The 72,089-nt window shown below is 34.0% G+C and overlaps 1 protein-coding gene across 1 annotated transcript; it reads left to right on the top strand.

The window, feature by feature from the left end:
* Positions 1-32,158: 32,158 nt before the first annotated feature.
* On the top strand, positions 32,159-45,857 carry LOC127716229 (uncharacterized). The gene is made up of 2 exons (XM_052222338.1): positions 32,159-32,194; positions 43,913-45,857. The coding sequence occupies exons 1-2, from the start codon at positions 32,170-32,172 to the stop codon at positions 45,049-45,051; spliced, it is 1,164 nt and encodes a 387-aa protein (XP_052078298.1). The 5' UTR covers positions 32,159-32,169; the 3' UTR covers positions 45,052-45,857.
* Positions 45,858-72,089: the final 26,232 nt, after the last annotated feature.

Raw genomic sequence — 72,089 nt, 5'->3', positions numbered from 1 at the left:
TTTTATATAGATTAGACCGTTGGTTTTCAAGTTTGAATGGTTTTACACTAGTAATTTTTGGGGCTCTTTATAGCTTACTGTTCAGTGTGAGCCAAGGCTCTGTGTTGAAGACCGTACTTTGACCTATAATGGTTTACTTTTATATAAATTTTGACTTGGATGGAGAGTTGTCTCATTGGCACACATACCACATCTTCTTATATCTATAGACTGAAATGCTGCAGTATAGAAATATTACCACCTTTAAATCTACTTTTCAGTCATAAAATACATGTTGAAGAGGTGCTCCAAATCTTTTGAAATGCATTAAATTTGAAGCTGGAAGGTATGAAAGAAAATGTATGTGGGCACAGAAACAATGGCAGAAATGCTAAGATAAGAAGTAGTGTTTTTTTATGTTTCTTAAAGAGACAACATTATAATAGAACAAAAAGCCAGTAAATTAATGGTGTAAAGATATGCTCAGCATGCAGATATGAAGAAAACTGTTAATAAATTGTGTTTCCTCTATGGCTAAAATGAAAATACTTTTAATAAGAGTTTCTCTAAGAATGCTTATTTAAATGGCTACTCTGGTTTTTATATTTACTGGTATACTTTTGGTAGTGAAATTTTAAAGCAAATTTCTTATGAATTTTAAAGTGAAAAAAAAAAATTACTAAAAAAAATTAATACCCTATTTGTTCAAAGGCTAAAAACCATAAAGACGTTACACTTTTTATACGCCCGTTTCCGGGACGTTTTATGGTACACTGTTGTCCTTCCGTCCGTCTGTCTGTCATTCCATCTGTTTGTCTGTCCATCGTCAACTTGTCAGACAATAACTCAAAAATGCTTTAACCAATTTGCATGAAACTTTGGTGAATTGTTTATATCTATTGATGTAAGTTCCCTTTCGATTTTTATAAATTTTCGATTATACGTTTCCAAGTTATCATGGTTAAGGGGTTTTATTCATTAAAAAAGGTGGATTTTACAGTTTCAGGACAATAACTTAAAAATGCTTTGAGCAGTTTTCATGAAACTTTGGTGAATTGTTTATATCTATTGACTTAAGCTCCCTTAAGATTTTTATAAATTTTAGATTTTACGTTTCCATGTTATGGGATTTTATTCATAAAAAGGGGGCATTTCCAGTTTTTGGACAATAATTAACATTCTTTGAGCAGTTTTCATGAAACTTTGGTGACTGGTTTATATCTATTAAAATAACCTCATTTTAGTTTTTGTCTTTTTTTTTACTTAACATTTTTTTTTTGAAAGCATAACATAAAGTTTCACTAAGTATAAAGTTAATATGACTTTTGCAAATAATGGTAGAAACACCTTAAAGGGATGTAATCTTAGGGTAGAAACAAAATATGACTTTCGTACAAAAGATGGAGGAACTTAAAAGTTCAAAAATCACAGACAACGATTTTATCAACGATAATGTTTTTGAGGAAAAGGCAAAGGACCAGAGCCTGGAAACCCTAAAATGGAAGGAACTCCCAACCGGTGTGATTTATAAAATCCTGGAAGTGGTAGAAGTAGATGGGAAGTTTGGGAGGAGTAAGATCCTCACCTTGAAAAACAGAGAAGGAGAAACGACAAGGGTGTGGGCTTGCAGTATACTGAACAGAGAGATGGAACCCTTGGAAGGAGCCTTTCTTAAATATTTTAAAAATTAATTAAATTAAAAAACTTTAAAAAAAGTTATATACATGTTAATATTATTGAACCACAACTAAATATATATTTTAAATGTTTTGGTTTAAATATAAGTGGTAAATTCTTTTGTACAAAAAAAAAAAAATAATGGGCCGGATGGGGTACAAAAAATTTTTCCGATCCGACATTTCTGCCGTTTTTTACGGCGCATGCGCATTTGATACGCACAAGATTTTAGTAATGCCCTTATTGTATAGCCAGTACGTCAATAGTCCTTTTTACGCGGGCTTTCAGACGTTATCGTTTTGCAGTGTTGCTAACTGCCTTTGTGACGTTGTTTTGTTTGCATTATACAGAAATGAACGGAGAAGACTGGAAGGTATTTTGTACAATCATGGATGATTTCAAAAACTACTTATGCAACGCTTATCCTAGCGATCAGGAATTGAACGAGTACTGGACAAAACTCGAGCGCTTTGCTGAGCAATCAGCGAAAATATCGAAATGTGAAAAAGAGAGGAAAAAAATTGCACAGAAACGAACGAAGCAGGAAGAAAGGGAAATGTTCAAACGAAAATTGATGGAAAGTTACCAAGAACAAGAAGATGATGATTTAACAGAATTACCGCCTGATTTGCGAAATGAAAATGAAATGAAAAATCACTAGAATTAAAAATCTACAGAAGAAAATCGATCACACAAGACGAAATGTACTGTTCTATACGTTCGGACAAGGAGAAACTATTTTTGTTTTGAAACAAAAATTGAAGCTACATAAGGATGAGTTGTGTCCCTACTTCGCAAAGCACGAACTTGTGTATTCTGCTAGTTATATTTATAAACTGGTCAAATTTTACCAGATTGCTGATCTACATCAGAAAATATTGAAATGTAACTTACCAGTAAGAGACATTTTCAAACATCTCGACATGTTACATGAAATATGTATTGAACTTGAATGGTGACTTTTGATTAAATCAATACATGAATATCTCGGTCCTTTTAAGGATCACCCACATTATTAAAAAAGAGTCTAAATCTTGTATCACAGGTTTTTTTTTACAGCGTGAAAATAGTATTACGGTGTGAGACTTTTTATAGCGGGAAAGTAGTATTACGGCGTGAGACTTTTACGGCGGGAAAAGAGTATAACGGAGAGAGACTTTTTATGGCGGCAAAAGAGTATTACGGCGTGAGACTTTTTATAGCGGGAAAAGAGTATTACAGCGTGAGACTTTTACGGCGGGAAAAGAGTATAACGGCGTGAGACTTTTTATAGCGGGAAAAGAGTATAACGGCGTGAGACTTTTACGGCGGGAAAATAGTATTACAGCGTGAAACTTTTTATAGCGGGAAAAGAGTATTACGGCGGGAAAAGAGTATAACGGCGTGAGACTTTTACGGCGGGAAAATAGTATTACAGCGTGAGACTTTTTATAGCGGGAAAGTAGTATTACGGCGTGAGACTTTTTATAGCGTGAAAGTAGTATTACGGCGTGAGACTTTTACCCATTGGAAAGCCTTTTTTGGGGATAAGAAGCACACTTCGAAAGCTCCTCACTGAAACTGGATAGCGGTTGTCGCAGCTGATCTTTCTCATTGTAGTAGCTTTTGAGGCAGGTAACGATCTTCCCAAACTCAGCATTATCGATCTGTTCATCGTCAGCCAAAGCAGTACTGATACGTTGTTCGACCAAGGATTTTGTGGACTGTACCAATCGCAAGGTGTCGCGGTGTTTCTTCTTCTTTTTTATTATACGCCTTGAGATCAGTGTGAGTACCATCACGGCAGTGGCACTCAAGCAAGCTAGGGATCCTAGGGGAAGGGAGGCTATAGCACCTATACCGGTCAAAGCTGAACCCATGGTGCAGCTGGTCAACATCAAACTGGCTACGGAACACGCACCCTGTAATATAGACACTACTTTGTCGAGTCGTTTATAGTTGTTTAAGGTACGTTGATACTTATGAATATCCGCGTTGAGTTGGTCTTCCATACATTCGACTCTGGTCTGTCGGTATCCAGAATCTAAATCATCCATTGATTTATAGGAGCATACCGAGGAGGGGAATATTTTTGAAGGGCTGTTAGCACCTAAGATTAGACCAGCTCCGTCGTGGAATTGCTGACCACGCTTCAAGTAGAGTCCATCACCATAGGTGATCCGGTCGTTTGAAGGTTTGAGGTAGAGACCGTTGCCACTAGGTTTCACGGTGCAAACGCATCCACCACGTTTCAGGTACCATCCAGACCCTAAGGACTTTTTGACGGCTACACCACCAAGACCACTCAAGGCTCCAACACCCAAGGCGGGTAGAATGGTTTTTGCTAACATGGGGAGTGCCCTCATTGCCAGCCCCGCCAGCATGGGTAGGAAGCCACCCACCTTCTGCATGTTTTCCTTCAATTGGGTCGCACTCAACTCTAGGACCATGCCACCAGTACCCTTCTGTAGGAGCTTGGTAATCTTGTGAACCTGGCGGGTGGTGAGCAACATCTTGTGTTTGCTTTGCAGGTTTGCGTGGGACAAACGAATGGAGACCGGACAACCTTTTTTAGCCGCCCGTTGTAGTTTATCAGCTTGACCTTTTGTTAAGTTCAAACCTTGTTCGTGATAAGTCATTTATTTATACCTCACGAAGATGAAAGCGGATGGAGATGTGTTAACCCCTGAAATCGATGGGCCTACCGTCTTGGTCGGTGAGATACGTTTGCATGCGATTGATGGTTCGCAAGGTCACTGGCAAGTATACTAGATTTCTGGGGGTTTGAATGATCTTCATACCAAGACCGTCTGCGGGAAAGAAGCTGTAGATGGTAGACTGCTGTGTACCATTCACATAACTTCCATGGATGATATCACTATTCACCAGAATGCTGTTGATGCTGATGATATTCACAATGTGTTCCCCTTCCGTATAGCCGTTTGTGGTTATATCGTACGTGTAAATCTGCCGCTCAAAGCCCAAGACGGTGTTGATGCTATTGACAACGTTGAAGTCTACTTGATAGTGTCTGGCGAGGGTCAGCGTTGCTCTTAGGGTTGCCCGGTTGGCATCGATGATGATCTTTGTTTTGTGTTTGTTGAACCGTAGCCGCCGCTGGATCTCATTGTTGATGTCTTCGATGTTATAGGAACCTATGCTCAGTGCGATGGGAAACCAGTTGGCACCATCGTCGTGGGAGTAGCGGAAGGAATTTTTACCTGTATGAATGTTGGGGATGGAGTTATAGGTTTCTAGGTTTACCAATGCCATCTCGTAGGCCTTGGATTCCTTGAGTGGTAAATGGGGGGGTTGAACCGGGTAAGGATTTGGCTATCGTTTCCAGAGACGATGAAGGAAAACCCATGCTTGGGGTCGGTGTTATTAGCAATTTGCTGCACCAATGTGTTATCCATTTATTTATGGTAGACCATTGTCACATATTTTTGCTTCCACTCTTCGATACCGTCATACTGCTCCTTGAGTTGTTTACCAGCCTTCACTACGATCGCATAGACTTCGGCGGGGCGACTGGCAAAGAGGAGTTGTAGGTGAATTTTATCCATTTACTTTTTAGTACACAACGTTCATCTTCTGACCATCGGATTCAAACTGTAGGATTCTATCTGAAATGACAAGTGCAAACGCTTCGGTGTTGGCTGGAACATTACGGGCGAATTCTGCTCCGATCTGAATATCCACCGTGGATTCTTTGAGACGCTCAGACTGATGACTCACATCAATCACAAACAAGGGGTACAAGTCGATGAAATCGGAGGGATTGATACCACCATTACTGAGGAGAGTGTCCATGTTATGGAATTTCTTTCTGAAGTCGGAGGCCTCTTTGAACACTCTGGCGATCCTATTTTCGTTGAAAGCTGCATTATAGTCGACTGCTGGATAACGTTCAGCGTTGAGGGTGACATTGATATTTCACAATCGACAGTGATCGAACACGGAAGCATTATGGGTTTGGTCACTACTTTTGTTGGTTTGGAAGGCAACAATGATATATCTAGGCTTTTCGCGACCAGTCTTGGCAGCTAGACGCCAGTTAAACTGTGAGGCTTGGGGAACGGCTATTGAATCACACTGTCTCATGCGAAATCCACAGTGGATTTTGGATTCACTTTGGATGGTTTGTACAGTTGCATTTTATTTTCGTCTGAGGGGGTGACGTGAGGAACAAACCACGATAGTTTACTTAGGACAATCTTTGCCGGATCGTTGACGGCAGCTGCTCTCAAAATGGCATTAGCATTTGAATCGCGAACGAGTGAGAGTTCGTGCCTAAACCTGTACACTATTTTGTTGTAATCATCTGCGAATCCAAAAATATGTTTTAGGGGGATGGCAAACGAAAACGATCCTTTGTTGGTGGGCTTGGTGATAATGTATCCATGGCGGGCTGCAAATCCAGTGTTCTCAGCCTCAGCATCGGTGGAAGAATCCTTATACCACAGTTGGTTGAGACCCTGCGATTTGGAGAAGTCGTCGGGGTAGGTTAACATTCCGAGCATAGTGGTGGCAATGCCGGGGTCGTTAATATGTTCGATCTGCTGACCGGAAAGCCTGTAACTGATGCTTTTGAAGAGATACATGATACCATTATGGGTGAGCGACACAAGATCGCCATCGGCATATGCTGTGTCATCATTCTTGAGAAGTCGACCTTCTACCACGAGATAACTCTCGGCGGGGTGTAGGAACAAATCCTGGGTTTCGATGTTGATTCGGATTTCAGCACTGGCATTGTTCAGCTGGGCACCGGCTTGTGGTTCGTATTCTCGAACCTGATATTCCTGGAGACTTTCGTCGAAGGTCAACCCTTCGGTGATTGTAAGGATGTCAGACATAATGTATTTATTTATAGCGTTGGACGAAGTCGTGGATGGTTTTGATACCAGAGCCGGAGATTAGATTGTTTAACCGAGCTTGCTCTGGCTTTTTGCGTTGAACACTAAGCTGTTGAGGGATTTTAATACGTTTCCTGGGGCGGGTCACTTTACCAACCACATGGTCGACGGCTTTGGAAGCCCCTTTTTCAACACCTTTCAAGGCCGCATTGGTGGCAGCACTCACGGCCTTACTTCCTATGGTTTGGGCGGCAGAGGAAGTAAACATGCGTCCAGCCAAACTGGCGATTGTGTCAAACAGTCCTTTACCACCGTAGGCGTACTTTCGAGCATAACCTTTCTTGATTTGCAACATTTATTTATAGGATACTACGATGAAGCGCCGTATATTCATCGATACTAATATGTCTCCCCCTTTTCATAGCATCGATAATCGACACAATTTCGTTGCGCACACCATTATTTCCTGCTTGGTATGCTGCAGCACACAGTTCCAAGCGATCGAGAAGCTGCTTGAAGTTGGAAGGAAGAAATATGGTTTGCAGCCCATTACCAAATTATCCTTCTTGTAGATGTGGGATACGATTTCCTTCCACTTGTAACCCTTATTCGCCTTCGGGGTTCTCGAGAGGGTGGAATTGCCTTGATACATGGCACCGGAACTTTTCAGGATCTGTGCATAGTCCACTAGGTCTTCGGGCTCAAACGATTTTGGATTCTTTTTCACCATGAGTTCCCAGAGGCCAAGGGTTCCTTTGTACCTCACACCATCTACAAAAATATCATCGCCGTCAAACGTAACTGGTGAGCTCCGATGAAGATACCATCGTTTTCAGATCGCAATCCAAAGGTGTGGTCGGCGGAAGGAGTCATACTGAGCTGCAAATACTGCTGTGCTCGAGGTCCGAGGACGGTGTCTGTAGGTGGTGCGATGGGTAGTTGGTCGGCAAACTTGGGTGGTGGAGGAGGGAGGGCTGGCACTGCTGCAGGTAAATCTTCGATTGTCTTGGTGATTTTTGAAGCTGCTTCCCGCTGAGCCTGAACCACAGGCTTGAACACCCTGGAAAGGTCTCGGCTGAGTCCAATCTTGTCGAGACGATGTTGCATGTTGCTGGCTTGAATGCTCCGCTTAGTTTCATGCAACTCCTTTGCGAGCGCCTCACGCTGCTTAGGGTCGGTAATCTTGATAAACGTCATTTATTTATAGGAGCGAACGCTTCTAAGCGTTGGTGTGAACGCCCCTAAGCGTTGGGTCGAACGCCCCATAGCGTTGGTTCGAACGCCCTTGAAAGTCCCATAGCGTTTGATAGCGTTTGAAGGAACGTCCCATAGCGTTTGATAGCGTTTGAACGAACGCCCCTAAGTGTTAGGTAAAACTCTCCCAAGCACCGTAGGGAAGCCCCAAACGCTTTTCCCAAATGCGTTTGGTATTGTCCAAACAATCCAAGGAGCAGAAATGTCTGTATTCATCTTTGAGGAATCCAAAACCCTTGCTCCCGATTTTTACACCCGACCAGAGCTTTACGAATTTGGGCATGTATATATCTACTTTAACACCACACTGGTAACATGTGACAAATTCAGGCATATCTTCTTTGCAAGGTGTCAACTTAGCATCACATTCCGGACGATCCTTTTTAAATTCAAGGTTCAAGTGTCTTTTGCATTTGTTTTTACCCGGTTTGCATGGGTGTGTGCAATGATGGCTTCGAATCGTCTTGGTAGGGCATTGTGGTTGTGGGGGACGCTGCACCTTACCATACAGACGTTCGGAGTTCCATGCGTCGAAATCACCTCCACCGCTATAGATCGGGCGGGTGATCACGAGACCGCATTTGAAACATATACTCCTTTGTTCGACTGGGTTCCACTCAAACTTACATTTTATGCATAACCAAATACGCTTTGGCTTAATAGGATCCATAGAACCAAACTCCAGCTCCAGTTCCATCTTATTCTCCGACTCCTCACTGCCCCACTCCTCATTCTCCAAAATTTTAAAGAATTTTTCATACTGATCCATATTTATATCAACAATATTGGATGCCATCCCTTTATTATAATTAGTTTACATAAAACTCTTCTAATTTACATCGGTATTTCCCTGCTGACTTGGGGCTTGTGAGATCGATGGTTACAAATCCATAAGGTTGGGACCGGCAATGCTTACACAGAGCGTCACATTGTTCCTTGGTAAGATCGTTGAATATGATCGAGATTCTTAGCATCTTGCTGGAAGAGGCAGAGGAAGTTTGCATTTTCTCGGATCGTTTGTCTGGGTTGTTTGAAGTAGTTCTGACATAGGTAGAAACAATCGACGTTGTTGTGGCGACCGCGCACGTAGTAGTCTTCACACGTGTTCTGTTTGCTCAGCATCAAATCGTCGAACACCATGAGGTTCTTGCGACTGGGGTCGAGTTCCCGGGGGTCTGGTACATCGTTCCCTTGCTCGAAGAAAACAGTGTCAATACCACTCGGGTGTCGTGGTGGTGGTAAGGCGTCGACCACATCGATCAACGAGTAGGGTGAATTGCTCTTACACTGTAGGAGGTCTCGGATATCTTCCTTAGGGAAGCCTTTTACCAGCGCTTGCTGCAACAGCTGGTAGATGGGCTGGTGAAGCGATTTTCCGAAGACGTATAATCGATCGTAGTCGAGCCATCCATCGCGCAGGAGTAGGTTGTTCAATAGCGTTGTTTTACCACAGTCCGACTTCCCAATGATCAACCCTCTGATTGACCGCTGCGGTAGGAGGTAGTGATTGCTCCTTTTGGGAGCGTTGGCACTGTAGGAAATGTCTTCGACGTTCATTTATTTAAATAAAATAACGATGATCTTCTGCGTAAAATGTCGTAGGAAGACGGACACAGTTAACCCTGGAGAAACAATTACCAGCAACGGGCGACGTAGGAAGGTTGGCAACTGCAAGGTGTGCGGTGCCACGAAGTCTCAGTTTGTTGCTACAACCGGTGCAGGGTTCATGAACAAACTAATCAACCGATTACCCATGGAAATGCATCTACCCGGACACAACTTTACCGGGCCAGGGACTAAAGTTAACAAGCGACTACTCCCCGATGGCACCCCAAAGGCTTGGTCAAAACCCATTAATCGAGTGGACCAAGCTGCATATCACCACGATCTCTGTTATGACCAGCATAAGGATACCACTTCACGCAACTCCATCTGTGACAAAGCTAGGCTAGCCTCGCTTAACACCATTCCCAACCCTACCACATGCGAACGCATGGACCGCAGCATCGTCGGACCCATCATCGGTACCAAAGCTCGATTCGGTCTGGGTATTAAAAAAAAAAGTTCGTTGGACCGATGATTTAGCTGAGGAGTTGCACAAACCAGTTCGACGTAAGTTTCAAAAACGCCGTGTGGTAGTGGGTGGTGTGGATGAGACCTGGGCGGCCGACCTTGTTGATATGAGTGCCTTTTCTAGGGACAACAAGGGAAATAAGTTCATCCTGAGCATCATCGATGTCTTCTCCAAATATAAAAAATACCACTCAAAAACAAGAAGGGGGTGACGGTGCGGGATGCCTTTCAAGCGGTGTTCAAGGAGCGTATGCCCAAGAAGCTTTGGACAGACAAAGGCACTGAGTTTTACAACAAGGATGTAAATCAGCTGCTTCAAAAGCATGATATTGAGCTCTACTCCACCGAAAATGAGGAGAAGTCGAGTGTGGTTGAGCGCTGGAATCGCACCATGAAAGAGAAGATGTTCAAATATTTCTCGGCCAACTCTACATGCACCTACATCAATGTCTTGGACAATCTTGTTCGCCAGTACAATACCACCAAGCACCGATCCATCAAGATGACCCCTGTCGCCGCAAGTCACAAGGAGCATGAAAACAAGGTGTATTGGAACCTTTACGGCAGCATACCTCCCATGAAACCACCACGATTTCGTGCTGGCGACAAAGTCCGAATCACCAAGAAGAAAGGTACATTCGAGAAGGGATACACACCCCGCTGGACCGAGGAAGTATTCACCATTTCCCTAGTGTTAAACACTCAGCCGCCCACTTATCGCCTCAAGGATTTCAGCGGCGAGAAAATTCAGGGATCCTTCTATGAGCCCGAACTTCAAAAGACTGATCAGGACGTCTACCGTATAGAGAAGATCCTCCGCAGGCGAACCGAGAACGGAATTAATGAGGTGTTTGTGAAGTGGAAGGGTTATCATAAGAATTTTAACTCGTGTGTCCCGCAATCAGATCTACAATAATCCTCAACAACCTTTCCGGTCTCAACCTTGAGACTGGAAAGATTTGGAAAACTAAGCATGCTTCAATTCGACAAAAACCCTCAATGCATCAAAATCCGACTGTAGACGATCGTAAAGGGCTTTGGTGATGGGTTCGTTGTCAGTTCGTGGGAGTGGGAGATTCAGCACATGAAACTTTTGCATGTCCAAGTCTGTTTTCATCTTACCACCGTTGGTTGAGACGCATTCTGACTTGTCGACTTTACCATTTTCTACGGCCATCAGCTTTTTGGTGAGTTCTTTGATTGATGAGTCATACTCATTTTGCATTCGCTTGATGGTCATCCGCATCTGTTTACACTCAGAATCTAATTCATCAATATCTTTCATACCATCTTTCAACTGTTGGGTCACCCACCGTTTTGTCACGGCATTTGAGCTTTCCTTGGGATGTCCTAGGCTAGTAATCCGATTGTCGTTCATATCCAATTCCTGCAGCATCCGCCAGACGGATTCGCGCTTTCTTGCATGAGATCCAAACTTATCCATTTATTTATAGAGTGAAAAGATTGTATTTTCCAGCGATTTTCCAGTCGCCAGCAATTTCAACACGAATAGGCAAAAGTGACCACACACTACCGAGCCTCGCTGCTGTAATTCATCGGTGCTATATCGAATTTCAGGCTGTAAGTAATTTACCATCTCGTCAGGCGGTGGCAATCCCTAAGAGTCAAAGTAATACTTTACCGGCCCACGTTTATACCAACAAGTCCAATGCGTTCCAGGACCCTCCCAGCTATCGTGATTCAAGATTCCACATTCGATGCGGCGCGGGCTGGGTGGTAGGGTATCTCGCATGAACACCCCTCTGAAACATGGGATTTTTAGGTTTTTGGTGGCTTTCACGAGGTCTACATTCGAAAGAGGTTTATAGGGGAGGGTTATGTTGTGCACACGTATGCTGCTCATTTATTTAATCATAGCTTGCTGAGGTGTTGTAAAATCCTGTAATAATTTTTGGTAAATCTATCATCGCTAAGATCTTTTCAGCTTCTTGTTCTTTAATCTCTTCAGCCTTTCTCTTCTCCAAACGGTCTCTAAGTTTATCTTGTTTTTCATAAAGTTCCATCTTCTGGCGATATTCATTAATACATTCTTGACCCGAACCAGCATACCTGGTGAATTTTGTATAATTGTTGCGTTTACTTTTACCCATTACTTTATTTATATGAATCAAAAGTGGCCTTTAAATATCCTTTTCGATTTTGTAATGTCCATGAGCAAGAGTACTGATCCCATCCTCCAGAATATGTCGCTTGTCATCCTTGGCCGAGAGTGCTATTTTGTTGATTTCCACGGTGTAGATCTGGTGAAGGCGGCTAAAGATGATGTTCATCGGCTTACATATTTCCAGCTGAGTGTCTAGGCATTGTTTGTACTCATCAAAGGTGATGTTTTGTTTGATGACAGACTTTGTTGTGTGAGGTGATCGTGGTCGCGAACCTTGTCACCAGCTAATTCACCACCGCTGTAAGGGCTGAAAGAATGGCCCAGCGTAAGCATTCCTGATCAGTATTCTGCACATTGATGATAGCTTTCTTTTGAGCGAGCGGTTTTGGCAATGCTATGTAGGAACTGCCCTTGAGAGGTTTAAACTTGTTTAAGTGGATTTCTAGCTTTTCAATATGACCAAATAACACACTACCTTCACGCATGTATTTGACCTTCTCGACCATAAATGCTATTTCCAACTCAAGGTCTGTGGATTCGGTGATGGTGGTAAGGGTTGATCTAAAGTGGGGAATGACGTAGATATTTTCTCCGGTCGCTGGGTTTGTTTTACCATCTCCACCTGTAGTACTAATTGCACTTTTAGGGCCTTCTTTTTGGTGAGTGCATCTGAAATTGTGCTGGCGATAGTGCTTTGACTTACATTAAAAAACGTTAGCATATCATGCTGTTTCAAGGGTTCAATGGTGATTGTGCCAAATACACCTTTCAATGCATCGCGTCGGTCAACAATTTTGATTTCCTCTTCAACGGGGGCATTTTCAATGTTCTTCTTCACCAGTTCGGTCAGGTCAGCTCTCCCTAGTCGGGAATAGTTGGTAATTCCCCGTTTTTTGGCAATGGTCTTCAGTTCTGTTTTGGTAAAAACCTCTTCGGGAGTAAATTTGTGGGCAGTATTGGTCTCAATTAACTTAACCAATTCCCCCTTGGGTTTCCTACTATATCCCTTAAGACCCTCCTTCTTTGCGATTTTTCGAAGTTCTTTCATGGTGGTTTTCACCACAATATTCCCTACAACTGGGGTATCCTCCTGCTGGCGTGGTTCTTTACTGTGTCTCCAGCAAAGCCCATCTTTCCCTGGTTTACTCTTACAAAACTGCCCCTTCTTTCTTTTTAGTGGAGCACCACAAGTTTTGAGTTCTTCATTTTCTTTGAACTGATCCATATTTATATCAACACTATTGGATGCCATCTCTTTATTTATTTCAATTTCATCCATCTTACTTGTAGCAACACAGTCCTTTAAGGTGTTTCTACAATTGTTTGCAAAAGCCATATTTTGTTTCTACCCTAGGATTACATCCCTTTAAGGTGTTTCTACCATTATTTGCAAAAGTCATATTTGTATTTACCCTTAGACTAATTAAAATGCTAGTCCATTTACATTGTAAAAAATCTAAAGTTGGATTTATGCTAAATTTCCCCTTAAAAATGGAAAGTGCCGCAGAATCGGCCTTTTTACACTACTATTAATCCAAGACAGTTCGCAACTTTTACAGGAATCCTTAAATTGTTAATGTGAGTCGCTTGGTTGTTCTGGACAGTTTGAATTGGTTAGAATTTTGATAATGTAATTTTGTGTTTGTTCTTCTAAATGTTGGTAAATTAAACTTTTGAATTTCTAATGTCTGCGGAAGAGGTATAGATGTCTTGTGTTCGTTTGAAAAATTCCCGATTTGCCGTACATGTTGAATACCAAATTTCGGTTTGACCATTTTACAAGATATATGAGGCTTTGGGTTTTCAAGTAATGTCATGTGAAAAAGAGAGAGAAACAATTCTTCCGTTCACTGATGACCGAACAGTATCATCTAGAAATAATCTGGTGCAGGTTTGTTATTTTCTGGTATTGCACGGTAATATTTGTGGATGTCCACGTGGCTTTTTGTTTAATAATCTAGCTGCAGAGGCATCGTCTCTTTTAAAACAACTGTGTAAGCCTGTTAATGTTTGGATCAATAGAATAATGGTTACCGTCTTTTGTTACTCAAAGAAGAATATCATTTATCTCGAGGCTGTGAAGATCCTGTGTCGCTCACCTAGCGTTATGAGCATCTCCAACAAAGGACCTCCAACATTGTAGACTAGGTTGTTGTCTCTTTGACACATTCCCCATTTCTATTCTCAATTTTAGAATAGAATTCATGATAAAAACATTTTTTTTCTGTTGATCTTGTATTGCTGATCAATTTTTCGGTTTACAGTTTCTCTCTATTTTCTTTAGTTTTAGCTCATAACTCAAAACGAACACAATAAAAAAAAATATCATTTCTGGAAATCACTCCGTAATAGAGTAATGCAACGATTTCGGCAAAATTTAACTTTTTTGTAGGTCTTGTCTTCCTGATCAATTTTGCTTTTTTTATATGTGTCTATTTATCTTGAATAGTTTTCAAGATAGTAGGCAAAACGTAAAAAATATAGTTTAAATCGACATTAACTCCTACAAAGAGATGAATGACGATTTCGGCTATTTGACTTATACGTAATTCATGTCTTGCTGATCGTTTATAATTTTTCAAATTCTATCTACCTATATATCATAGTTTTTTTTTAGACATTAGGCAAAAAAGTAAACAAAGGATAAACATCCTTATCAAAGGGCAATAACTCCAATAAGGGGTCGTCAGACGATTTAAATAGTTTAACTTAGTTGAAGTTCTTGTCTTGCTGATCATTTTTGCTTTTTTAAATTTCTTTCTACCTATTACAGTTTTTCAGATATAAACAAAAGCACAAAAAAATGATAAAAAGATGTAATCAGAGGACAATATCTCGAATAAGGAGTCGTCTGACGATTTCGACTATGTGCACTTATTTTTATATCTTGTATTGCTGATTTTTTTTGGAATATAGGTTTCTCTTTATATATTATAGTTTTTCTGATATATTAACCAAAAATGAAAAAAAAAAATGTAAAAGTCGTCATTTAAGGGCAATAGCTATTAAAAGAAGTCGTATCACAGTTTTGAAATAAACAGACTATAGGTAAATCTCATCATTTTGAACATTTCAGCCTCTTTCAGACTGTCTCTTTTAATAGCAGTTTCCAAGAATAATAGACAAAACCTGCGTTTTATCCCTGTGTTTTATTTAGCCATGTCGGTCATTTTGGTTGGCAAGTTAGGTCATCAGAGACATTTTAAAACTTGATACTATAATGATGATTGTTGCCAAGTTTGGTTAAATTTGATCCAGGAGTTTCAGAGGAGAAGATTTTTGCAAAAGGTAACAACGACGGACGACGACGTCCAAGTTATGAGAAAAGATCACTTGGCCATTTAAGCCAGGTGAGCTAAAAATGGAAGAAAAAAACCCACCGAAAACACAAAGAAAAAGAAAAAAAACTGGAATTTACATGACGTCATAAACCTACGTCATTGATGTTGCATTGGAAAATCTATATTAAGGTACATCGACGCTGTTCCAAATCTTATATTAACCTCCCGTGAATTTTGCCGCGGTGAATATAATGTTTTATCAAAGAGGATTTCCTATATATTTAGCCAATGAAAAAACAGAAAATTTATAGTCATATAATACTATAATATAATTTTAGATTTTGGAGTGGCATAGGCGCCTGCTGGCACCCACAAAAATCCACCTCTGCATAAGTCATTATCAAAATTTGCCATCAGACAACACAAGTCTGTGTCCACACTTGAGTTTAACCAAAGGAACTTTGGGATTTTTAATGTGATTATAAAACACCCATGCAACCCAGTAATATTATTCAGTATCTAATGTATACAATCATTTAAACTAGACCTAAAAAAAAGGTTAGGGGTACAATGTACCTGATGAGGAATGCCTAGGCTAAAAGCCTAAACCGAAACACCAATAATAGAAAAATAATAGACTAGACATGTGTTTATAATTATTCAAATCTATGAATTAATTGAAATTAAAAAAACATTCATATGTACCAATACGGATCAATAAGGCCTCTGCATGGTTCATTGGGTTGGTTCAGGACACGTCATATATTTAAAAAGTAGTTAGGTATGGAACCGAATTTGATACGTGGTTTAAAATCCGTAAAATAAAAAAAAAGTACCTTTAGACTTTAAGAGGTCATTGCTTCAACTAAAATACACCAGAATAAAAGAGAAGGAAAATATTTTCATAAGAACGTGCTAGGACATCTCGACACTACGTTCTTTCTCTGCGCTATAACTTAAAAAAGAGTCCCTCATCACACTTAAATTATTTACGCATTATAGATGTACAAACATACACAGCTGTATTAGTTAATGTCTTTTTTTTTACAGTGTTTATGGACTTCTCCTTTTTGAATTTATCTTGGAGTTCGGTTTTTCAAAGGATATGAATACATCGACAAGCAATCTTATGTTCATTATTTTTTTCATATTTCTTCATGATTATCATGATCATTTTATAAGATGAAGAATGGCTGATTAACGTCTAGTGGCAAATTGAATGCATATTTAGGACAAGGACAAGTTTTAAAAAGAATATGAATATTAACCCTGATTTGTACTAGACCTACACGCTGAGCCGGATTTTTACCTTGCTAGTTCAAAGTCCGGAAGAAGGACATGTAAACCTACCCGGACACATTATTCTGGCTCCGAGCCGACTAGTCTTTGTATTTACTACTTAATACCGCGTGCTTAACGAAGTAGAAGTAAACACCAATTTATATTTTTTTCGGTTTAACCCGGACAAGGTTCGAACCCAGGGCTCCCGTACTCGAGACAAGCACTCCACCACGAGAACAGTCTAATAAAATAAACCCTCTCAGCACTCCCGTTTTCTGATATGTCATGCGCAACATACAAATAAACGAAACGAAGTGAGAGGTATGAATTTTTTCCGCCTGCCATGAGAACACCGAAGCGGTCATTTTATTCGAACATACAAATTGTTCGGAATCTTTTTTACGTAAGCTAGTTTCGGTCTGTTATAGTCATTCCATTTTACAGGTTTAAGAAGAACCTCATCAATGACATCATACATCCGTCAGACGCTTAGGACTATAACAGTTAAATGAGAAATCTTGTTAACAAGGGACAAATAAATATTAAAAACGAACATCATATGCGAAACACGAACCCCGTAAGAAACTGAAATCAAGTTTCTTAGTGATGACTACCCAAAGTATGACAACTATGCTTTTTTCACCTAATACGAATACTACACACATACTGTTGTTTCAAAACTCAATATCTACATCGGATATAATAAATAATCAAAGACAAATGTGTCCGTCTTGTAACAAGTTCCGATTATTTGTTGTTATAAATTAAATTGTAATAAATGATAGATTTTAAAATTGTCATGTAAAATGACATATTATATACACAACTGCATGTCATGCGCAGTTCGTTAGAGTTATTTGTCATTTAGTTTCAGTGAAGACAATCAAGTTTAACAAATTAAGAAAAAAGGTTTTAAAGAACTTGGTGGTCTTTCATTTTAAAAGAATTATTCTAAAAAGTCACCGTACTAATTTATAATTTACTGCGGTAATCTTAAAAAAGATATGAGACTCATCAATGGTGTAGAATCATTCAGTACGCAATTTGTAACCATGCTAGATCGTGTTTTCAAGGAAATTCAGATGCTTACTAATATATAGAAATGACAATGCCTTAATAAATGATAGCGATCATTTTGACACATTTACTATCCTCTTTAAGGTGGTACCTAACACTACAGGGAGATAACTCTGTAAAAATCAGCTAAACGTTTTAATTACGTTGTATAGTTAAGGAAATATCTAAGCTTCTCAATGATCAAAATATGGGTTTGTCAAACTGCTATATAACCAACGAAATTTTTCTGATAAAGTGGTTGGTTCAAATTTTTTGAAATTTTTATATTTTTGTCAAAGGGTCAAAGTAAACATTTTGTCAAAATTTTATGAAAATTAAACGAGCCAAATTGATATAAGTCAAGGTGTTGGGTACCACCTTAATTTGTTGTATTCTAGAAAGCGCATGATACCAGAATTTTGTTTACATGTATTTCTGTAATCAGTTTATCCTACTCCTTATTTTAACACAATCTATTATTGTTTATCATTCTGATCCATTTATCTCTATTCTTTATCTTATGCAAGTATTATAAAGCCCGTAAACCCCTTCTACAAAAAGAAATGACTCTAAGACGTTTCGATGTCTTCATAGTTGTTATAAGAATAAGAAATTGAGATATGAACACAGAAAAAGACAACTCAACACCAGTGACCATATGACGTAAAAGTTAGTAACTAAAGTTAACCACACTGCCTTCAACAATAAGCAAAATCCATATCACATAGCAAGCTAAAAAAATTCAAACGAGAAAACTAACGACCTGATTTATGTAAAAAAATACTATGAACCAAAAACAGATATGACACGCAGGAACAAACGATAACAAATGAATTGTTGTACTGTTACACCACTGTCCCAGGTTAGGGGGATGGTTGGGATCCCGCTTACATGTTTAACCCCGCCACATTCTGTATGTATGTGCCTGTCCTAAGTCAGGAGCCTGTAATTCAGTGGTTGTCGTATGTTGCTGTGTTACATATTTGTTTTTTGTTCATTTATTTTTGTACATTAGTTAGGCCGCTAGTTTTCACGTTTGAATTGTTTTACATTTGTGATTTCGGGGCCTTTTATAGCTGACTATGCGGTTCGGGCTTTGCTCATTGTTGAAGGCCGTACGGTGACCGATAGCTGTTAATTTCTGTGTCATTTGGTCTCTTGAGAAGAGTTGTCTCATTGGCATTCATACCACATCTTCTTTTTTATATTAAGGATTACTGAATTACTTGCTCATTTGCGTTGCCCTTTCATAAAATGGACGGTGCTGATTCATGATGGCACCTTTCTAAAATCGGATGAATTCCTTATCCGTCAATCAGAGAAACATTTGTCTTGTCCAAAAGGGAATGATCATAAAAAAAGAAAAGAGACATGCAGTCTACTGAATTGATAAAAGTTAGACATTATGTATTGTCAAAATAATAGTTGACGCAATGCCCGAAATAAAACACGACAAAAAGACAACAATTTAGGATACTTATGTTGCATACATGTAAATATGGAATGATATTGTCGGGAACAAAATAGTTGATTCTGAAAACATATAGTTACGATACTGTTGTCAGGTCATTAAAGATTGCATATTTTGGCTTTAATATTAATTCACTTATAGGGTCTTTGCATCGGAATTAAACACATTTATTCTAAAACCAGTTGTTGGCATGACACGGGTTATGTTCTTCTCATATATTTTATGACGGTATAATACTAAACCCCTAACAGGAGGGATTGTGCCTGATATTCATATGATGAAGACATAATCTTTTAATCAGTTTAATTGAGGTCTGGAGCTGGCATGTCAGTAACTGCTAGTAGTCTGTTGTTATTTATGTATTATTGTCATTTTGTTTATTTTCTTTTGTTTCCTATTCTGACATCGGACTCGGACTTCTCTTATACTGAGTTTTACTGTACGTACTGTTGTGCTTTTGTTTTTTTCTACATTGGCTAGAGGTTTAGGGGGAGGGTTGAGATCTCAAAAAACATGTTTAACCCCGCCGCATTTTTGCGCCTGTCCCAAGTCAGGAGCCTCTGGCCTTTGTTAGTCTTGTATCATTTTTAATTTTAGTTTCCTGTGTATAATTTGGAGCTTAGTATGACGTCCATTATCACTGAACTAGTATATATATTTGTTTAGGGGCCAGCTGAAGAACGCCTTCGGGTACGGGAGTTTCTCGCTGCATTGAAGACCCATTGGTGGCCTTCGGCTGTTGTCTGCTCTATGGTCGGGTTGTTGTCTCTTTGACACATTCCCCATTTCCATTCTCAATTTTAAGAAATAGAATTTTCCATTTCAGATCAACTGTTTTGGGAAACATTTGGAAATGATGATACGAGGTAAAACAATATCTTGTACGGAAGAAATAGAATTTGAAGTTTAGTTGAACAAACAGTAATGAAAACATTAATGAAAAAGAATAGATTACACGTATTAAACTTCAGTTAAGATCGTTAAGAGAATCCAGAATAAAAGGGGCAATAATGAGAGCAAAAGCAAAATGGTAAATTGAGGAAGAGAAAAGTACAAAATATTTTTGCAATCTAGAGAAAAGAAATGATATAGAAAAAGTAATACAAAAATTAACTTTCGATAGTGGGGAAACTATCAATCAAAACGTTTATAAATAATATACACAGGACTAATTTATTTCCTTTGGAAAACCCTTTAATCAAAATTATGTCTGATGAACACAATATTGATAAAGAGAGGGAATTAAAAAGCTCAGAAATTCATAATGCATTAAAAAATATGAAAAATGGAAAATCTCCTGGTTTGGATTGTTTTACCACTGAGTTTTATATAAAAAAAATTGGCACGACATTAATCTTTCGTGCTGCGTTCTTTCAAAGAAGCATTTCAAGAGGGTAAATTATCAATTTCACAAACACAATGAGTTATCACCTGTCTACCTAAAGATGATAAACTCAAACATTTTCTAAAAAATTTGCGACCTATTTCACTCCTTAATGTAGACTATAAAATATTATCAACATGTATTGCAAATAGAATTAAAAAAGTCCTTGACCACCTGATTAGTGAAACTCAAACTGGTTTTATGAAAGGCAGTTATACTGGTGAGTGTACACGTCTTACATATGACCTACTGCAAAAAGTAGATGAGGAAAAAAAGCTTTCGATTCTCTAGAGTAGAACTTTATATGCGAAACTTTGAAACTTCTAGGTTTCTAGGTTTTGGTGACAGAATAGTGAAATGGTTCACAGCCCTATACTATAACTTACAAAGTTGTATTCAAAATAATGGCTATCTATCCGTTTTTTGGAGGGTTTTTTTAGAGAGGGGGTACGGCAAGGGGATCCGTTGTCTCCCTACCTTTTTATTTCATGTTTGGAACTGCTTAGTGCATCAATAAAATATGACAACAACATTAATGGTATAAAATTCAAAGTTCTGAATTTTTACTCAGCCAGTATGCAGATGATTCGACTATGATCTTGGACGATAGTGAAGAATCGCTAAATAGTGCTTTGAATAAGATAGACTTGTTTTACTCCTGCTCTGGGTTGAAGGCTAACTTGGAAAAACCCAAGCTATATGAATTGGGGCAAACAGGAGCTGTGATGAGGAGCTAAACACGGATAAAAAAATACTATGGAACCATTCAGGAAATTTCAAACTCCTAGGCATTCAATATTGTTTGTCAAAAGTTGATATATGTGTTGACAATTACTTAGAAAAAATTTAAAAAGTAAAACATCTCTTAAGTGATTGGTCAATTTAGAGATATTACTATATATGGAAAAATGGTAGTTGTGAAAACTCTTGCTCTACCAATTCTAATTTAATGTTTAACTGTTTTACGAGATCCATCCCCAGATATATTAAGCGAGATACATTAGCTATGCTATACAGATTTGTGTGGGATGGTAATGGGGACAAAATTAAAAGAAATATACTTATCTCATTTTATAAGGATGGCGGGGTAAAAATGACACATACAGAATCCTTTATAAAATCTCTTAAGTTGTCCTGGGTAAAAAATGTTTAAGACCCTTCAAATCATTCTTTACGGACATTGTTATTGGCAGATCATCTTGAAATGAAAGGTGGAGAAAATATTTGGTATTTATCAAAAGCAGCACTCAACAACTTAAAAACGAATTGAATCCCTTTTGACAAAATGTAATTTCATCATGGGCCTCACTGTGTGAACCTCTGTCCACAACCCCAAGTGACATCTTGTCTAAACTATTGTTTTTAAATGATAATATTATCATTGGTGGGAGAACAGCTTTTTATAATAGTTGGATAAAGAAAAAATATTTTTCATAAATGATCTTATAAAGGAAAATTGGGAATTTTACAATTTAAACGAATTTATTAGAAACTACAATATAAAAAAAAACTTTCCTAGAGTTCTACGGACTAATTTATGCACTTCCAAAGAAATGGAAAAATGTTATCCATTCACAAGTCATTTTCAAATTAAATACAGTCTGTCACGAAATTGTAACCGCCATAAAAACAGTAGATAAAGCATCAAAACATTTCTATAAAATTTTTCAAGATAGAATAAAGAAAACCCCTTCTCGTATACAAGAGAAATGGAAAATAAAACTGGGAATCGATATTGTGGCTGAAGAATGGCGTTTCTTTTTTAGTCTTCCTTTACTTATAACCGAAGATCCCACATTAAGGGCATTTCAATAGAGATTACTCCAGTAAATATAGTGAAACAGAATTGTGCACTTTTTGTACAGAAACAAAAGAAACATATACATCTCCTTTTTGAATGTAGATATGTTCGAACGTTCTGGCAAAACTTTTTTCAAAAGTTGGAAGAGGTATGTAAAATATGTAAAATAAGTTTTCATCCAACTTTATCAAGTATAATCTTTGGTGTTAAATATCATGTATTTAAAGATATCCTTAATACATGTATTTTGATATTGAAGAGATATGTTTACTTATGTCGAATTAAATTTAAAGTTCCATCTGTTGCTGAAGCAATTGAATGGCTTAAATATTATTATAGGATTGACATGGTCTCTATGAGTTTGTGCTTGACCAGAAAAGCAAAAGAAAATAGAATAAAAATGGTCAAAAATTGATAATATTATTAAAAGAAATAGGGCTTAAAGATGTATTCTTTACTGTATTATTGGCTTAGTATTCTATTGAAACAATTATGGTCTTACCATATATTTATGAGTTATTGCAAAAGTTATTTTTTGTACATATTTATTTGTAGATGAGACTTGAGAATGATATGAAAATAAAAATACATAGTACAAGAAAAAAAAACATATTGTACGGAAGCGTATTAGCAGCATGCACACATTTTTTTTCTGTTGATATTTCTTCCTATGTTTGCGAAATAACGCAACGCAAACATTTGTTTTATCTTATTATTTTATTTAAGTTTCAAGTGAAGCAGCTGTTATAAATGGAGGAGGCTGCACGTATTAAAAATGATCACTCTTTGTATTTATTGCAAAGTAAAATTCGAGCGTGCATGTTTAGCACACATCATGGCATAATAATGAGTAGGAGAATACATGTATATATATATATATATATATTACAAAGAAAATTGACTAAATTGAAGTTATAGCGAAGAAAATAAAAAATCAACCCAGTTAATGTAGCCGAATTTAGATATACTTCCAAAGTAAGCGTTCGTTTGAGCATTGTGTAAGATTGGTTAAATCCAAACAAGCTACTCTATTGAAATAAATGTATAAGATGAAGATTTTCTATTATCATAATAATGTACTCTACATTCAAATTGCTACCCAAACATCTTAAATAGCTACCTCACTAGATTGAAATTTAAAACCACATGATTTTTTTTTATCAAAAAATCTTGATAATATTCTGAGATTTAAAAATTCATTTCCTATTCAAAATAATTCATTTTAAAGCCGAATGATCATTTTGTCTATTTGACTTTATAGTTTCATAATTGTATTATGCGGGAACTTGGTCCCGTCCATGTAATCTATGTTGTTGTCTTTATTTCATGGTGTTATTAAATCTTTTAGCGGGGAACTGCTCACATTGGTGTTACATTATTTGGGAACTAGCTTGGACTCGGCATGACAACGGGTCCTTAAAAGACAACCCAGTCTGCTTACTACATTTTTATTCTGGTTCACAGTCTATTACACCCCAGTTCTATTGTTATACTTCATAGTTTTTATTTCTGAAACAAGTGTAAATTGAATAGATCTATTGTTACGAATAACAATGGATTTTGACCACAGGGTGTTACGAGCGGTGTTTCTGGAAATCCCTGCTTCTACATTCCGAAAACACAGTCCATTGTAATTCATAACAATAGATATATTTTTTTAATACTGTAGCATGAACATAAGAGATTACTTATAGCGTTCACTACAAGTTGTTTCAAGACATATTAAAAAACATATTTCAGGAAATTCCAATAGCGAAAAAAATATTTAGCTTCTATTTTGAATTAAAAAACAATATTTAAATACTCCTTTGCTTGAAGCTAAAATTTTAATCCCATATGACAATGTCTTAAAGAACAGACATGTAAAGAACTTTTATTTGAATTATACATTAAAAACATGTATATGCCCTTGAATTTTTACTAGATAACATTTTTGTTCGCTTTGGAGATTCCGTATATCGTCAGGTTATCGGAATTCCAATGGGGACTAACTGTGCACCACTTATTGCGGACCTTTTTTTGTATTGCTATGAGTTACAATTTATGACAAAAATCAGCAAAGACCCATCGAAACAACATCTGATACACAAATTTAATAATACTTTTAGATATTTGGATGATATTTTGGCTCTCAATAATGACGACTTCAGTATGTATACTAAAGAAATTTATCCTGTTGAACTTACTTTAAATAAAGCTAATACTAACAATGACCACTGCCCTTTCCTCGATCTTGATATCTATATCATTAATGGAAAGCTCAATACTAAAATATATGATAAAAGAGATGATTTTTCATTTCCTATCGTTAATTATCCATTTTTAGATGGTGACGTTCCCTTGTCACCATCTTACGGTGTTTATATATCTCAACTTGTACGATTCGCTCGTGTATGTAACAATGTTTTAGATTTTAACGAGAGAAATTTATGTATTACTGAAAAATTATTACACCAGGGTTTTCGATATCACAAACTAGTCAAAACATTTACTAAATTTTATCATCGGTATAAGGACATCATTCGTAAATATAGCTCAACATGCAGATTTCTTATACGTTCAGGTATTTCACATCCAATTTTTTATGGAAATATTCTTTATAAAGCACAAAAATGTCAGTATTCACCTCTAAAGCTAACAAAACCTTTAAATAGACTTATTAAGAAGGGGTATAGTTACGATACTGTTGTCAGGTCATTAAAGATTGCATATTTTGGCGTTAATATTGATTCACTTATAGGGTCTTTGCATCGGCACTAAACACATTTATTTAAATACCAGTTGTTGGCATGACACGGGTTATGTTCTTCTCATATATGTTATGATGGTATGATACTAAACCCCTAACGGGAAGGATTGTGCCTGATATTCATATGATGAAGACATAATCTTTCAATCAGTTTAATTGAAGTCTGGAGCTGGCTTGTCAGTTAACTGCTAGTAGTCTGTTGTTATTTATGTATTATTGTCATTTTGTTTATTTTCTTTGGTTACATCTTCTGACATCAGACTCGGACTTCTCTTGAACTGAATTTTTATGTGCGTATTGTTATGTGTTTACTTTTCTACATTGGCTAGATGTATAGGGGGAGGGTTGAGATCTCATAAACATGTTTAACCCCGCCGCATTTTTGCGCCTGTCCCAAGTCAGGAGCGTCTAGCCTTTGTTAGTCTTGTATTATTTTTAATTTTAGTTTCTTGTGTACAATTTGGAGTTTAGTATGGCGTTCATTATCACTGAACTAGTATATATATTTGTTTAGGGGCCAGCTGAAGGACGCCTCCGGGTGCGGGAATTTCTCGCTGCATTGAAGACCTGTTGGTGACCTTTTGCTGTTGTCTGTTCTATGGTCGGGTTGTTGTCTCTTTGACACATTCCCCATTTCCATTCTCAATTTTAAGTTTTCATTTGGACTAAGTCTTAAGACTAATGATGACACCCAGGGACGGATCCAGCCAAATTTTAAAAGGTGGTGCCAACCCAGGATAAAAGGGGGGTTCCAGCCATATGTTCCCATTCTAAAACATTGATCGTAAAAATATGGGGGTTCCAACCCCGGACCACCCCTCCCCCCCTTTTGGATGGCCCCCAAAAAGGGAGGTTCCTACATATGCAATCTGTATTTTTGTATGTTAAGCGTGTCTGGTCGTCGGGTTTCTAATCCAGACACCTATCCCTCAGTATGTTGAAATATGAATGTTTGTTTAATTGTTTAATGTTGAGAAGAAGGAGGGGGGGGGGGGGGGGGGCTTTTTTTGATAAAACCGTAACATGTAAAATACATTTATGATTACCTTCATTAAACTGATACATGTAAGAACTTTGGGTCATAAACATTGCGTTATCTTCAGTCTCTTCTGCTAAATCAAACGCCTGACTCAAAATGTCGTCCGTCTTATACCCGTCAATATTGACAACTTCATAAAAGGAGCATGATGTATTTTTTTTGTAATAAGAATGCACGATACGGCCAACCTTGTCCTGCTGATTATTAGCACATGGATTTAACGGAAATATGCAAAACGGCAACTTTGACATTTGTCAAATCTACTCACTTGTCAAAGTTTGAATGAAGATCGTCAAAGGAAGGTAACTAGTGGGGTTTCATCTAAAAAAAAAAAAAATTTTCTTATTAATCATGGTCTGAAATTGTCAATAAAAATGCTATCCGTTTTTTTTCATTTAATATTCAATGTAAACAAATATAGGGTTTAGCATCGGGTGTAAGTTAGTTATACACTTCGGGATACGGCGTGACTAGATAAGAAACCCCTCCGGGCTCCGGCCGTCGGGGGTTCTAATCCAGGCACACCTATCCCTCAGTGTATAACTATTACATGAACCAAATAATTCTGCACGACTTTATAAAGCAGACCTGGATTAAATTTGAAACGTGAATATTTTGTTACTCAGTACAATAGCTTTCTTTTATCTATGTTTTAATGAACAATGGAATATATCGGATAGAGGAAGAATTACTTAATCTTAATTGTTCAAGTCTATTTGTTTCAAAAATTTTGTATAATTATTTTCATGCCTTCTAAGCTGGCACATTTATCAATTAGCTGTGGGACAATATTGAGACAACGGTATTGAATATGCTTAAAAAGATAAAACACTTAGTAATACATTGGTATTTTTAGGAAATTGTTCTATAAACAAAATAAGCTTTCTTAAATTTGTTTTAATTATGTTCATTTCTTAATCCTATTTTATAATTTATTGTCAAATATTCTCTTTAACTTCTGTGCATTTTTCCATTATCCAACAAAACTTTATTTATAATTTATTAGTAAATATTATCTTTGAATATCACGTATTATTGCATCATTATAATTGTATGATTTTTTTTGCTCTTCTCTACTTTGCCACTTCCCGTAAATCAAAATTTTCCTAATCTTTCCTATACCATAATTTATTTTAACGTTAAATTTATACAATTTTCTGATACAAAATCTTTAATTATTTGTGTATAATTGCGATACAAGTATTCCCTTATTTCTTTGTATATTATTATAATGATTTAGCATTGTGTTCATGGTCCTTCTCTTAACTAAATCACAAACACATTTTACTGCCAGACGGACATACAAATGCCGACATTTACAAAACACTGCTTTTTTTATAATAAACCTAAAATGTAACTTCAATGTAGTTTTTGATTATAAAATACTCAAAACTTAATGAATAATTAAAATCAAAATGTTTGCGTTACAACGCAAACATAGGAAGAAATATAGAAAAAAATAATGTGTAGCGCTAATACGCTTCCGTAATATTGTCTGAAACATAAGTTAGCTAATTTATGCATACTTTAATTTTTAATAGACCAAGGAACATAAGTACAAACCTGTTAAATATTTTAAAGATTTCATATCGAATGCATAATGGCACTTTAAACTAAAAATTGATTTTCTCGACAATGAATCCACCAACGGGTAGTTTTAAACGACCATGTGTGGTGAACCCTACATAAATTTTTGTTTTCAAAAGACACCTGTACACAATCTTATACATTGTTATGTTTGATAACTATGATGTACCTGTTTGCACACGATCAAGTATGTTTCTCGTCGTATAAATTGTATATTCGTGAAATGCTCTGAATAATATCTGCAGTCATCAATTCCTTGAACGACAGGTATGGTTTTTTTATATACTTTTGTTTTAATTGAAAAAAAATCATTTGTTTTATGAATATGTTCTTTTTAAAATAATCTATATTTTTTTGTTTGATAAATGAATGGCCATCATAGACACAAATTTCTTGTTTGAAGGAGGAACAAATTGTACTATGTAAAAACACTTTAAACAAAAAATTCTATGAAACTAACATTTAATTTATCGAGATGCTTGATTTCCTGATTATCAACCTATTTGTTACGTTTGGAAGTTTTTTTCAACAAACAATCGGCAATTCCCTCTCCTCTTTTTGTCGACGTGTTCCTTTATTTCTATGTGTCATACTTCATACAGGAGCTATTTAGGAAGAATAAAAAGAAGCAAGCATTGTCCTTTAACCTCACATTCTACTACATAGATTATGTCCTCTTTCTAAAAAAATTAAAGTTTGGTGACTATGTTGAACACACCTATTCCATCAAACTTGAAATAAAGCATACAATAGATACAGTTAAGTCTGCATCATATCTTGATTACATCTACAATTCACTGCGGGTCGCTTGAGAACAAACATTTTCAACACAACACGAGTTCAGCTACCAATTGTGAATTTTCCATTTCTATGTAGCTATATGTCCGCAGCGCCTGCATAAAGATTGTATATATCACAGTTGGTACGATGTTTCTAAGCTTGAGTTCCTATCACGATTTTCTAGATAGAGGGTTGCTGCTAACAATGAAGCACTTCAACATGTTAAACAAAGAGTTTTAAGTTGTTAAGGTCAAGTCATCCTTCGGAAATTTACGGACGCCATCAACAATTGGTTAACTCTAATGGAATTTCTGTTTAACAGGTGAAGACTTATGTTTTCCAATTGTCGTAATTACAATCCCGTCCTCTTTTTCCCAGAATGTGACCGACCGAGATAAACTTATCAGCAAATTTGAGCAACACGATGGGGTGCCACATATTGTGCAGGATCTGCTTATCTTTTTGGAGCACCTGAGACCAACCCCTGTTTTTCGATTTGATTGTATTTTGCCAAATTTTTGGCGAGTTTTCGTTTTTTATTACATATTACTTACCAGGAGGTGATTTATGCAAATTGAATGAGACCAAACAAACTCAATAGGTCTTTGACCAAAGAAATGAATGTTGCTTAACACCTCTTCTACCTCCATGACATATATGTTGTAGTCCCTCAGACAAAGTTCATAACAATATCCGTCTGTTTATGAGCTGCTGGATAGGATAATTAGGTATTAATATCATAATTAATATCTTGACATAAATCTAGAAATTGACAATGAGGTCCAGCTGAGAAAAGATTACGAGAAAAAATCTAATTTAATTGTATTGTTGTAGGATTCTCGGTAGAGCCTGGATATGTGGTTGATATCTTTCAGTTGAAACGACACCCAATTTCTTCCATTTCAAATATTTATTGTTGAAATAGGGTTGCTACTAATACAAAAAAATATTGAAACAAAGTTTACAAATGGTAAGAATAATTTAATTTAATTATTTTATAATAAAGCTTATATTATAAACGATTAATTTGCTTCCTGCACCATGCATTTATGTAATATTTATATTGTAATTGGACAGTGATTTCTAACGTTTGTATCTAGATTAATCAGTGAGATTTATTTAATATTAAAAATTAGCAGTAAGGCTTGGTTTTACCTAATTAGTTATCAATGGTACCAGGATTATAATTTAATAAGCCAGACGCTCGTTTCGTCTTCATAAGACTCATCAGTGACGCTCATATCTTAATAGTTATAAAGCCAAACAAGTACAAAGTTGTAGAGCATTGAGGACCCTAAACGCATAAGAAAAGAATATCCTATTTCAATGTGATCAGTAAAATAGGATACAATTCCTGTAAATCTTTGCAGAAAATAATTTTCTTTGACGGTACAGTATATAAGTCAGATAATGCATATTTTAAGGTTTTTCCTGTCGTACAACAAATCCGCATTCTTTCATTTGATCAATCTTTTTGGTAAGTTTTGTATTGCAGTAATCTTGATCAGAAGAATTTATGTGTATTGCAGTCATAGTTATATAACATAGAAATAAGAAGATATGGTATTGTTGTAAATGAATGGATGTAAGAAACAATACGTTACCGTATGGTCTTCGCTGAAGTGAAAAACCCATACTGTATACTAAGCAATAAGACCACGCCCATACATTTTTTTTTAATTTTTTCTGAATCTTGCTACAGAATATTAATATGCTCTTCGCGCTTTTGGGTATGTTTTGTATAGCATAAAAATCAAATCAAATTAAAAAGAAGTTTTTAAATTTTTTACCATGGTGTTGTCTGTGTTATAATGGACTTATATTTTAAATTTTTTTCATTCGAGCGTCACTGATGAGTGTTTTGTATACGAAACGCGCGTTTGCCATACAAAAACGTCTAAAATGTAATACAAAAATAAGGAGATGTGGAATGATTGTCAACGACACAATTATCCACCAAAGTTCAAAAGAAGTGGTTGTAAGCAATTATAGGCAACCGTATAGTCTTCAACAATGAGAAAAACCCATACCGTATAGTCGGCTATAAAAGGCCTCGACATGAAAATATGAAACCATTCAATTGAGAAAACTAACGGCCTAATTTATAACAAAACAATTTACGAAAAATAAGTTGACTGAAACGAACCAACGACAACCACTGAATTACAGGTTCCTGACTTGAGACAGGTACATAAAGAATTTGGTGGGGTTAAACATGCCTGAATGCACCAACCCTTCCCTAACCAGGGGCAGTGGTGTAACAATACAACATAAGAGCAAACTATAAAAATCTGTTGAAAGGGGCTTACCTCATCAGACGGATATAAAGCAGGAAAAAACATTTAAAAAAATCTGGTATCTATGATGAGTTTAAATGGTGTCTTCTTCTCTTTTTTATAGAGTTGTACTAATGGTTATAGCCAGTTTCCCTCTTTTAAAGCTATCACTTGCAGTAACTAATTTCAAAAGTTCCTCATCTTCACATCAACATCACAGAGCTATAAATGGGCATTTGTCATAACATATTTTGAGAAAATATATAAAATCAGGAAATCATGAAATCGTGCAAAAACTAACATCCTCATATTCTACATGAAGTTTATAAGCTTTTGTATGAAGATGCAAATAATGGTGAAATTAGTTTGGCGTCTCACGTCAAACACTTGTTATGTAACTTTAGATTTTCGAGGTCTGGATTTTACAAGGTTCTGGTACATTATAATTTGTGTTAAAACACGTATTGTAGACTAATTTTTACAAAGGTAGACTGCAGCAGAATGTATAGATAAATGTAACAAACTATGTATTTATAGACGATACATGTATGAATTAGTATTTTATATTGAAAAAATACTTAGATTTACACTGTAATGTATCTATGTTTACTAATTGGGAAGCGAAACACTCTAATAAATTGTTGAATCTGGTAGTTATCACAATATACAAAGAGATATAATAATTTTTATATGTTGCAATATGAATGTTTAAGAGGACAAATTATATTTTGTTTTATTTCGTCAAGCATTACGAATACAAATATTACCCTAATTATTACCATGTATTACTATCATGGCGAAATCGGTACACGTTATTTAAGAAGTTAATTTATATCAAGTTCTTTGTAATTCTCTGACAGTAAAACTATTCAATTATTGAAAAGCAGTATGCAAAATTCGCTTACGTATAGTGTCATTTTGTTATTTTAAATATTCTGTTACAAATGTTTTCTGCTGTCCGCTTTTTTTTCATGTATATTGGGTATATCCTTGTTTGACATAGCAAGTATAGCAACATGAACGTTAACCAAACAACAATCAATCAAATAAAGTATTCTTTCATTTATTGAATTGTAATATTGATAGGCAATTCATTAAATCTTTGTCAGTGAAAATATTAATTGGTATATGTAATCCCATTTCAAACATAAATAATGTAAACTGTTATAAAAAGCTTCTATTATTTCGTTAAGAGCGCATGTTTACTTCTATTTACTATGATCATTACCTTTTAAATACATTATAAATGTTTCTATGATTGATGGATAAATAATTCAACTTATTTTTTTTACCAACAATTCAAAATGAAGCTATTTTTTCATACCATTGTATCGAATGAAAATAACAATTTACTACAGGGTTCAAAGTTAGGCTCACACTACAGAACTTATTAAGAATTTAGTGGAAAAAATGTAAAAATATAATGGATACATATATATAGTGAATTTTAGATAAGCTATGTTGTATTGATAGATCTCTATATATTTGTTTTTTAGAAGGTGTTGTCAAGAAAAAAAAATGTTACCTTATAAAAGTTACGTTGGTAAGTATTATTCAATTGCTTTTCAAAATATAGATATAGGCAATAGAAGTTTACTGATGTTAACATTTTCGAGGACCTGCCATGTGCTACAGAGGGAGACAGACTGGGTGCACTGACAGGTTGAGTGTCTCCTACTATGTATGCATTACCCTCCATGAGAATTCACACTTACTCAACATGTTACATTTAGGAATAGGATGCAACCGGTGAAATTACTTATAAGACAACATTTATGGTATCTTAAAAGATCTTAGACTGTGAAAACATGTCACTAGTAATTTTAGATACATACACATACATGTATATACTTTTCATTAATATAGATATGTAATGAAATAGTACAAAACCAACAACAACATTCAGTTTAAGGTACCATCTTTCATAGTGTTGTATTAATAATGCGACAGTCTCCGTAAGCCGCGCTTTCGGGGTACGACAATTCGTTTCTACATATTCATTTAAAACTAGCATTAGGGTAATAGTTGTTAAGACTTACTGAAAAATATAGTCGTTTCTACACAGCTGATAACACTTAAGATGTGTGTTGCCTTAAATAAAACATGTTTGTCAAAGTGTTTAGAACGCATAACCTAACTAGTTTTATCACTTTAGAATAAAATTAAGAAATTGGCAGAGCATAATTGAAGTTCATACTCGGCTTTAATATTTTTCCTTGGTAAACCTCCGAGAAATACCGCAAGATTGATTTATAACTTGCATAGAATCCAAAATATTTCTTACTTTCAAGAAATTATGTCATGTTTTTTTTTAAAGATAAATTCCCTTTAAGTTACTGTGCGTTACTGCTTGTCTGTAGTTATGTTTAAATAGAGCTTTGGATATTTGCATTTTCAACACATGCCAACAACTCAAAAAAAAAGTAAAAACACAAAAATACTGAACTCCGAGGAAAATTCAAAAAAGAAAGTCCCTAATCAAAGGGAAAAATCAAAAGCTCAAACACATCGAACGAATGGATAACAACTGTCATATTCCTGACTTGGTACAGGCATTTTCTTATGTAGGAAATGGTGGATTGTACCTGGTTTTAAAGCTAGCTAAAAACACTGTGCGGGACAAATTTGCCATTCCAGAATTGGCAAATCTGACTTTGTTGTTTTACAAGATATCAAACATATTTTTTTGCCAAGTGATAGATAATTAAAAAAAATTAATTTCCCCATATGTCCCAACATGTCACTGTTGTCACTGTTGTCACTAAAGCTGATTAAAAGTACATTTCCCATAGGAAATTTAAAAATTTCCATGGGAATATAAGACGTTCCCATAGGAAAATTTAAAGTTCCCATCGGAAAAAGTACTTTTCCAATGGGAATTTTAAAGTTCCCATCGGAACTTCAATTTCCCATGGGAACATTAGTAAATAGTTTCTTCCCATGGGAAATTTTTAATTTCCCAAGGGAATTTTTGTTCCCAAGGGAACAATTTTTTCTTCCCATGGGAACATCTTTTCCATTGGGAACATTTATTCTTCCCATGGGAACATTTGTTCTTCCCATGGGAACTCTTATTTCTCTCATGGGAACATCTATTTTTCCTTTGTTATTTTTTTCGGAATTTGTAAAAGAGCTATGAAATATCGCAATGAGCTGACAGTTACTAATAACCAGGAGCAGTTTAAAAAAAATCATTTGATCAAAAAAAATATGTAATTTCAATAAATTAAATGTATTTCTTTCATACTTTTACATTCAAAAGTCTTTTATTATCATTAAATGATTGATAGAAACACATTGATTGTATTGTATCGTTGTTTATTGATTAGTTACTATATAACGTCCAGCGGCTGAATTTATGAAGATGACATTGTAATTATTTAGAGTAATAATTATTAATATACTTATTCTTTTTCATCTACGTAACTCGATATGCGTGTTTTTCGCCACTAGAAAGATGTGCATTGATTTTTTAAAGCTTATTTCATTCATTCGGTCAAATTTCCTAATTCAATTTGTTACTCGTCTACAAAAAAAAATCTTTTGTTTTGTTTCATTTTTCATTGAAAATCTTGTCACATTTGTCTTTTATGATCTCTCAGGTTAATATCAAAGATAATCCCGAGTTTTGCATTTACGAAGACGGATGAGGATTAAATACTTTATGGTATTATATACACTTGTATTTTACCCGTAGGCTGTCTTCCTGTTATTTACAGTTTAAAGGAATACGAATACTTTGTTTCTCATAAAACTACAATCACATAGTTATAGAGAACATACATAAATATAACTATAAGGTACAATTATTACTTGTATGTGTAAACGATACAATTAAAATAACTTGGAGGACTGACTTTCACATTCATAACTTTGATAACTTTACATAGTTTTTCTAATATTACAGTATTTGATGAGTTAAACAGTTGATTAAATTTATAGATATTAGGGTTTGAACACCAGTAGTTCGGTAAACATTTCTTTCTTTCTAGTTAAATGTTCCACAATTCATAATGTAGTTGTACTCGTCACCAATGTCGTTTGAGTCACAATGACGGCATATTGTGTCTTCTCTAGGTAAACCCTGCCACCTTCCAGACTCAATCGGCAAGTGGTGACTACTACATCTATATTTGCATAATGTATAAGTGAATTTATGAGGTAAAAATGAAAAGTATTTTTCAAATTGTAAATTATTGCTAAAAATACGATAGCATAAAGTTGTAGGCGATTCTGTAACAAAAGCAAAGCATTGTTGTTGAAACTGGTCTTCGGGTGTTTGCTCAATACATTTTGACACCCATTTATCAGCAAACTGTCCATTCCATATATTGGACATACCACAATTATCTAAAATTTTTTATATATAATATCCTCTAAGAATCTATTCCGTTATCATGATAATATAAAAACACAAGTTTGTATAATTCAATACAAATTAACTTTCTTTTCCATTAAGAAGTCTACTCCAAAAATTTATCATTCGGAACTTTACAGACACAGTAATGGGGCATCTGCCAAGCTCTGCGTACACTATGATATTTTGAGTATACTGTTTTAAATGTAAGGAGCATTGTCGTCTTTTGCATCTAGACCAAACAATTTTTTTTTGCGATTGCATACAAGTAAAAGAACTATTTGATTTTTTAACTTAAGATAATTGCCGGTGATTTTTGTACGAATAGAGAACAATTCGAATTTGTTTTAATTTGCAAATTTTATTAAATTTGTTTTTTTTCACTCACTAGATAGGTGATAATGATGTATAAAATTTATTGTAAAATCGCGAAACTTGCATAACGGGCATTTTCTATACTTCTATACTACTTTTAGTTTGAATAAAGAGTCTAAACTTTTTCAAATATTGAATACGAAACCAAATCTCTGTAACCTTATCCATGTTTGATTTATGTTTCTGAAAGCGGTTGATTTTGGGTATTAGTTTAAGGAAGGCGTGGTTTTTGGTAACTTTCCTCCAATCAACAGGCCTATTCGACAAACCTGTGTTTGCTGACCCGTGAAAAACCGGCTATGACATTTTAACGGCACGTGCCTTACATCGGAATATGTCGTGCGTGACCAATGTTTACCGTAATATTTGGTTACAAGACAAATCTGCGTGCCAGATTATTTTCAGCAGTGCCCCCGAGATACGGTCTTAAAGTGTTAAAGAAAAACAAACCTTTAATAGAACTATAATGTGTTTCGAAAATAAAATTAAGTGTCATATAATTTGAATGAGGCAATTAGCGTATCTCGATCTCTTTCGATAAAACAGTAATGCATTAATGTTACATCGTTGATTTTTAATATTTAGAAGTGATATGTGACTGTTATACACAGATACTTATAATCAGAGACATCTTACGCATTTTGGTTTAGGTTTACTATAAACACACTATAAATCTTTCTTTGAAATATCAACCATTTTTGGGCAGACTTGCTTAATAAGTTTTTTTATTCGTAAAAATTAGCTTACGTTACTTTTCATTTGAATGCTTCAAAATACTATAGCCTATATTGTTGTTAAATGTTTTAGGGACAGTGACCCTATATTGTTGTTAAATGTTTTAGGGACAGTGACCCCCCCCCCCCCCCCTCAAAGTAAAATAATTGTATATTTCATTTAAATTATTGTTTTAAAACGTAATATCCTTTGAGATCAGCCAAACCCAAATTCAACAGCAAGGAGTGTTTCCATAGATCGCACAAGGTATTCATATTGATTAATCAAAATAAAAAAAAAAAAGTTCTTCGCTATATTTCAAGAAACTTTTTGTTATTTTTTACTCTAATAAAGGCCGGCCAGGAAAAAAATCTGCATTATTCTCATGACATTGAAAGTTTAAAATTATTTGTGTAATTTATTTTTTCATTTTTTTTTTTTTTACATTTCGTTTATTTCATCTTTCTTTCAAAGTTCCTTTCGCCGGGTTTACGATCTTTTTAAAGTGTTAAATAAGTAATAGTAAATTTATTTCCATAATATATATACATATATATGAATTCCTAAACAACACTTGGAAAAAAATTTTGAATAATGAATTTGTCACCATTTCGCTTTTTTCGTCTGCCCAACTTATTTTGGTCATGAGTATGCATGAAATACTTGTCACTGAACGTGTAACACACGGCAAATATCCATCAATCCATGTGTGATTACGACACCTCTGTTACATACCCGTTATTTTGTCACATGCTTGGTACTATTCTTTGAACAAATTTCGCGTTGAAAGCCGATTTTGTCCTACTTTTAAATTGTTCTTGTCTAGTAATACATTTCTTGAACATGTTGAACAGGTTTAAATGTAAAACTAAATCCTATGAAATTAATTTGGTGCATTGGTTCTCTGAAACGCAATTTTGTAAATTTGAGCGTAATAACCCTATCATGTAGTAGTGGTTTCGGTTTGTATAAACATATAACAAAAGCCTGTGTTGGTATAGTCAGTTATTGTTTCATTTTACGTATTTTACAATTAGTGACATCAAATAAGATTTTATTCACATGTTTGTTTCCTTCTGAAAAGAGTGTGTTTGTTTTTATATATATGAGGTGTTATAACTGATCCCTCAATATATCTAAATGCCTGTATGGTATACTTAGTCATATGTTTTTTGTTTGTTTGTTTGATTGGAGTAAATTCAAAATAATATTTCGAATAATATTTTTTTTTCATGCAAACCGAAGGATTTTAGAATCTGTAGTATCAATGTCTCGTTGTCATATCTCTGTCGACGATAGGTTAATGTCTGCATGTTGTACTAAGCCATACGTTACTATTCGTCTCTGGGATGTAAAGTTTGTGAACGAAATTTAAATATGAATTTGATATGCAAACTGAAGGATTTAAAATTTAAACGATTTATGTAAATAAAAATTATGAATACGGAGCGGGGGTATAACACGAAGTCAGCCAGACTACCCGAATTATAAATCATAACCTCCGTACTTGTATGATAATTTGATCCAAAATTTAGCCTGTCAGATTAAAAAAAACAACGCTTTGGTTTAGGACTACAATTGAAAAGTAGCGTTTGCAAACAATACGCGCAAAATACTAGTAGTAGGATGTATGTTCCTGAGCGTATAATGTTCAAAGATAGGGTTGTTAAGTACTCTTGAACTCAGTAAGGTTACCGGTATGGTTGCCATGCACCTTCCTGCTATAACAGATACGATCGACGTACACTACAGAGGAATTACGGTTTCAGTTGTTCTGGTACACACATAAATTAATTGGGCTAAATTGGTCTCTGCTGCATAGTTTATTTCATTGGTAATCATAGCCCACATCTTTTTATCCAAGAAAAGTGGTCAATCTTGAATATTCTGTAATACATGTAACTTTATGAAGCTTTATTCACATCATTGTTATCTTTTCTTCTTTTACACAAATGAATGTCAGGGATTCGGGATATGGCAGTTATATATATATATTCTCAGTTTATGTTAAACTCGAAGCATTATCGAACTATGTTAGCTCATTGGGCTTTGATCTTAAAATTCCCTTTGTATTAAATACCTAAATGAGATAACATAGAAATAACTTGAAGTGTATACATGTTTTGGTATTAATACTGATTCACTCATAGGGTCTTTGAATCAGAAATAAACACATTTATTCTAAAACCAGTTGTTGGCATGATACGGGTTATGTTCTTCTCATATATTTTATGATGGTATGATACATAACCCCTAACGGGAGGGATTGTACTTGATTTTCATATGATGAAGACATAATCTTTCAATCAGTTTAATTGAGGTCTGGAGCTGGCATGTCAGTAACTGCTAGTAGTCCTTTGTTCATTTATGTATCATTGTCATTTTGCTTGGATTCATTTGTTACCTATTCTGACATCGGACTCGGACTTCTTTTAAACTGAGTTTTACTGTACGTATTGCTATGTGTTTCTTTTTCTACATTGACTAGAGGTATAGGGGGAGGGTTGAGATCTCACAAAACATGTTTAACCCCGCCGCATTTTGCGCCTGTCCCAAGTCAGGAGCCTCTGGCCTTTGTTAGTCTTGTATGTTCTTTAATTTTAGTTCATTTATATGTTTTGGAGTTTAGTGTGACGTCCATTTTCACTGTAATAGTACACAATTTTATTTAGGGGCCAGCTGAGGACCACCTCCGGGTGCGGGATTTCCCGCTGCATTGAAGACCCATTGGTGGCCTTTGGCTGTTGTCTGCTCTTTGGTCGGGTTTTTGTCTCTTTGACATATTCCCCATTTCCATTCTCAATGTTATGTACATGTAAAAAAAAAAAAGAAACCAACGGCAATATTTGACGAAGACGAAATTGATGATGGAATTTTAACGTCCAGTGACATATATTACAATGCATGTCGAAACAGAACTTGAAACTGACAATAGGTATTTATAGAACCGTCGCTTTTCCAAAGTATTCCCGCTTAGTTGGAATTTCACGTACTATTTCACAAGGTTTGCATTATAGTTATACATGTACAATATATTAACTAACAATTGTGATGACGAATTTCTTAGAGCTTATTTCCTTATGCATGTAGAGCAAGACTTTGGTTAGCTTGCTTGCTTTGTTTGCATATTGTACAATTGTAATTGAGATAACGTCTAATCAAATTTTAATATAATATATACAGGTTTAATTATGCCTATTTATATTGTTTGATGATGTCAATCTTAATTACAAAGCTTTAGTAAACGTTTATACAAACAAAGCAAGCAAGACAAACAAAGTTTTACTCTACAAGCATTAGGGAATTAGCTCTTAACTGTTATAGAACGTTCTTATTGAAATATAAATATGTGATTTTTCTTTATTCATAACTTCGACAAAGCAAAGCAAATTAGATATAGATTTGGACTGATATGCATAAAAACCACTAAAGTTACGATATCCAATCGTATAGTTTTAATTTATCGTAGAACATGTAGAAAAATCAGTCCGTTTAGAACAAATCTTAACTAAGTATACCTTTATTCATATACGGGCCCTGAATTTAAATCGGATCGTTTCTGGAGGTTTCTCTCTCATTTGTAAAATACATATTTTAAATTGTGACTATCTATAGCTCCGTATCTTTCTATCTGTATAAACCAACGATCGACAAGTGCGTATATGTTTGTGAAATAAATATTCATATCTTGCATCGGAATTAAACATATTTATTCTAAAACCAGTTGTTGGCATGACACGGGTTATGTTCTTCTCATATATTTTATGATGGTATAATACTAAACCCCTAACAGGAGGGATTGTGCCTGATATTCATATGATGAAGACATAATCTTTCAATCAGTTTAATTGAGGTCTGGAGCTGGCATGTCAGTAACTGCTAGTAGTCTGTTGTTATTTATGTATTATTGTCATTTTGTTTATTTTCTTTTGTTTCCTATTCTGACATCGGACTCGGACTTCTCTTAAACTGAGTTTTACTTTGCGTACTGTTGTGCGTTTGTTTTTTCTACATTGGCTAGAGGTATAGGGGGAGGGTTGAGTTCTCAAAAAACACGTTTAACCCCGCCGCATTTTTGCGCCTGTCCCAAGTCAGGAGCCTCTGGCCTTTGTTAGTCTTGTATCATTTTTTAATTTTAGTTTCTTGTGTAGTTTCTAGTTTAGTATGACGTCCATTATCACTGAACTAGTATACTTATTTGTTAAGGAGCCAGCTGAAGGACGCCTCCGTGTGCGGGATTTTCTCGCTGCATTGAAGACCCATTTGTGGCCTTCGGCTGTTGTCTGCTCTATGGTCGGGTTGTTGTCTCTTTGACACATTCCCCATTTCCATTCTCAATTTTATATGTTTTAAAATGTCAATAATTATTGACAAGTAATACAAACATACATTTTTCAAATTTTACCGATGGAAAAAATCTAAATAAATTGTTACTTCCTCAAATCTTTGGTTGGAATTAAATCTCATTCATTACACCAGAAATGTAATTCATAATCAAGTGGTAGTACAAATTGACTACACGTATGCGTTTAGTAATGTATAGTATATCAATGTCGGACTTAAGACACAACAAAAATGTACACATGATGAATATTATACCTGATAATTTTTAAATATAAAGTTTCAAATTACCGGCCGCGTACACTGCTCAGCAGTAATGCGGTGCGTGAAGCTGCATTACGTGTATTATATATAAGAGTTTTAAAGCCCGACAGGAAATCGCTTGAATACCTGGAAGTGTTACCTCACAATACCTCTGTCAATATTTTCTTTGGCCATGCCAGTGACATATAATACAATATACAATGCCCCTTCTATATACAATGTATTATATTTCTCTGGCCATGCTGATGGTCAAGTTAGGGAATTAAATAAAGGTATTATATAAAAGCTAAGACATAATATTTTTTTTATAGTGTATAATAGTCCCAGTTAAAAAAAAGTTATGAACAAATTCGATTATTGAAAACAATTTTGCACAGAACACCGCTAGTTAATTATGGCTTTAAACTACACGTACGAGAGAATCCATAAAAGAAATCGCTCTTAACTAATTCCCGTATATTTACTTGTTTTATAAAGTTAGTAAAAAAAAAAGGTTAAAAATGACAGATCATAGTTATTTAAATAAAATCAGAGACTGTAAACAATTGATATTGTGAATTTGAAATCGATGGGATCGTATCTAGGAGAATAAAATGTTAATATTTATGAATTTGTGCTGTTTTATACAAATTGAACATGATATCAATTTTTAATTGTTTTGCGGAGTTTCCCTTTAACTTTTTAGACTTTTATTGCTGTTTTTTTTGTAGGTTATATTGTGTTATCATGATACTATATTAAATTCATTATTATCCAATGAATAAATAATATTCTCTAAAATGGCATTGATAATTTCTCTTTTCGGTAAATGGACTGTTTTTTGGTGCTAAAACTTCCGACTGTTTTTTGCTAAAAGTCCTATCTATGCGCTGAAATATTCTCCGCTGTTGATAGTGATACATTTTTGGTGAATGAATTGAATATGAATACACATCACTTACATTTGTCAGTGTAAAATAAGTTAAAATCATCACACGGTATTACTTTAACACATGAAACTCCGAACCGGAATATGTACAGAATGTATCAACAAGGAAATTGCATACACATATAGAAAACATAATGAATTGTGCAAGCACAGTACAAGATTACATGTTCTTGAAAAATTGAAATATGCATTATATAGAAATAATCTTGCTTGTATAAACTTAATATTTATCAGACCAATTATGCAATATGCATATGCGTTTCGGGATAATTGTACTCAAACGCGATTCTAATAATTTAGAAAATGTTAAGTTGGAAGCAGGAAGAATAGTAACGGGGTTGCCCGTGTATGTCAGTCGGGAAGCTACATATTTCGAAATAGGCTGGCAATTGCTAGTAGACAGAAGAAAGTCAAGAAAGCTCAATGTGTTATATTCTTTACATAACGAGACTGCCCTTGATTATCTCTGCGATTTAATGCTCCCACTTATTGGTCAAATATCTAATTATGATTTTCGAAATAGTAACAACTACAACATGTATGTATAGTACCCCACCTTATAGACTAGATGTAACCAGAACACCTTTTTTTTCCATCTACTACGATTGAATGGAAGTCTAAACCCCGACATACGGACTTCATGAAATATAAATACAGCCACCCTTCTACTTTAGTTGTGGTGTTAGTAAACTTAATAATTAATATCATTCATGGTTCAGAAATATGAGAAGCTCTTAAAATGCAGATCTGCACCTTGTAAATATTAAACAAAATCCCGCAGTTATAGCCATGCGGTTGGGGATTGTATTCATAATTTTTTCGAGTGCCCATTTCACAATGAAGCAAGAGAAATATTGTTTTTGATTTTGAAAAAGATATGCTATACCAATTGACCTTCGACTGGCTGATCACGGCGACCTTTATACATTTCAGCAAAATAAAGAAATTTTTGATTCTGTTCAATCTCATATCAGACTTACACAAAGATTCAGAACTTCACATACAATTAAAATTTGGAATTCTTACTTTCTCACACTTCACGCCAGTCCGTATTACAACAATATTATATTGGTTTTTTATTTCGTTTTTGTTTATAGTTTGTATTACATGCATTCCTATTTTGTTTTTCGTCATTATCTAATGTATTTTGTGTTTATATTTGTATAGGGAAAGGACGTCATTAATGTTGTTATAACTTGTGTTCAATCCCATTTGCTACTTTTGGAAATAAAATATGTTTAAACAAAAACAAAACAAAACTGAGGTGAACGGAAAAAAGTCACACACACAAACAAAAACACACGTAAAAAGTAACAAACTTGTACATTGGTACATGAACATGTATAAAAAAAAAGTGTTTTTGTTTTGTGGGCCTTGTATTTTGTATAACAAATCAAAATTTGTAGTATTTCTACGTAATGGAAATCTATTTTCCAATAAGTTCAATAATAGAAAAAAGAATATTTTGTTATCACAAAACACACGCACATCTTAATTTTAAAACTTACTTGACATTGCTTCATACTTTATTGGATAATCAGTGTTTTATGGAAGTTGCATGTTGAGTGCAACTTTAGATATGAAACTATATTTATATTTTGTAGAAAACCTGCATACTGCAATATTTTTACATTAATCTTTTATTTTCAACATATTTCAATTTTATTCTGTGAGAAAAACAATCAAAAGGAAAACATGTTCCCGTCTTAAAATATCTGTTCCCATAGGAACAAAAAAGTTCCCATTGGAAAGAAAAATTGTTCCCATGGGAAGATAAACTGCTCCCATCGGAAAAGTTAAATTCCCATGTACTTTTAATCAGCTGTAGTGACGACAGTGACAACAGTGACATGTTGGGACATATGGGAAATATATTTTTATTAATCATTTATCACTTGGCCGAAAATTATTTTTGTTATCTTGTAAAACAACAAAGTCAGATTTGCCAATTCTGGAATGGCACATTTGTCCCGCACAGTGTTTAAACCTCTCACTTGTATGACAGTCGCATCAAATTCCATTATATTGAAAAAAGACAGAACAAAGATATCTAGAAGTCAGCACACGTTTTTCACATAAACTTAAATGTCTACACCGAATGAAAAGCTCAAATCGTATCAGTAATCAACTAATTTGGAAGAAAAATCTACCTATGTTTATTTAACGTTGTATTGGACAAATTGTAAACAAAACTTATTCTTGAAATAAAACTTCGATATAAGAAGGTTTTGTAGAATTAGAAGTAGTTTTTAAGTGTTGTCAATTTCTTTTTTCTTCTCAAGTATGGAACAACAAGGGAGGAACGGGCAAAACAACTTTGGTATTCCAGCTGTCAGCTGAATATGCAAAGCTACACCCGACAGAACAAGTAGTGGTGATAGATATGTGTCCACAGGCAAATGTTTCTACAGCTTTACTTCCAAAAAACTATAATCCTTTTTTTGCACCGCAGCCTGGAGAGCAAACTGTTTCGACAGTATCTCAATTTAAAAATGTTATGATAGGATCGTCGGGAATGACATATGAATCGACAATCTGTGGCTATCTTATGGCGAAGCTAGATAGGCATGATACTGTAAAGGGGACGATTCCGTTCAGTTCATTTCTTCATCATGTTATAAAGTACAACAAATATATTCCAAACAATGTCTTTCTTTTATGTGGTGACCTGTATCTTGAAGTTCTTTCTAAAAGACTGGAACAGGAAAGACAATTACTACCTACAAACTACGATAAACCATGGAAAAGAGTTACCCTTTACATTAAAGACTTCATTGAAGGTCTGATTTCGAATGATCCTTTACATACGTATACTTTTTTCATAGATACGAGCCCTTCTTTTTCAATTTACACAGAAATGGCAATTAGTGCTGCCAAACGTCTAATTGTACCATTCACGGCTGACGATTTTTCTTTGACAGCTTTAAAATCTATGCTTTATCTCGTATATGGATATGAGAGTGAATATAATAGACGACTAGATAGTTTTAAAGAATCACAGTATTTTTGGTTAGCAAAACATCACGAAATAATGTATCCGAAGTTACACCTGTTTGTTAATAATCGAGTAACATTCTATAAAGATAAACCCGCTGTCGCATTTGCAGCAATAGGTGTTGAAGTTGGTCAAATTTTGAAAAATGTTTACACTAACCGTTCTGAAATATTTGAAATGCATGTGCAGTTCGCAGAATATCCTCTAAATCCTGATCCCATTGGACCTTTTAGAAGGAGATATATGATTGACTTACACGACTTTCACACCATGGGAATACTCTCTATACATCTTGGCTGTCCTATTTCACAACTTCTACCCATTGCCTATGATCTGTTTGGTAGAACAGTTTTAAAAGTTCCTGAAAATCATCCTGGTTTAAATTCATACAATAAGGATATTTTTGATATAGTTAAAATGCTATAAGAGATTTTGCGGCAGCATAAGCTAAACAATTATTCATTTATGAATCTGTTGAAAGGGCTTTCGCTTTACAATTGTTAATTTATTAATCTGTTTATGACATGTTCGATCGGTTTAATTCGTTTTTCATTTACTGATTAGAACCCACATCAATTTGGCAAAAAAAAAAAAAAAAAAAAAAGTCCGCAAAATTCTCAACGAAACCTAAATGTGTTTTCCGCCGAATAGAGAAATTCTTTCCGAATCTAGGTTGAACAACTTCACAATGTATTTCTAATATATATAAAAAGATAAACAGCTCTCTCAAAAGATAATAGCCCATTAGAAATTGAACTAATGAAAATTATATTGACATTTGACAAATTATATCTATATTTTCAGCAAAATTTGATGTGTTTTTAGGAATAGTAATAACCCTTAGTACTTCCATCTGATCGTCAGTCCGTCTGCCTGTCCATTTGTCTTGTAAGTGAAAGACCACAAATGTTGATGAAATGTTTCACAGTTGTCGAACACTAGCTACTTGATGATATGATGATCATAAAGGCGTATTAATCAGGCAAAAATAAAAAAAATAAAAAAGATAACTAACGTTATTAACTGAAAATCTTATCGTATTGTGGCGTGGGGATCCCCTTTTTTAGTTGACTCAAATGTAGTGTCAATAGAACATATTTGATGTTCTTCTTTTTGTATGTTCTATAAAGGATTCTCTATTTCGTGAAAGTTTTCTTCAAGTACCCCACCAAGCTTTGAACTACAAAAAGAGGCAAGAGTTTTTTTTGTCATTTCAACTTTTATTGAGAGACAATTGCTTGTTTTGTTTTTCAACAAGCTTTAAGTGGTAGTAAAACTACATAAGTCGAAAACAAAGCGCAATACAATTTTTTAAAAATTACGAATCGGCAAATACATAAGGCAGCAACGCGGGCTATAGTATAGCCTATACCTTTTTACTATTATAGCTGGATTGATTTATATATTGAATCATACGAAACAACCAAGCAAAAAGACCCGCCCCCTTCAGGCCAACAACTAAAATTAGCCATACATTCCACAGCATTGGTTTTGTTCAAAGTCTTCAATTTAACACACAATTAATTAATTTTCACAATGCTAATTAGGAAAAAAAATGTATAGTTGTACCAATGATTTAACCTAAGTATCATGCATCTTTCGAACTGACATAAACTTTGTCAATGAATATGATAAAGACTGTTTTTGTTTTTTTTTGGTTTTTTACTTTTTTATTTCTTACAAATTCATTTTTCATATAACATGTATAAGAATGTTTACCCGTACAAGATATTCATTTATTCAAAACATAAAACACTATCAAAATACTGAAATTTCAAAGAAATGAAACCTTTATATATCATGCTCTTTACCTAAAAAATCTTACTCTTCCGAAGCACCTGAGATGATCCCCAGTTTAGGCGTAGCACACTTTTGAAGTAAACATTACATAAAAATTCAAATAGCTAACCTTTTATGATTGCTTGATATACTTTTGATATATTTTTCATTCAGCAAGAAAGCCAAGGATAATTTTGAGCTCTAACAAAAGAATCGATTTAGGTGAATATAAAAGATATCAGCCAACGTGATTTTGGTAAGTTAGACTTAACAAATGACGACATTGTAACAAGAAACAGACAGACATTGACGGATTTGACAGTGAGGTATATACATTAATAAAAGTGAAAAACACTCATTGACATTCTACTTCACAACAAAAATCCGAAAAAACCTGCTTTCTGGAAAGGAGAGGCGAAATATCCCAAACGGACATTAAAAAGCATAAATGGACGAATAAAATGTTCATGGGCAGGCCGTAAATAAGATAACATTACCAACTATGTCTTTCGAAAAAAAAAACCCCACAAATAATCCATTCAGAGAGGAATCCCAAATAGCTAGGGGAAAACATTGTTAAAGAAGTAAGTTAAACAAGCAGACAACTCGGTAACAATTCAGCGGGAAAAAAAACGTATAGCAGATTCCTCAGTGATAGGCGTCCTGCAACGACACCAACTGATGAAGCGCATGAACGTTATCTCTATATTCAAAAACCGAAAGAACAGTACTTTTAAGTCAATTTAAATACAAAATAAATGCAGTTAATTAATAAAAATTGAAAACATCTCTACATGTAGTTTGCTGTTCTTTCAATTATTTGTTGTTTTGTGTTGTTAAATCAAATCTAGATTCTCTTGGTAAAAAATATCATGTATGTGTAAAAATGTATAGATGAAAATAACATGAATCTGGAGATGAAATATTTTTGTCAATGAGATAACTATTCGGACGAGACTAAGTGAGGTTGATAAAAGCAACGTTATATCATCGTTTGTCTTTTTACATATATCAAAACCAATGCCGTGTGGTAAGCTATTAAAGGCCCTGATATGACAAAGTGTAAAACAATTCAAAGGAAAAACAAACAACACGACCTGTTTTATGTACAAAACAATAAAATAAGAAAAATAAAATAGACACCAGCCAACGACATTCATTGAATAAGAGGATACTGACTTTAGACAGGCACATACAAAATATGACGGGGTTTTACATGTTAGCGAACGTCCAGCTCTTGCCATAATATGGGAGAGTGGTGTAACTGAAAAAAAATCAGTTGAAAAAGGCTTGCTGATCAGATCGATTCAAAACAAAAACAAAAACACAAAAGAAAAAAAGAAAAAAGAGATAAGAATGTGAATTAGAGACAGATGCCCTCGCTTGTAAATATGCAAGAGTCACTGTACGAATTAAAACTTTTGAGCGTTGTCGTTCAGGCGGAAACCCAATTGAAATTAAAAAAAGGAAATGGAACTCTTTGTTAGAGAAGGTAAAACAGGCGAAGATGGCAAATTTGAATTGTTTACATCTGTTTCTAGGGGCTTTAAAAGTTTATTGAATGTGCCTAATTTAGGATTTGATGCACCTTATGCATGTGTCTTTACTTAAATTATTGAATTGAGCTTCGAGATATTTGTAAACTTTTAAATTATAGACAGATTTTCACAAAACAGTCGATTGTGATACGTGCAAAATTCATGTGGACCTTTTTTGTGCATAAGCATAAATTCCGCCGACAAAAATTCCAAAGAGAGATAACAGATTTATCTTTTTAAAGCATCAATTTGCATCTCTGCCCCCGGTGACAGTTTTTTGGGAAAAAATCCCCAAAATAGGCAATAATTACATCGAAAAGATAAGTCAAGTACATTTTTTCAGGTTCAGGCGTATACTGTCTTGAAAACGTATAAAGAAAAATATTTGATACATCATCTCGATTCAGATTCTATTTATTTTATATATTTAGGCTGTAGGTTGATACAATAACATTAAAAATTTACAGTACTAAAAAATGAAATATATGGGTTAAGTGAAATACCTTTCTAGTGAGTCCTAAGAACGGAGTAGGTGTGTTCGAATAACAAATTTTTACCAAAAGTACTTGACGACAAACTTTTCTGGAGGATCTTAAAAATGCATAACTTCAAAAATACTTCATTTTTTGTGTAATTAGTCTTCAACCTCTGAAAATGTTTAGTCTGCCCTTCCACGAAAAATTTAATTAGAATTTTTAAAGATATTTTCGAACATTCGAAAATTCCTCCTGACAACGCGATCAGACAATAGTTTTAAGTTGACCAAATGCATAAAAGTTCATTAAATGATGCTCAATAGCTAGTAGATACATTTGTATTTTAAAATACAACTGGCATATAAGGATCGTAATGATACTATGTGGATAAATTTATCGGTTTTCAAGAGCTAAACTGACAGCGCGTCATCACTACAATGGCTTCCAGTTTTACGATTATAAAAATTAGGTGGCGTAATGGGGAGATAATTTTGACGAAGTAGAATTCTGACTACGTTACCACAATGCCAACCTCTTTCCCTTAATAGGACATAACCGAATTAGACTAATTGCCGCATTTGTATTTACATTAGCAATACAACGGGTGCTACATTTGTAGCATGATCTGATTACGCTTCCGGAACACTTTGGATCCCGCCTAGTTTTAGTTTAGGCTCGTGTTGCTCAGTCTCTAGTTTTCTATGTTGTATTTGTTGAATTTTATACGTTGTTTGTTTGCTTGGTTTCTTGACATGGCGTTGTCAGTTTATCTTCAGATGATTCATTTCTTGTTTTTTTTTCTTAGATCGGTGTTTTCGTTGGATTACATAAAGCTTGAAATACTTGTTCTTCTTTGTATATAATGGATCAATTGTCAGGATTAGAGTTTGATGGGTAGTGCTTGGAATTGTCTGAAACCAATGGGGTCTATAATTTGACGACTTGGATAGACAAGGACCGAAACATGATCAATAAAACTTGAAATTAGTTGTATGTTTTTATTCCTTAATAGCACGTGTAAAAGTTACGCTTCAAGGATTTAACTTTTGAGATTTGAAATTAGTGACTATTTCGGGTGTATGAATCAAAGGTAAGATTTAATCAAAAGCTATGACAACGTTTGTCTACATGACAAAAAATGGGTGGATTATAAGTGACGCATTTGATAAAAAAAAGTCTTAATTGCTTACTATATAATCCCGCTATCATCAAAAATGGAACTTATTGGAAATACATGTAATCACATGTCGGCTTAACTTTAAACATCATATATATCTGTCAACGCTTCTTGGACCATGATCTAATTTTCCTTACGTAATCATAGGTAAATTATATAGGTATTATCATACGTACGCTCATTAAAATTAAAGGAAATATGTTGCGAGAAAACCAAAATCAAAGCTGTCAAAATATCTTCACAAAATTCAAATAAAATGTTTAACTTAAATAAATTTGATTTTATCTTCAATACTTTTAATTCAAGAGAGACTTAAACATTCAAGTTTTTTCTGATTTCCCTGCAATTAAGAATTTTGCAAAATTTCTAGAATCTGTTCAAAATGATACCATTACAATTCCCCCTTACTTCAGCTGATTTCGACTCGAAATCTTTACACTTATTCCTGAGAAATGAACAAAAACTTTCAACACAATAAAAAAAAAAAAAAGAAAGAAACACATTGTAGAATAGAAACATTTCTATCATGAACATTGATAAAATGATGCAACGCAATGCAATAAAGTTACCATGGACATTATCTATAGAACATGGTATACATGTCTGCTTACTAAAAAAATTACTCAATAAAGTGTTTTTTATAAAAAAAATTACAAACCGTGTTATTGCTGACAATGATTTGTAAAATAAACGACACATCGAGAAATGTTGCCTGAAAAGCTTTTGAATAATCTAACCTTACCATTGAAAACATTATAACTTCAATACAATTGTGAATTAAGGGTTAATTAATATTTTGTGTCAGGGTGACAACACAGTATGTTATATAGGAATGTTGTTTCTGGGGTCGGTGGCGGCGACGTCAACAGTGTATTGGTTTGTGATTAGGGCTGTTTATGAAAAACCACTAGTTCTAGAACCATGATATCTGGTATGCAGTTGTATGAATATTGGCACAATTTATTTCCGTGGAGATTGTAAGGCCCCGCCCCCTCAGTCATGGTCTATTGACTTTGAAACATTTGGTTAGTTTACTCACTTTAGTGTGTGATTATGTCAGTTTATTGGAATCACTAGTGTTAGGGCAATGATATTTGGTATACAGTTGTATGAGAATTGACATACAACTGTATACCAAATATCATTGCCCTAACAATGGACAAATTTCAATTCCGTGGAGATTATTTAGCCCCACTCCCTCCGTCATGGTCTATTGACTTTGAAACTTTTGGTTAGTTTACATGTATAAGTTTGTGATAAGGTCAGTTTATTTGGAACCACTAGTGATAGGTCAATGAAATTTGGAATGCAGTTGTATTAGCATTGGCACACCCCATGTCCTTGGAGATTGTTCGGCATTGTAATTTCAACATTTGCAATTTATTTTCAAAATAACAAAAAGGCGAGACATATCTCTGTGTTTACAGTTTATTATATATGGTTATACCTCAATAAAACAGCAATTATAAAAGTACACCAATCCTGAACGCATACATAACTTATCTGTTTGTTGCACTTAATTATTCTTCATTGACTTAATACCTACTACACCTTTCATTAACCTTAAACTGAAAAAAGGATACAGTGTTTGCTGCATGACATAAATGAAAAAGCAGAGGAAAAAGCAAGACACAAAAGACGATCCCTAAGGAAACAAAATTCCCCTTTTAATCCAATAACATTTCACTTTTCCCCAAAAGACAGATTTCCGAAATTTCGCACCCTATTTATATCTGCTTCCCTAATTTGAAAATGTATACGTCATATTCATACATTTATGCAGAAAACATGAATACAGATAATAAATTGCATTATTTATGTTACATGTTACGAAAGTTTCAGTGACATACAATCATTATCAAACGATAAGATGAAAAAAAAACAATTTATATTATATCTTTTTGTAAATATTTAAATACTTAATTACTGACCTCTTCAAAATTAACAAAATTAAGAAATTTGTTAACAGAAATTGCAGTATTTTATTGGGATAGATTAAAAAGAACTTTAATATAAACGTTTGAAATTGTTTTAAGAAAAACTAGGGATACACAAATGACTAACAGGTACTGGATAATACTAACGCTTAGAAACGAATATTATACTTGCAAAACAAACAAAACACTCATAAAGATCACAGCAGTTTAGACCACAGATGTGTTTGGATTTCTTGTTCTTTCCGATTGAATGTTTGTAAGTGTTTCATAGTATCTAAATAATTGTGTGAAATATTTGTCATAAAATATTGAAGGTTGCACGTGTAATCAAATTTTATAATATAAAATGACATGTCATTTTTTAAATGATTGTTATTTTTGAAACCAAATTCAACAAATTTCCTGTTCAATTTCAGGTAATTTGTAGTAAAAGGATATCAGTGAGATATGACAGACCCAAATAGCTTGCTAATAAAATCCGCAATGATAAAATTAAGTTTATTCTTAAAATACCAGCTTGGAAATTTTGTATACCTATAATATTTTTGTTGTTGCTGAAACTACGTTAATTATTTAATGATCTTATAGACAGGGTGACAGAAGGACAATTGTTCTTAAATAAAATAAAAATTTACAATCATTGTTTAGAATATAGTTATCAAAGGTACAGATCTTATAATTTGATACGCCAGACGGGCGTTTCGTCTGAATAAGACTCATCAGTTACGCTCAGAACAAAATATTTAGATAGCCAAACAAGTATAAAGGTGAAAAGCATTCAGGACCCAAAATTCCAAAAAGTTGTGCCAAATACGGCTAATGTAACTATGCCTGGGATACGAAAATCCTTAGTATTTCGAATAATTGGTTCAATACAAGAGTGTAAAATATGAAGCAACTATAAAGGAATATAGTCCGGTTTATAGCAAATATTCCATGCGTATTAAGGCCGTTAACAAATTAATAATACAATTGAGTTAAAGAGTATCTTCATCGTCACTGCCTCAAGGACATTCTTAACTTACAATGTGTTGAATTAAGGCAACGGATGTTGAAATTAAAAAAACATCAATCAAAAACGAGAGATCAAGGTGCATCGAAAAGGTTAGCGTCTTCTGCTATTCATGCATCACCAACTATGCAAATAATCATATGATATAGCTGGGTGGATGATATGACTACTCTGCTGTCGATTTATCTATATACTTTATCATCTTTTGACCTATTGTACACGTTTGTGTCTGCATGATAAAATACAATATGTCGTCTTGCCTTTGTCTGAAAAGCCAAAATATGTTAGTCAACATAATCACGCTAATAATACTTCGAGTCTTTAGCAAGTTCATTAACGAGATAATCATCATGTTCATGTCATGTGTGTGTTGACTGAAAAACCCCATATTTTCAGTCACTGTAGAAAATGACTAAAGTTTTGAGGCATTTAACAAAATGCCTAAATTAAGAAAATGCCTGTAACATATTCATTCAATGCTTTTTAATGCAAATCTAAGGATTAATTACAAATGCGTTACAAAGTTTCATGTGGGAAATTTCGTACATTGTCAAAAAATTCTTTACAAATTTGACCCAATATGGTATGAATATTGTTGTACCCATTTCTTTAAATCAAAGTTACAAGTATATTTATTTATCTCTTCTCGTCATATGTATTGTTCTGAATAATAAAAACCGAAAACAATAAAATAGATTAAAATCTTAATAAGCCGCTCAAGCTCAACGACGGCAAATCCTGCAAACGTACTAGCAATGATCTACGTGAACCACTTAATAGGAACAAACTTCTATCTGTCGGAGAATCATTTGAATTGTTGTGATGTAATTCAAAATATATGAATGGTTTCATGCTATATTTCAAACTTTTTACAAAATAATTATATGAGTGTTGAGTTTATCAAAGAAAGATATATAGATTTAACCTCGTTTTTATCGGAAAAATATGTAGTTACCATACGAACAATATATATGGTGCAAGATAATCAATAAGTTCAAGTCCTGGACTCTGCATTTTGATTCACAAATATTGATGAGGATAAATATCTGGATAACTGTTTTTAACTATCCAATAAATATTAACCGTTACGATTAACATGATAACCGGCAATTGTCTAAAAAGAAAAATACATCATGATATAAATCAATTATGTTCATTAGATATCTTCTGTATTGAAATTCGCTTATCAGTTTTCTTACACACGCCATGACAAATATATGTATATGAAAAAATATTTTTATATGAGTTTAAATCTTCTTTTCAATTTTTTAAGGAAACGATGACACATCAGAGTTATGTTGGAAAGTACTTTTCATTAAAATACAATATGTGCTGAGGTTTTTCGATTATTAATTTAAAATTGAATAATTTAATGTTTTCAAATGAACTGCTAAAGTTTCACTATTGTATAATTTTATACTTGATTCCAACTGTTTCAATCATTTCTGAATCAATATTTTATGTATAATGTATACAGAAAATCTGCTAGCTATCTAGGAGATCTCAAATGCATGACGATTGTTTGTAAATTGCACATGTCTTAACATTTGAGAACAGGTTGATAAATCAACTGTCAAACACTCTGAATGACAATAGTATGTTAATCAAAACCTAATTTCAGACCAGGTATTTTACCTCACTGTCTTTTTTATATATGGGTTGTAGTTTTTTTTCTGAAAGTATTGGTACTAGACATTTAAACCATAAGAACAAATATAAAATCATGTTTCCGACTTACCTCAAGAATTGTATATGTTCAAATATTTCACAGCGTTTGCTATTATTATTTATAACATACAGATACTACATTTTTGAGTTGTTCTAAGTCGAGTGTTTAGCAGTTTTGTATTAAGGATGAACTTTGAAATCATTTACTTAGATTCATTAATGTAAGATTACGATTGTTGGAATATCAAATAAAAAAAGCGTGTACAGAAATATCTTCCATCGTTTAATCTAATGTATAGGAAATCCTTGAAGATATCTTTGCAAACTGCATCATTGTTTGTATTCAAGGGAGTAGGCCTGTAAGACAAATCTTAGAAAGATATATGTAGTCATTTGGACGTTCAAACCTTGCAGTAATTGAAATAGAAATCATTTATGTTTGTACTTATGGTTAAATAAGTTGGATAATTTTGTACATATTTTCAGCTAGGTTAAATAATACATTGACTCTTGTCTGTGTATAATGACATGACTGAAAAAGCCAATATTGTTTTTAATCAGTAGGTTTGTTATAAATATAATTTCCATGTGTATTCCGTTCTTTTTGCTGTTCATCATATTTGTTTTTTGTTCATTATTTTTTAATAAATCAGGCTATTTTTTTCTCGTTTTAATTATATTACATTTTTCATTTTGTGGCCTTTTATAGCTGACTATGTGGTATGGGTTTAACCAAACACTCATTGTTTGAGATGACCTATTGTTGTTGAGTACTGTGTCATTTGGTCTCTTGTCGAGTGCTCTCTCATGGGCAATCACACCACATCTTTTTATTTATATATATAATAGATTAAATTGGCAATCTCATACGCAAACAAATTAAAGTCACACACTACTTCCTACTACTAGCGATAATCCATGGAAAAGAGTCACCCTTTTCATAAAAGAATTCATCGAAGGTCTTGTTCAGACTAATAAATCTCTCCAGCAGTACTGTTTTTTCATCGATACAGACAGCAGCTTTTCTATTTACACACAAATGGCAATTATTGCTGCAAAAAGTCTGATTGTACCGTTTACGCCTGACCAATATTCTTTGTCAGCTTTAGAAGCTATGCTTTGCTCGATGTATGGATATACTCCGGCAAATTATGTACATTATGTACGACAATGAAGAAGCTTGGAGGAAGATTTTTTTTCCAAAGCACATCACCTAAAAATAGAGTTTCCAAAGTTGCATTTGTTTATTTTTAACAGGGCAATATATTTCTAAGACACACCCGCTACTGCATTTACAGCCATACGAGATCAATATGGAATAATTGTGCACACTTTTTACAAGTCCAATACATACTAGTAGATTTTTGGAGTTAGGGTTTGGGTTGTGCAGTAGTGTTGAGCAATTCAGAAAGAAATATATTATTAACGTACATGATTTCCACTCTCTGGGAGTACTCTCTTTACATATGTGTTGTCCATTTTCAAAACTTAAAACAGGTAATCAAAATATATATGGTGAAACAGTAACAATTAATTCAGGCCAATTGAATCAATCCAAAGAAGATATTCAAAACATAGTTGAGTTACTTAAGAATAAATAAAAATACGTTTCGTTACTTCAAAAGCATATGGATATTTTTAACCGTAGTTTTATTGAAATAAAGAATATGTAATTGACAATAGTATACATATATCAATAGAATCTTATCTTACAGTTCTCACGTTTTGAAGTATCGGAGACTTAACGACATTATGATAATACATATTATATGGCAACGTTTTCTCATAATCAGCTGAAGACATAAAATTTAATCTAATAAGGTTGGAGAACTTTATAACATATTTCCCGTAGTCAGCCATCTTAAACAGGATAAAAACAAAACGATGTATCACCTTGGACTAGTTTGTCATGGACTCAAATGTAATGCTTTCACTAGTTTGTTTATGTCTGGATTTAATATGATTCTCAACATGCTCAATTTAGATATATTTTGTCTGGTCTAGCGCATAGATTTTCAAACTGCTTTGGAAAGGTTGGATCAGAAGATGTTGTTTTTAAAACATAGGTAACATTTACCAGTTTTTTGTTCATTTGTTTGTACATAAATTAGACGTTTAGTTTTTTCGTTTGAATTGTTTTATATTTGTCATTTCGGGGCCTTTTATAGCTGACTATGTGGTATGGGCTTTGCTCATTGTTAAAGGCTGTACGGTGACTTATAGTTGTTAATTTCTGTGTCATTTGGTCTCTTGTGGAGAGTTGTCTCATTGGCAATCATACCACATCTTCTTTTTTATATTGTACAAACTAGCAAAGAAAATATTAAAATCGCCCTCGATACATGAAAAGTCAAAGAAGTTGAAAAGATATGCTTTTTTTCTCTAAAAAAAAGAGAAAAATCCCAAATTTACAAACTTGACAGTGAGGTCAATTTGACACGAAAGAGCAACAACATTGTATGAACTTTCTAATATTAAAACCGACTTATAGTTTTTTTAAGTTGAATTTCTTCAGATAGTTCCACTTCATCTTAAGTGAAAGTATGAAGAACATTTAATCGTGAAATAATGAGTAAAAAGTGATGGAAATGGGACATTCATTAGAATTGGGTACTTTCAAAATAAAGAAGTGCCCACCATGTTTTTTTCTTCATTAATTACCTGCTTACAGTCATATAAACTAAAAAATCAGGTGATAAAGATAAAATTGTTTAATTCTAGAAGTTAATATCTCCTCAGAGGTGTACAAATTTAACATATATACTTATAACAAAAATATCAACAAGGAGAGAAATGTGAGTATTTGTCAAGGAAACAGCACCCCGACAACACAAAAACCAAAGAAATCAAGAAGTAAACATACTGTCTGTAACAATCGACACATTACACTATACAGTACAATTGATGAGTTGTACAAAATGACCTTTTGGTAATTCAGCTCTTAAATTGTTTCGATTCTTATATAGTCTTGGCTTTCAAATATTCGGCTTTATACGTTCCTGATGAAGGTCGATCTAGAAAAGCGCGTCGAATGCATGAAATTTATAAATGTTGTTTTCAATTTTTTGTAACTTATTTAAATGCAGGTAGTGGAACTATTCGAGTCGCGCATATGACACAGCAATAAACACGCACTTGCATTGTCGATCAATTATAAACATATTCGGAATTGTACTGTAAGCGTGTTGTGCAATATTCATTACATAACAATGAAGTTACCCACATTACGTGCAAAAAGGGTTTGGATTTTTCGTTTGCCGAATGATCTGCATATACATGTAGTTTACATAATTTTCGAACATGATGATCGAGAGACAGTTGTTGAATTAAGTATAGAAGATGGATTGAGCCAAATGGAGTTGACCTTAAAGGTAAGACTAATGTATTGCAAAGATATCACACTTGGTATACTCTTTAAGATATGAAATCAGTTCAGTTGACTACGTATCTAATGCTTGTCTTTAATATATATGATATATAAATGTAATATTTTCCAGTAGACGTTTATGCAAAAATCAATAGATAAATCATTCCTTGAAAATATGACTAAACATGGACAATTCTACACTTGTCTCCCTCAATTGTTTTTCAAACAGCAACCTTGCACAAATACCGATAGTTTAAATCATATGCATATGGACATATCATATAGGGAAGCTATTGCTGAATTCCTTTAGCAGAATTCTTATAGGTTTCAACAGCTTTTAGGATTTTATCCCTTCAAAAAATTTAAACAAATTCAGGGGAAATAAGCATTCATCTTTTGATAATAACATTGTATGCATGTTTCATTATACTAGTAATCCATAAGCCTTCTTGGTCACTGTATTTTTAAATTTCCATTTAAAAACAATGGGTAACAGATCTTGTTTTTTCGATAAAATACATTGAAATTAGCAAACTCACAGTTACTGTATATGCTAAGTTTATATAGAAGAATTTTTTCTATATTGAGGAAACATTTAACAACAGAAGATGTTTAACTTCAATGAGTAAAATACTTCAGAAAATTAAAAAATTGGGGTCACGTGCCTTATTTTATTGAAAAGTTAAAAAACACAAAATGCCCTTTCAATTGATTTATGTCTGAAAATTGGAGATACACTTAACGACACTATATTTTTAATAGTTTAATCTTTAAAATTTCAAGTTTTAGATATTTCTGTTGTATATTGAATGATACTTGGTATCATATTTCTAAAACAGAAAAGGATTGTCGCAACATGCTCAGTAGGGATGCTTAGAACATAGTAGAAAAGACCCATTTTCTACCTACATGTGTCCATTCAAAAAAGATTGGTCATGGATAACGCATCTGTTATCTGTAAACTGAGATGTGTTTTGTTAATTATTAATTTTGTTTGCTCATTGCTTATAAAAATTAATGTCCTCACATCTTGATATATCATGTATATGGATCCTTGCTAATACAAAATTTAACCGCCTCGGTGGTCTCGTGGTAGCGTGTTTGCCCTAAGTGCGAGAGGTCATTGGTTCGAACCCTGGCATTCTTTAAAATTTGCTGCGTCTCCGCTTAGCACGCGGCATAAAGAAGTACGAGCAAAGACTGGTCGACTCGGAGTCAAAATTATGTTTTCGGGTACGGTGGCATGTCTTTCTGCGGACAGTTACCTCATGAAATTGCACGTTGAAATAAGACTCAGTGTATATGTCTAGTACAAAGCGAGGTGAAAATTCTTATTACATTAACATGTTCTCGTCCTGAATATGCATATCAATTGTCGCTGGACTTTAAGCAGCCATCATCATCATCATCATCATAACAAATTTCAAAGATAGCTTTGTTTTATTTCAGCAACAATAAAAAAAAATCCCTTTTAACACTTTTTGATTAAAGCTCTCGATAATAATGATCAACCATTGAACTTTAAACAAACATTGTTTTTTCGGATTGATGTTTACAACAATGTATATAAACGTTTTGAAATTAAATATTATGATTGTTTTCCTCATTTGTTCGTAACGGGTTATTTCCGTTGTTGTAAGTGTTGGTGTTCCGTTAAATAATGACAAAGAAACAAATTTGACATTTACAATTACTTGCGGAAACTATCTCAATATCTACAAAATATCTTCATATTCATATCAAGGTAAGAAACAAAGAGTCTAAACATATCAGATAATTTTTAAATCAATGTTGTATAAGCTGAAGTGTTTTAAGAGATGTGGTAAAAAAAAGAACATACAAAAGAAGATATAAAAAAAATCATATTATTTTTTTTCATTTATACGTTTTGTGTCATCTTGATTTGCAGAAAATCGAAAGGTAGTGGAATCCTTTCTTGGTGTTTTCTAGAATTATTCAATACTTCTAAAACTTTTTTTCCTTTTCCAGCCTATTGTAATAATACGCATTAAATTAAGCCCAGTCCTTTAACTGTTTTATGTGTTCCTTGTTGGAAACACATGGCGAAGAGGTGAGAGGAGTTTCACTTTATTATCTTAAAACCCTTAGCAAGGGTAATCATTTCAGTCCGACAATCTTAATTAAACAAATCTTAAACTTGTAGGCTATAAGTATCAAATCAACATTCCTGTCGGTATATCTTAAACAATCTCATTTATTAAATGATCTTGCATTTATCTAAGGACACTGTGATGGTCATTAACTTTATTGCAGTGGTTATGAACTGCTTATACTGATTGAAGTTATTGTTGATTTCGCCGAAGTGCGTTACAACCGCTGCGATTAACTTCTATTCTTACATATCCATTTTCAATATTTGTTTTTCTGTCAACTCTCTCTTTTTTTATGTAATTCTTATTTTAAAATGAAGAGAGTTGTTATATCGATATGTCAAAAAAAAAAACAAAAAAAACCAAAAAAAACACAATAAATACATGAAATACTAATTATCAGAATTATCAGCAAACATATTAGCACATTAATACTTGATATTGATTGATCGGTTTTCTGTAACGATGGATTTGACAAGATTCCGTTTTTATATCTAAGTATTAAAACACAACCGTGACTGAATAAAAGCACCTACCCCTTAAATCAGCCTGGATGTTAACTATTTGTATCGTCATTTGAAAAATTCAATCTGATTATAAGGTGCACAGATGTCTCTGTTTTTAATCCGTCTTGGTGTAAATTCTGACTACAGCCGGAAACTACTTGTATGATGACTATGTTGAACGAATCTAATCCATCGAACTTGAGATAAAGGATACTACAGATACAGTTAAGTCTGTCTCATATCTTGACTTACATCTAGAAATTTACAAAGAGGGTCGGTTGAAAACAAAACTTTACGACAAAAGAGATGATTTCAGCTTCCCAATTTAGAACTTTCCATTTCTATGTAGCAACATTACAGCAGCACCTATCATGATTTCCTTGATAGAAGGTTGCTGCTCACAAGGAAGCTATTAAACCAAGAGTTCCAAATGGTGAAGTTGAAATCATCCCTTCGTAAATTTTACGGACGCCATCACGAGTTGGTTGACCGTTATGGAATCACCGTTTCACAAATGATATCGGATATGTTCCTTATGTCGTAACTACAAGCCCTTTCCCCGTTTCACGAATGTGACCTACCAATTAGACAATTTAACGGATTTGTAATGACAAAAGCAAAACGACGGGTGCCACATGTAGAGCAAGATCTGCTTACCCTTCCGGAGCACATGAGATCACCCCCAGTTTTTGGTGGGGTTCGTGTTGCTTAGTCTTTAGTTTTCTATGTTGTGTCTTGTGTACTATTATTTGTCTGTTTGTCTTTTTCTTTTGTAGCCATGGCGTTGTCAGTTTATTTTCGATCTATGAGTTTGACTGTCCCTTTGGTATCTTTCGCCCCTCCTTGTATATATATATTTATATATTGTGTCATTGATTGAATTCAGTATTGTCAATTTTGTATAAAGACGAAGTTCAGGTGTGATTATGACCCGTGAATATAGCAAATCCCAAAATACACCGTTAGGTGGTCCGTCTGACAAGTGTTATTGGTATTGGTATCGGATTCGGCCCGGAACTTGTTAATTATTGGTAATATTAATATACCGGAAAACAAACGGGCTTCGAATGATGTAATTTTTTATCAACATCATTGTCCTATATTAGTTCCATATAAAGTTGAAATCGTTGATTCGCCGTTTTACGTCATGCCGACTAACAAATTGGACCTCGTTATTTATTATTTATTTTAGTAGTAAAGATACATAAAATAATAAAGGCCTACATAATATATCAGTTAATCGCTCTTAAGTATTCTTTAATAACTTTTTATCAACTACATCCTTATTCAACTTTAACAGGATAATGTTGTTTTTAAGAATGTTTTGTTTCATGACACACACACAAATCAAAAGCAGAGGAACAGAGATTTTATTGCTGTTATTTATTATCTCAAAGTCAATATGAGTTTAATGGTAAGACAAAAAAGAAAATCCTAAGTAGTATGATAATTTGAAAAAAAAATGTTATGCAAATATATATCAAACGGATAAAGGAGAGTAGAAAAAAATCCAAAACAATATTTTCAATTAAACGCGTATTATTGACGGATCCGCATAATCATTTCCCTTTCGTGAGACCTCTGTCATTCTTTAACTGTTCTGTATAGTTTTGACTACGTCACATAGCAACGTTTATCATGATAAAATTTTTGAGGTTCCAATTGGGTAAAAAATCGTCGTACAAACCCGGGCAGTTTCCGAAATATTTACAAACATCTCCGTGGTTTTATCCAATCACAAAACTCGAAACGTTTGTAATCCGTAAAAGAGTGAAACATATTGAAAATAACACCAGATTGCACTTACACGTATTTCTGTTAATTATATACATTCAATAATAAATAAGACACAAGAAAATGCCTAATTAATCCATCTTCTTTTTTATGGGTCTACCACTGGTTATTCTACTGATGTCGATATATGTATGAACAAGAGAAGAAGTAGTTATTGGTCAAGCTTTCGAAATACCTGATGTTATCTTAATATCAAAGTTGGTTTAAATATCTGTATAAAAGAGGGGCGAAATTTACCAAAGGGCAGTCACACTCATAGATCGAAAATAAACTGACAATGCCATGACTAAAAAAGAAAAAGACAAACAGACAAATAATAGAACCCAATATACATAATAGAAAACTACAGACTAAGCAACACGAACCCCATAAAAAGGCCTTCTCTGTTAAATGTGAAAAAAGTTCAACTTGGAAATTGGGAGGTACATATGTGTCCTTAAAAAAAACACGTGTTCTCAAATTACTCATCCGTTTTCCATAAATTGTGATGTTGTTTTAGTATGGACATTCGCATTTGCCCTCTATGATTGTTATCAAACGAGTGTTAAATACGTATAACATATATTATTATTTTTCCTGTTTGGTTTACAAACAAAATGTATATAGATAAAATTGAGAATGGAAATGGGGAATGTGTCAAAGAGACAACAACCCGACCATAGAGCAGACAACAGCCGAAGGCCACCAATGGGTCTTCAATGCAGCGAGAAACTCCCGCACACGGAGGCGTCCTTCAGCTGGCCCCTAAACAAATATGTATACTAGTTCAGTGATAATGGACGCCTTTCTAAACTCCAAATTATACACAGGAAACTAAAATTAAAAATGATACAAGACTAACTAAGACCAGAGGCGCCTGACTTGGGACAGGCGCAAAAATGCGGCGGGGTTAAACATGTTTTTTGATATCTCAACCCTCCCCCTATACCTCCAGCCAATGTAGAAAAAACAAACGCACAACAGTGAGCACAGTAAAACTCAATATAAGAGAAGTCCGAGTCCGATGTCAGAATAGGAAGCAAAAGAAAATAAACAAAATGACAATAATACATAAATAACAACAGACTACTAGCAGTTACTGACATGCCAGCTCCAGACCTCAATTAAACTGATTGAAAGATTATGTCTTCATCATATGAATATCAGGCACAATCCCTCCTGTTAGGGGTTTAGTATTATACCGTCATAAAATAAATGGAGAAGAACATAACCCGTGTCATGCCAACAACTGGTTTTAGAATAAATGTGTTTAATTCCGATGCAAAGACCCTATAAGTGAATCAATATTAAAGCCAAAATATGCAATCTTTAATGACCTGACAACAGTATCGTAACTATATCCCTTCTTAATAAGTCTGTTTAAAGGTTTTGTTAGCTTTTGAGGTGAATACTGACATTTTTGTGCTTTGTAAAGAATATTACCATAAAAGATTGGATGTGAAATACCCGAACGTATAAGATGTCAGCATGTTGAGTTATATTTACGAATGATGTCCTTATACCTATGATAAAATTTAGTAAATGTTTTGACTAGTTTGTGATATCGAAAACCCTGGTGTAATAATTTTTCAGTAATACATAAATTTCTGTCACTAAAATCTAATACGTTGTTACATACACGAGCGAATCGTACAAGTTGAGATATATAAACACCATAAGATGGTGACAAGGGAACGTCACCATCTAAAAATGGATAATCAACGATAGGAAATGAAAAATCATCTCTTTTATCATAAATTTTTGTATTAAGCTTTCCGTTAATGATATGGATATCAAGATCGAGGAAAGGACAGTGGTCATTGTTAGTATTAGCTTTATTTAAAGTATGTTCAACAGGATAAATTTCTTTAGTATACATACTGAAGTCGTCATTATTGAGAGCCAATATATCATCCAAATATCTAAAAGTATTGTTAAATTTTTGTATCAGATGTTGTTTCGATGGATCTTTGCTGATTTTAGTCATAAATTGTAACTCATAACAATACAAAAACAGGTCTGCAATAAGTGGTGCACAGTTAGTCCCCATTGGAATTCCGATAACTTGACGATATACGGAATCTCGAAAGCGAACAAAAATGTTATCAAGTAAAAATTCAAGGGCAGATATAGTATCAAAGCATGTCCAATTGACATAGTTCTTTTGTTTGTTGCTACTAAAAAATGACCTAAAAGAGTTTGAACATATGTATTCGCATTCCGACTTTTAAAATGCCCATTTAATTAGGTGTGTGAATTTTTTCTTAATAAGAATATGAGGCAAAGTGGTATATAGGGTAGAAAAATCAAAACTTTGAACAGATTCAAAATCACCAATATATGCATGCAATTTATCAAGTACTTCCAACGAGTTTTTGACACTCCAAAAGTAATTAATTCCACTATTTTCAAAGGCCTTATTTGAACAATTTATTATCAGGTTTTTGATTGTACCAAGTGTACTAGTAAGTAGAATATACAATTTAGTAGTGGAACAATGACTTGAAGACGAAATAAATCTATATTTGTAAGGTGATTTGTGTAGCTTCGGAAGCCAGTACATAGTTGGGACTTTCATTGTATTTGTTTCTGCTTGTAAAGAAGTAGCTAATAGTTTATGTTTGTTACAGATATCGTTTTCTGAAAATGAAGTCAGTTGGAATGTTGGTGAATTCGTGATTTCCTTTTGCAGAACCTCAATGTAAAATTTACGTCAAACTATAATGATATTATTAGCAGCTTTATCAGCCGGGACAAAAACAAATTCCTTGGCTCGTTCTTTTAGTTTATGTTTGATACGAGAAATAGGATTTTTATGGTTTTTTTAAGAGTAAAATGTTCTTTAAAATGTTGTATACGTATATCAACTATCTTCATTACTGAATTAAAAAAAGAGTCCAAAGATTTTTTGTCAGTTTTTTCCCGTTTTATCCATTTCAAACAGTAAGCACGAAGTGAGTCGTGGATGATATTACGACACTCATTCCAATTAATAATTGACGGGGGGCGATATTTAGGTCCTTTACTGAGGAATGATTTTAACTCTCGGTCGCGAACGATGTTAAAGTCTCCTGTTATAACATGGGAAATGGGGCCATAAGTGTATTCGAAATTACTACAATTACATGACGTAGGTGTATTTTCACTGATATTTACATCTTTACAGACTTGTCTATAATTAAACACAAATTTCCGGGTAGATTTCTTGTAAATATAACAAATAAGAGGGAGTTCAGTATTATCAAAATATCCAGGATATTGTTCTTTAACAGAATGGTCGTTAAAAATACCGGCAATATTTACAAAATCAAAACCTTTATTGACATACTTTATTTTAATAAAATGTTTTTTATGATCTTCAGGGCGATCAATTTTGGGAAACAGTTTAGAATAACAATATGCCATTATAATTTGAACGATTTCATACTTAGGACTGCAATATGAAATTGTGTTGCAATCCTCTAAAATTTTATTTAATTTAATTATGGGTAAAGAACAGAGCTTGGTTAATAAATAATGTCTGCCGTTGTTTTTTGAAATAGAAATTAGGTCCGAAATATTTGTATGGTTGGTCCGAAATTTTCTTTGATTGCGATTTTTTTCTACGCCCATGAGAACGGTTTTTACGAACAGTTTTAGAAACTATAGCCAAAATGTTAACAGAATCGGTTCTTGATATATTACCAATTCCCATGATATTATCATTAAGACCGAGAGGGTGGACTGTCTGTAATTTTTTAATCCAATTTAATTCAATTATTTTCAGTGATCGTACAAACTTTGAATGAGATTCACCAGGCTGCTTATTTACTACTTCTAAAGGTTGAACTGTTAAATAATTAATAGGATGATTGTGCTTTTTAAGATTTGATACATGATACTTTTGAATTTATTGGGTCTTTTAAAACGATACAGGTGTTCTTGCGTGCGTTTAGATAAATATCGTCCGGTTTCAACTACGTACTGAATACCGCATCCCGGTTTGTTTCATGTGAGTAAATAAATAATACTGTTTGTTTTTCAAGTTATATCAGTTTCAAAATTTAAAGAAAATGTGCGACCATTAAACGTAGACCTTACCGTATTGTTGGTGGAAAGACGGGGACATGTAAGTCATTTTTTGGCATGACACTTATCGATAGAAGGGTAACCACGATTTTTATTGTTAAAAATGTTAGCGATGGTAGTATTTTTAGATTAGCGATTTTGAAGATTGAGACGTGTAGATACCCTTTGAACGAGTTTAGTGTTTAATATTTTTCCATTTCTAAGCTTCATATTTGTTTTTTGTTATGTGGATTTTATTAGAAAGGAGCAAAGACTGGCGTCCAGAATATGAACCGGGCCACAATAAATTGAATTATGTGAATATGATAAAACTGTTCGGCTAAAGACGTCAAACGCTATCCGTCATAAATTACCCGAAAAATAAAACAAAAGATAGGGTATATCAGGGTAGCGACTGACGTCTGTCTAAATAGAAGAATGGGGCTGAATGTTGAAATACTATTTTTTGATAAATATTCCTAAAGTAATGAACATAGAGAAGTTTTCGCTCGGACACACACTCCATAATCTAGTATATTATAAGAGCATAAACCTGAAGTACAGGGAGGCACTCTACTGTCTCCATACGGCACTAAAGACAAACTCTGTAAAAAATAAAACTGAGAATGGAAATGGGGAATGTGTCGAAGAGACAACAACCCGACCATAGAGCAGACAACAGCCGAAGGCCACCAATGGGTCTTCAATGCAGCGAGAAACTCCCGCACACGGAGGCGTCCTTCAGCTGGCCCCTAAACAAATATGTATACTAGTTCAGTGATAATGGACGCCTTTCTAAACTCCAAATTATACACAGGAAACTAAAATTAAAAATGATACAAGACTAACAAAGGCCAGAGTCTCCTGACTTGGGACAGGCGCAAAAATGCGGTGGGGTTAAACATGATTTTTGAGATCTCAACCCCCCCCCTATACCTCCAGCCAATGTAGAAAAAACAAAAGCACAACAGTAAGCACAGTAAACCTCAGTATAAGAGAAGTCCGAGTCCGATGTCAGAATAGGAAACAAAAGAAAATAAACAAAATGACAATAATACATAAATAACAACAGACTACTGGCAGTTACTGACATGCCAGCTCCAGACCTCAATTAAACTGATTGAAAGATTATGTCTTCATCATATGAATATCAGGCACAATCCTTCCTGTTAGAGGTTTAGTAAAGTTTCTAAATTGATATAAATTATGTTTTTTTGTTCTTTTTCCACTTATGTTCATAATAGCTTATTTCCGTTGATGTATTTTTTTGATTTTCTTTAATTTATGATAATCATTCGTTTGTTTTTGCGGAAACTGTTTCAATATCACCAAATATAGTTCTAAGGTAAGAAAGTATATTTCTATTGTATACTGTTATGTGTAATGATTTTTTATTAGCTTAATCTGCTTTTTATAACAATTGTAATACCAGATACAAAGGATAGGGTATATGTTTTTAAGAACTTAAAAAAAAAACACATAATAAGACTTGCAAAAACAAACATGAAAAACGATCACAAAAATATTAATTCCCCCATAATTTATTTTATGTTTTTTTTTTAAATAGTCATACATTTGTGGACAATCAAAAGTTAGTTGTATTTGTGTCGCGCATTGCGATTAAAAGTTGTGTATCCTTATTTTATGGCAGTGTATTCTCAAAAACATTACAATTAAAAGTTCTCAAATAGAGAAACGATTTGTTTCCTGATGGAAATTTGAAGTCATCTTATTAACTGTTAGACTTTCAGGTAAATTGCAAAATAAAAGGACATCGTCAACATATAACAGATTGGACTATGCCTTTGTTTTTCTTAAGATTGATGCCCTGGCTTTTTTTACACATCGATCGTAAGTATAAAATGATTTCCTTTAACAATTTTAACATTCTTAATTAGTCAAACAATTGAACAAGACAATATTGTCTCTAACTGCCAGGTACATTGCTACCATGCATATAATTATGTAATATGGTTTGTCAAACCATATATCAATTGCCAAGTTCAGCGCAAGGAAATGTATGACATGAAACATCTGATAATATACAACGAAACATGTGTGTGTTCTACCCGTAAATAGCGACTCAGTGTTCAATTGTTATGTACTTGCCTTGAGTGCAGGTTTAATCACTTCAAACTGATTTTATTTTGCTTCTTATCCTCCGAGCAGGTGACGTTGAAAGCTTGCGAGACTTATGGATCAAGCTAATATATGTGAGTAAAGCCAAAGTGACCTGTAGTTGTTTACATTCTCATTCATTTATTCTATGGTTGATATAAAAATAAGAACACGTGGTATGACTGCCAACGAGGTAACTCAACTAGAGTCCAAATGACGCAGAAATTATCAACTTGAGGTAACAGTGCGGCTTTTCACAATGACCAACACCCATACCGAATAGCAAACTATAAAAGACCACTGAATGACAAATGTAAAGCAATTCAAAAGGAAAAATCAAAAGGTTTGATTTATGTACAAAACAATAAACAAAATACAAATATGATATACAGAAAAATGAAAACCACTAAATTACAGGTTCCTGACTTGGTAAAGACACATACAAAATGCGGGTTTAAACATGTTTGCGGGCGCTTAACCCTCTCCTTAAACTGGAACAGTTATGTAACATCACAACATAAGATCAAACTAGAAAAATCAGTAGATGGTCTCAATGGCTGCTACACCCATCTGTTTTTTTTTCTATAATATTAGTTTTTATCAATATTGACGGGAATAAAAAGCTCGCGTTTGCTGCCATCAATAAGAGCATTCATTTGAGTAAAACTAGTTTAAAGGACATGTTATCCAATACGTTTGGGAATTGAATATGCTTTCTTATTAAATTAAGATCAACAAATTAATATGAGCACATTTTTGGAAAAAAGAACTAGAGAATACGAACAAATTGTACTGACTTAATGTGGGGATTTTTTTCTGAAGCATGCATTGAAACAGATTCTAAAAAATAACGAACGCAAGGTTAATTCAAAAGAAAGGGATTCCATAGAAACAATCTGGTGACATCAAACGATAGAGTATCGTATATCAGGATTTTTTGTCGCGTGAGTTTATTTTTCACATTGTTCGCGGCAGCTAAAGAAACGCAAAATTTGACCCCTCGTACATTCCCGTGCATATGCAAAGATTTACCGCTGTATACATTATACATTATATTATCGAATAATCACGAAACTGATATGTATAGACAGTTTTCACCCAAAAGGAGAAATAACTTTTTATGTAAAATCAGTCTGTTGTGTTAACTGACAGATCACAAGAATGTACATATTGAATTAAGATCTCTGTTTTCATAATGAATAAACTGGCTAATCATACATTTCATACCTTTGACAACACAGCATTGTGCATATAAGATGTAATTTTTTTTAAATCACATTTACACGGACATGACGAACGTTTGAACAAATATGCTTTCAAATGTTCTGTTAAACTATAACAACCTTCAATTTTATAATGCCACAAAGTACATGATTTACTTTTCTTGAAAGTTCTCTGAATTATGTGTATTAATTTTTAGATTGAAGTATTCGTATTGATCTGTCATTGATTAACTCTCAGTTCATAAAGTTTATGTCGTTTACATCTCTGACAATACTATACAGTAATTTTTACGCGTGAAATATTCCCATTCAGCGAAAATTATACACAATGAAAATTTAACCTGCCCATTTTATCATCAAATCGCGAAAAAAAAAGCCGACGTGAAAAAAACCCCGATATACGGTATATCAAGCGATGGAACGAAGGTAAACAACTGTCATCATCCTGAATTGATACATGTATTTACAAGTTGAATTTGATAGATATTGAAATAACTTTTGAATGTCAAAATTATTTAGAAATTTCATTTGTTCATTTATATTAGACATAGGAGCTACACTTACGACACATGATACAGTGTATGTATTAAAAGGAAATTCGGCAGTTTGAATTGTCATGTTTATCAGAATTATAGTCAGTTCAGATGGGAAAGACCTGACAGAAGATCTAGTTACCATATATACGCCATAGGACTTCATATAAATTCTTTATTGTCGAACAAACTAAAACTGAAAATTGTAGGAAACATAAATAACGGAAACTATAACCTGCAAATAGACAATGTAACTGGAGAAGAAGAAGGAATTTATGAATGTGTCTCTCGAATTATCAATAATTCTACACTCGAAATAAAGACTGCAGCGTTTGTAATGTTGATTATACAAGGTAACTATAGTAATAATCTTACAATGAAAGGAGACGAACTATGATAAGGCTAACATTTGTCTTTTGACTTCGAAAATCAAAAGTATTCTCCAACTTATAAATAAATTTATTCAGATGTCCACAAGTCATTAGTCTGTCAGATGTACTTTTTGTTTATTTTTATTTATTATATATGATTTTCAAATAAGAGTCATGTTCTTTCCAAAAACATATTTTTTAAGTTTTTACAAATGCCTTGGCTCATAATTATTCATCCAGCAACTAAGTATTAAATTACCATTTAAGGTGCAAAAGAGTCATTTGCGACTTGTTTGTGACTTCATTATCATGATTATAGTACAACAGCTGCTATTCCTGGACTTAATATTCAATAATATCATTTCATTCATTTATCAGTAAAATTATAATTAATGTGACGCGATTGAATACATTAGTACTTTTGCAATTTAATGGCTCAAATAATGAATCTTATCATACTTTCCTCCTTTGGGTTAACGCCTAGTCTACATTACCTTATACGGATATGCATAATTTAGCATATTGATGTTTCCGCCAAGATATCAGTTGTTTACAAAATACTATTTTTTAACCTTGTTTGTTAGCTAATCTAGTGACTGAGTTGCAATGCATGACGGACTAATACTTGTTTACAATTTACAGAGAAACGTTTGTTTTCTCTGATAAACATTCAAACAACGTATTTTTTACCGATTGCTGGGAAGACATTTCATCTTTATTTTCTTCTTATGTGATTACATTTACATACTATGATAAAAACTATAAATTCTTTGCACAGATTAACAGACAGTTGTGTCTGTCCTATGAAAAGAGTATTGAAATACTTGAACCATATCAACTAGATGAATTATCAAAGATTTCAGACATTTGCTCACGAGAAATCGACTAAACGACAGTATACCCTATTACGATGATTACTTGCATTTATATTTCTAAAACGGGAGGCTCATGAACTTATCAGTTATCTCGTGAAATAGACAAAGCTATGTTTAAATATCCGTAAAATGCTTTCACACAATTTTTGATACGGGACAGAATTGATTTTATGATATATAATCTTTATATGTTATTGTAAAGGTCTATAGAAGTCAGTTAAAGCGCTAACGCACAACACAAATAAAGCAAATGATACACACCCTCAGAGATCATCACAAAAAGTTTTCTAATGGTACACAAACACTGAACAATTCATTGTAACAGATTCATTCTAATTAGTTATTGTTTCTTTAAGGTGGTACATAACACTACCGAGAAACAACTCTGTAAAAATCAGCTCAACGTTTTAATTACGTTCTATTGTTAAGGAAATATTAAACTTCTCAATGATCAAAATTAGTGCTTTGCAAAACTGCTTTATATCCAATGAAATTTTTCCGATAAAGTATGTGGTTCAAGTTTTTTTATTTTTTTATGTTTTTGTCAAAGGGTCAAAGTAAATATTTTGTCAAAATTTTATGAAAATTAAACGAGCCAAATTAATTTAAGTCAAAGTGTTTGGTACCACCTTAATTGTGTTATTAGTTTATGAAAATATTATTTCATATATTCATTCTCTAGTTATGTTTTATTCCAATATTTACAAGATGTTTTAAAAAGCCTAACTGTGATCTTGAAAGGAATAAAAACAACTGAAGTGCAGTTTTTTTTCTTTTTTTTTCATTTGTTTTTCTTTCTTTTGTGCATAGTGAAAAATAAAATAACAAAACTACCGAAGTCCAAGGGATATTCAAAACGGAAAGTCCTTTAAGAAATGGCAAAATCAAATCTCAAACACTTTTAACCAACGGAAAACAACTGTCATATTCCTGACTTGGTACAGGTATTTCCT

Source organism: Mytilus californianus, unplaced genomic scaffold, assembly GCF_021869535.1.
Source record: "Mytilus californianus isolate M0D057914Y unplaced genomic scaffold, xbMytCali1.0.p SCAF_9, whole genome shotgun sequence".
Taxonomy (NCBI): Eukaryota; Metazoa; Mollusca; class Bivalvia; order Mytilida; family Mytilidae; genus Mytilus; species Mytilus californianus.
The sequence above is the reverse complement of the archived record's forward strand: the minus strand, read 5'-3'. Positions and strand labels throughout refer to the sequence as shown.

Coding starts and splice junctions, on each gene's coding strand:
- LOC127716229 (XM_052222338.1), top strand. CDS start 32,170: ATGTTACCTTATAAAAGTTACGTTG. Junction 32,195..43,912: donor ACCTTATAAAAGTTACGTTG/GTAAGTATTATT, acceptor TTTCTTCTCAAG/TATGGAACAACAAGGGAGGA.